The 60,948-nt window shown below is 39.0% G+C and overlaps 2 protein-coding genes and 1 non-coding gene across 7 annotated transcripts; 1 reads left to right on the top strand and 2 right to left on the bottom strand.

Annotated features, from left to right (window-relative positions):
• Positions 1 to 200: 200 nt before the first annotated feature.
• On the bottom strand, positions 201 to 8,058 carry CLDND1 (claudin domain containing 1). Of its 5 annotated transcripts, none has more exons than XM_040226230.1 (6): positions 7,945 to 8,051; positions 6,777 to 6,820; positions 6,252 to 6,561; positions 3,776 to 3,886; positions 2,261 to 2,398; positions 201 to 2,141 (listed from the first exon to the last, which is right to left on the bottom strand). In XM_040226230.1, the coding sequence occupies exons 1-6, from the start codon at positions 7,949 to 7,951 to the stop codon at positions 1,921 to 1,923; spliced, it is 831 nt and encodes a 276-aa protein (XP_040082164.1). In that variant the 5' UTR covers positions 7,952 to 8,051; the 3' UTR covers positions 201 to 1,920. The 5 variants fall into 5 exon arrangements, with proteins under 5 accessions (XP_040082164.1, XP_040082182.1, XP_040082190.1 ...); XM_040226248.1 differs by having other exon boundaries at positions 6,777 to 6,842; positions 7,945 to 8,044; XM_040226256.1 differs by lacking the exon at positions 6,777 to 6,820 and adding an exon at positions 6,904 to 7,026 and having other exon boundaries at positions 7,945 to 8,037.
• A 9,809-nt stretch (positions 8,059 to 17,867) lies between these two features.
• Positions 17,868 to 19,988, top strand: GPR15 (G protein-coupled receptor 15). Its single transcript, XM_040226221.1, has one exon. It carries the CDS (start codon positions 17,915 to 17,917, stop codon positions 19,001 to 19,003), a length of 1,089 nt encoding a protein of 362 aa, XP_040082155.1. The 5' UTR covers positions 17,868 to 17,914; the 3' UTR covers positions 19,004 to 19,988.
• An 11,298-nt stretch (positions 19,989 to 31,286) lies between these two features.
• LOC120860113 lies at positions 31,287 to 31,450 on the bottom strand. Its single transcript, XR_005720245.1, has one exon. It is a non-coding gene; the product is annotated as a U1 spliceosomal RNA (small nuclear RNA).
• Between the last annotated feature and the right edge of the window lie 29,498 nt (positions 31,451 to 60,948).

The raw sequence follows: 60,948 nt of genomic DNA, 5'->3' as shown, positions 1-60,948 counted from the left end.
TAAATAACTTCCAAATCCAAAAATGTCATGTTGGTCATTAATTTAAAAATCCCACTCCCCAAAGAGTGTTGTGCTTGTTCGCCTAGCTTTTGTACCTTCCACAAAACGTGCTGAAAGGCAGTAAAACTTCAAGAGTTAGGAAGAGGCAGAAAACCGAGTAACCAGCCATTCCACAGGCAATAATCAACTGAAGAGTAATATTGGCTTTAAGTCAGAAGCTGACTTAATTATTTAATATAGAACATAAACATCCACCAGCCATTAAATGACTTTACGAAAACTAGCCATGTTGGGACTTCCCTGGTGTCCAGTGGTAAAGACTTTGATCAGCCAATCCACGGGGAAGGGGTTTGATCCCTAGCAGGGGAACTAAGATCCCACCTGCCATGTGGCACTGCCAAAAGATAAACAGGAACAAAAAACTAGCCACATTAGCAATGATACATAATAGTATCATAATACATGATATGTATCATAATACATGATACATAATACATGATACTTTGAAAACAGGTCTTAAAACTGAAACATAAAAAAATAGTCTTATTTTCTAGTGGAGGCATCCCACATTTTCTAGAAGATAAAAAAAGAGACCCAAACAGTATACATAAACACAGGCCTTCAGAGCAACAATGCACTTCCCTCAGAAAATCACAGTAATCCTCATTCAGAATCCTGTAGTGCTTTTTATCCTAAGGTACTGAAATTTCATCAACTCAGACACTATACACAACTCTGAGTCTCTTCTCATTTTTTATTTTTTAAAAAAGACAGATTTAGGATTTTGTAAGAAATTACTGTTACATTTTTTTTAATCTGTCAAGTACTACAGTAATGGAATAAATAAATAAGATTTTTTTAAGTTCAATGTTTATAGACATATTTATAAAAAAATGACTGAATTAGAAGACATTAAATAATGCTGACACACACCAGGAGGGGATTAGGCAAGGAAAGGCACATCATTCCACCACAAGAGATAAAGACCATAGTTGGAAGTTAATGACCAGCCAAAGCTTTAGGTCTTGTGGTAGTTTTCCTAGCTCTAGAGGGTCATTACAGTGGAACCTGCTTTATGGTACTTAGCTGAAATAAACAGCAGTTGGAAAATTTTACTCAGTGACCTCAATGTATTATTTAAAAGAAAGCACTCTTGTAATAACTCTGGTGTGTGAGGAGAGAAGGAACAAAAATCCAGAAAGGTTTGCTGATACTGGAAATCCTATTGACATATTAAAGATTTAAAAAAAAAAAAGGTAAAATAAGGTTAATCGTCTTGACTGGCTGAACTGGAATTTTTGTAGTTAACAAAGTTAAAATTCCACGTAAATACTCCCTTTCTTTTAAACAGACAGTGTACAGATAAAAAACTGTAGTGTTTCACTTCAGATGAAACTATATGCCAATATTTAGGGAAAAGGATCTTAGATGATTTCCTTATTTTAGACAGTCAAAGTCCTTGAAGACAGCAATAATATCTCTGGCTGACTGGCTGTCTACAATAGCAAAGTAAATATAAGTTTTGTCAATAAGAGGTTTCCCAAAGAAACTGTAAGTTCCAGTTAAACAGATACAGTTACATTACCGAAAAGTCTAATAGACATCAGCAGAACTTGCTATGGGTCAACCTCCTACTACCAATTTTCCTCACAAATTTGTGCCAAGACTACCCATTTTTTTCTGTCTGGACTCTGAACCTAGATTAGTTTGACTAAAAGATGGAACCACCCAGGTTCCATTTAAATTTTAGTTGTGTTGAGAAACAACTGTCTGCATGAATAAATAAAATGGGTTTTCAGGATAAAATGGTATATCCACACAAAAAAAGTTAAATTAAAAACAATTCAGGGGGAGGTAAGGGACAATATTCATATAAAAAACACCATAAAAATGGCAACTGTAAAGCAGGCAGCTTCCCACTCATGCCACACGATATGCCTTCATCAAGGTGTACTCTTTCCGGTTGGTATGAGCAGCCCAGATGAAGAGAGCGGAAGCCATGAACTGTAAGGGAGCTGACACGCAAGCCAGGCAGAAGGACCATCCGAATTCACCAGACACATTCTCAGGCAGCTCCAGTTTCTGGTGGAGTAGTTCAATTCCAGCAACGTAACAACTCACTGAGCCCAGTGTACACAGACCTTGGAGGAAATTTTAGGGGAAAAAAACACAACATAGTTAGATAAGAGCATGATAAAAGGCAGCGACATGTGATCCCTAAGGCAACAAGGAGGTAAAACTAAATTTGAAGGAGACCCACCTGCAAGGAGATGGAGAATGCCTGTGGCGATGGTGGGATACAAGCTTCGGCATATACAAGCACAAAGTCCAATCAAAGCCCCAAAGCACATCAAACCTAGACTAACAAAAGGTAGAAGGAACTGGCAACGCCAAAGATCTGATTTCAAAAGAGAGAGAGAGACAGAAATGAAATGTTACCATTTCAATTTTCACACAATGGCAATTTCTTTCATATTCTATCAGAACTTTTCTCAAAAAGTGAAAATGGGGTAATTTAATATTGAGGCTTTTTTCCTAAAGCACATTGTTCAAAACAGTGCTAACTTTCTTCTGACAAAAGCAAAAAGACACTAATAATTAACTGTTACTAAGGGCTTCCTATGTATCAGGCACTGTTCTATACATGCTTTGTGTATTAAACCTCCCAACATCCCTATGAAGAAGGTACTATTACCTCCAGTTTATAAATGAGGAAACTGAAAGAAGATAACTTGTACAAGGTAACACAGTAAGTGGAAGAACCAGACTGGAAGCAAAACCTTCTGGTTCTACATACATATTTAAGTCCTTATAGGATCTCAAGGCAGGAATAACAAGTAAATGAATAGTGATTATAAAAGATCTGTTAAAAGAATATACATAAAGCACAAAGCAGAGGATCTAGTATATACCAGGAATTCAATAAATGGCAGTTTCAACTATCATAAAGTCCCTCAACAACATGGGAAAAAAGCTGATAACTTTCCAAAGCACCCCGTTACCTTTTCAAACTATGTTAATTATTATCAATGTAGGAACATCAACTCTGAACCAAATTTTACCTTTTAGGGCTAGTTTTACTTTCTGGAACTACATCAACGTCTTTTTTCTAACTTCCCTTCAAACTCTGTTAGTAACAAACTTCCTATGCATTGACAATGCAAAATTGAATACTTGCCATTTATTCAACATCCCCTCTCATGAAATGGTCATTCTTCCGGGCAGGTTCCAGTAACTCTAATAGCCTAGAGACTAGGTCCAAATCTGAAAATAGTATTTCCCAGGCAGCCTGACCATCAAGTAACAAAATGCTCTTAATAAGCACTTTCATTTTTGACATCTACACTTTTGATACCACCACCTAAGACTAGATCAATACTTTTGGGAGGACTGACACTTAAGTTGACTCATGTAAAGCTTGCAGTCAACTTTTTTCACATATCCCTAGCGGAACACAGAAAAATGAAGCGTTTAACTTAAATATAGACATATATTATTTATTCCTATTAAATTTCCTCTTTAAATAGGCCTATTAATAACATCTTTTGGTGAGTATAGATTCTGTCACCCAATGTATTAGCTGCTCAACTTCGTATCTCCAAGTGGATAAGTACGTATCTAAGTTCTAAAATATATTATCAACAGGACAGAGTTTGTTGGGAAAACATTAAAGATTTTATTTCAGGTTGACACAATGTACAATGTCATCTTGTTCCAAAAACAGAGTTCAACAATAATATAAAGTTATTTTACTTTTTCCCAACAAAGTACTCACAGGTCCGAAGCAGATCAATCCCACTATTGTGGTTTCCAGGCTCAACAAATTTCTCCATGAACTGCTCATTTAGTGTGAAACTCATGCATTTTGTGACCATATCAAATGACTCTGGAATAAGAAAAACAACGACTGTTTGTTGGTTTTTTGCTTAATTTTAAACATTTAACATAAATCTGTTTCAATAATTATTCTCTGAAATAAAAGGTGACGTGGAAAAATGTTCTCAGGAGAGCAGCCTCTTTGGCCCTGAGTGACACACAGGACAGACTAATGCCCAAGAGACCAATAGTTCTCAGCAGCAGGTGTGATACGGGTACAGGAAGGCCAAAAAAAAAAAAAGGAGTAAAACGAATAGAATAGACAGTAAGATGACTACGAAGGAGGAGAGGACAAAGACTAAAATAAATAGAAACTTTGATCTTCTCCCCCAAACCTATTCCATCATCTTGTTCCCCATCTCAGGTAAACGATAATTCCATCCTTCTCATTCCTCAGACCAGAAACTTTATAGAGTCATTCTTGCCCATAAGCACATCATCAGGAAATCCTACAGGCTCTACCTTCGACATTTATCTAGGATCAGGCACTGTTCAGTACTACCACCCTGATCTGAGGCGTAACCATCTTTCACCTGAACTGGTTCAACAGCCTCTTAAGTCTCCTGGCTACCATCTTGCCCAGCCACCTGTCTGTTTTCAACACATCTGCCTAGGTGACCAGATTATCTTTCCTCTGCACAAAGCCCCACAGTGGCTCCATCACACTCAGAGTAAAATCCTAAGTCCTCATCACATCTACAGAATCCTGCCTGATTTGCCCTACTCCCATTCCCAGAATACATCTCTGACAGCTTACCTAACTCTCCCCTAGTCCCCTCCCTTCCAGCCTGGGGAATTCCTTGCTGGTTCTTGAGTATTTCAGGCATGCTCCCACCACAGGGCCCTTAGAGTTGTTCCGTCCATCCTAAATGAGTCTCCCTGTTTCCACAATTACCCACAGGGTCAACTCCTTCACCTTTATCAAGTTTTTACACAAGTGATGTTTTCCTGCTGCAGCCTATCCTGCCTTTACTATTGAAGAACATAACTTACATGCCCACCAACATCCCCTTCCCTATGTACTTTCAAATCCCCTTTATTTTACTCTATTTTTCATAGCACATCACCTTCTACCATGTAATTATTTATTCTGTTTATACTGTTATACCTATTAATTGTTTATTGCCAGTCAGCCCTTATTAGAATGTTAGCTCCCCAGGACTAGGGATTTTTGTTTTTTTCCCTAGCTCCTAGGCCCTGAACATGAAGGTGTGCAATAAATAGTTGTTGACTGAATAATAAATGATTGCTAAGATTCAAGTATCAAGTGTTCCTATGCTCTCTTAAATAGAACTGAACATTTTAAATAAAATTCAACCAACTTTCACCTCTTTCCGATCACTTTCTTTTTCATATAAAATCACACTATCATCCATCCTTCTGATGTACAGTATTTTGAGCCTGTTGTGCTGTGATTTGAATACAGTGCTCCCCACCAAGAGACCAACAGAACTAGTCATAAACAGAAAAAAATTTATAAAGCTGTTCCCTGCAAAGAACTCTAAAGCTTCCATCTTAACAACTGAAAATTAAAAATTTTCAATGTTAAGAATGCTCACAAAATAAACCTGAGAGGTAGTTTCTTAATTTTTTTTTATTCTCGTAATGCATATTTTTAACCTAAAAACTCCATCAAGGGTTGTAAAAAGGTCTTAAACAAGCAGATTTAAACACTGAGTTGGCCAAATTATATCCTCAAGATTTAGAGGGCAAATGATAATATTTACTAAAACACAACTTCATATAAATGACTACTAATTCACATGTGTTGACTTGATTTTGGGACTTGATTTTGGATACTAGTACTTTTAACCAAGCATTTAAAATCTTCCAAAGTACTTTTCTAATTATTTTCTCATGACATGTGTGAGATTAATATAACTATTTCAATGTGTGGCTAAATAAGTACAAAGATTTAAAATGGTTTTCTCCAAGATAAGGACAGTTACTCATCCAACCAACATTAATGAGTACAATGGTAATTAATTAATGGAAACTGAGGAGAGAAGGTGATAAAGAAAAAGAAAAACATAAGATTTATTTCTTTGGGAAGAGAAAGAACCCACAGGCATTCTTGTACATAACTGGCCATCATTGTACCACTTTCTCTATTACTGAGTAGCCACTGCAGAAGACGCAAGAGATGTGAGCTCAATTCCTCGGTGGCGAAGATGCCCTAGAGTAGGAAATGGGAACCCACTCCAGTATTCTTGCCCAGGAAATACTATGGAGAGAGGAGCGTGACAGGCTACAGTCCACGGGGTCACAAAGAATCACCTATCATGGAGTGTGTGTGAGTGCACGCGAGCGCGCACACATACACACACGCAAACACATACACACAAAGGAGACAAAAGTTAAAATAAGAGAAATACCTGTCCTTTCTGGTGGGCTATACCAGTACGTGTTTTGGGGTATAGTGATACACCGTCTCCACAATCCCACTGTGCCATTATATCGGAAAAGTGCATCACTGTAAGTCTTTTCATCTGCCTCATCACTAGCAAAGTCATTCCAGATGCTTTTGTTCAAATCGCTGGAATTTTCTTGAACTGGACTCCGATACTCATACCAGAAGTCCGTGCCAATTGAGGCTGCCATGTAGATGGTAGAAATGAGGCTAAGTACACAAGCAATTACAAACGCTGTAGCAAAGCGGTTATCCATTCTGGCATTCAGACTGCTCTGTTTAGAAGTTGAAAAAGAAGACCAGTTAGACTTCAAAAACAAGTACATATTTTGAAAGGAAATACGTCAAAATCACCCTTTCCCCATCCCATGGCTCTTTAAAGTAATGTATAATCATTAATGAATTTTTTAAAAAAAGAAGCAAGCATGTTTTAAATTAAGTTCAAAACAAAACTCATTATCATGAAAGTACTTATTGAATGCTCACATACCCAGGATGCTACGGAGACAGAAGTCTTGTTCTCTAGTCTATCACCTGCACACTAAAACAGACAACACTGAAATGGACATACACATTACAGATACAAACAGCAGACATGCCCAGAGTCAGCAATGTACCTTGCATACATTTCTAATGACAGGCTGCAGAGCATTAAGTGTTCTGGGTCTGAGTGTGAAAAAGGCATAGGAAAAGGAAGCAGAGGAAATCGGCTCCTCCCAGTTTCCTCTGAACAGGGAAACCTTTTAAAACAAGGTAAAGAAAGAGTAAGGGGCTATTGAGAAGACAGCTGAAAATGTCTGTTTGCCCAGAGAGAAAGGTTGTTCCAGGCGCACGGAGGAGCAAAGAGAGTAATAATATGCAGTAATGCTAGATACCAATCTGCCCCTAATCCATTAGAGCTAAGTCAAGCTCCCTTCCGCTGTCAAAGTCTTCACTCCTTCCTACCTACTCGCCCCGTTCCTTATACTTTTGAACCTCCTCATCTGCAAACTAAAAGATCCTCAGCCGGAAGGAAAACTCTGAATTAGGCAAATATTAACACTCCAAAGGCGTGGACTGGGCTGAATGGCAATAGTAAATGGCCGCAGTACAATGACTCAAGGCGGATCAAGCTGAGTCAAATACTGCAAATATATACCATGAACCGCGCCAACCACCTTAAAAAGGAGCTCGAAAACAAGCTCGCAAACTGGGGTTGCTGAGTTTGGAAAATGGCAAGTGACTCAGGAGAGATCAGAGCAATCACAATCGTTAACGATAACTCCAGAAGTTGGGTTTGTATTTTTATTCTTTTTAATTCTTTTTCATTCTGATGCTCTCAAACGACCTTAAAAGGTCCTGAGCACCAGGAGCGGCGGTTCGCCCAGGCCGGACGCCTGGACCTGTCACCTCGCGGGTCGCACGCTAGGGCTGGGGGTGATCGAGACGAGCGGGCTCTGGGGCGGGGCAGCCGTGAGCTGTCCCCGGCCAGGGGCCCCAAATACCCGCGAAGGCCCCTCCCCGGAACAAGCAGCCAAGGGAAAAGCCCGGCGATAGCCCCCCGCTCAGGACCAACACGGTCCCGGCCGCGCCCAGGGAGGGGGGCCCCTCTTCAAACTGCTGGAAACCTCCAACGGCTACGCGACCCCCGCCCAGCGACGTCGGCCCCGCTCACTCACCGCCCATCCTCCTGCTCCGCCAGCTTCACCCTCAAGCTCAAACCACAGCACCCTACTCTCCCCGCGCCTCCTCTGACGCACTTCCCTGCAGAGCCCGCCCCCTCCATAACTCCCGCGCCTCCGCCTCCGCCTCCACCCCGGGCCGGGCCTGGCCCCGGAGCCGAGGGGACTTGTGGGAGTTGTAGGAGGGACAGGGGAAAAGCTGCAGGGGACGGCAGATGGCATTCCCGGCGCCGGGCGCGGCGCATTGTGGGAGATGTAGTTCAGCTTCCGAGGTGCGCAGAAGGGAGATCTGAGCTGATTGTTTCTTATATTTTACTACGACGGTCCACCGAGTAAGGTGAGTTGTTTTGGGTCACTACGAATCATTAATTGTGACTAATGTGACTCAGATTTTTCCAGTTGTGCTTTCCCTACCACCACCCTACTTGTGAAACAACAATGCGATAATCCTTTTAAAATATTAACCCAATAATTTTAAAACTCTCCTACAGCCTCATTCCCATTGCAGCAGGTAGTCTTTCTGGTTTTATTAAGGCTTAAGTTTGACTAAGAAGGATGTAACCTGACAGAGTCCCTTGGACTGCAAGGAGATCCAACCAGTCCATCCCAAAGGAAATCAACCCTGAATATTCATTGGAAGGACTGATGCTGGGGAACAGTGGAAACAATGTCAGACTTTATTTTGGGGGGCTCCAAAATCACTGCTGATGGTGACTGCAGCCATGAAATTAAAAGACGCTTACTCCTTGGAAGAAAAGTTATGACCAACCTAGATAGTATATTGAAAAGCAGAGACATTCCTTTGCTGACTAAGGTCCGTCTAGTCAAGGCTATGGTTTTTCCTGTAGTCATGTATGGATGTGAGAGTTGGACTGTGAAGAAGGCTGAGCACTGAAGAACTGATGCTTTTGAACTGTGGTGTTGGAGAAGACTCTTGAGAGTCCCTTGGACTGCAAGGAGATCCAACCAGTCCATTCTGAAGGAGATCAGCCCTGGGATTTCTTTGGAAGGAATGATGCTAAAGCTGAAGCTCCAGTACTTTGGCCACCTCATGCGAAGAGTTGACTCATTGGAAAAGACTCTGATGCTGGGAGGGATTGGGGGCAGGAGGAGAAGGGGACGACTGAGGATGAGATGGCTGGATGGCATCACAGACTCTATGGACGTGAGTCTGAGTGAACTCCGGGAGTTGGTGATGGACAGGGAGGCCTGGCGTGCTGCGATTCATGGGGTGGCAAAGAGTCGGACACAACTGAGCGACTGAACTGAACTGAACTGAACTGATGCTGAGCTGAATCTCCAATACTTTAGCCACCTGATGTGAAGAACTGACTCGTTTGCAAAGACCCTGATGCTGGGAAAGATTGAAGGCAGGAGGAGAAGAGGAAGACAGAGGATGAGATGGTTGGATGACATCACCAACTCAATGGACATGAGTTTGAGTAAACTCAGGGAGTTGGTGCAATGGCACCCCACTCCAGTACTCTTGCCTGGAAAATCCCATGGACGGAGGAGCCTGGTCGGCTGCCGTCTATGGAGTCACACAGAGTCGGACACTACTGAAGTGACTTAGCAGCAGCAGCAGCAGGGAGTTAGTGATGGACAGGGAGGTCTGGCATGCTGCAGTCCATGGGGTCACAAAGAGTCAGACATGACTGAGCGACTGAACTGAACTGAACCTGACAGAAGGCATCCAAATAAAATGTAATGACATTCTTCAGGTTTCATATAATTTTTGTCTGCTTTCTGTTAAAGGCAAATGGTATTTTCTCTTTATTGTAGTAAAGCTTCCTTTTTAAATAAATTGGTTAAAATATTAATACCAAGCATCTCAGATATGTCAAAAAAGTGAATACTTTTTTAATGTAGCATGAAAAAGACTGAATTTTGGAGAACATTGCATTAAGCAGATAAGGTCATGAATGACCTCAGAGATTGCAGGTGACTGTATGGCAAGGGGCAACAGAGGATGAGATGGTTGGATGGCATCATCTGCTCAATGGACATGAATTTGAGCAAACTGGGGGAGATAGTGAAAAACAGGGAAGGCTGGTGCTGAAGTCCATTGGGTCTCAAAGAGTTGGACACAAGCGACTGAACAACAAGAAGTAGGGCACAGAGGCAACGGAAGGATTTTAAGTCTTCAAATACTGCATAGAAATCCACAAACAAGAAACAGCGACGTCTCTTTAGTGACCCATGTGGATCCAAGAATGTGCTCTGAGAACAGCAAATGTTGAATTTCTCAACAGATACCTACAGACACTGGGCTTGCCAGGTGGCTCAATGGTAAAGAATCTGCATGAATGCAGGTAATGTAGGTTCAATCCCTGGATTGGGAACATCCTCTAGAGAAGGAAATGGCAACCCACTCCAGTATTCATACCTGGGAAACCCCATGGACAGAGGAGCCTGGCAAGCTACAGCCCATGGGGTCTCAAAAGAGTCAGACTCAACCTATCGACTAAACAACAACAACCTACAGAGACAGCCAACTCAAGGACCAGCGGGACTCTCAAACACTTTCTCATCCCCCAAATCCCTTTGAATTTGGCCACAGCACAGGAAAAAGGTGGGAACCCCAATCTGATACTAAATTTCTACCATCCTGATAGACTGAAGGTGTATCATTTGTTTTTCTATTTTTAGCCATATTTCTTTTGCCAGAATTGGTGAACTGGTATTCACATCCAGTACATAATTAAAATAAGGTAATAGCCAAATATGATATTCAAAATTACCGGATTTTCATGTAGGATATCTGATCAAAGGAGAAGTTTGTTAGAGGCATCAACTAGAGAAAATGGTGGAGGTGCCCAGGCAAATTGTTAATGCACAATAAAACTTCTTGATGCATTTTTTCACCAGGAAATGTTTTCATCCATTGGCTTCATTAGAAATTCCCTACCTTTTCTCTCCAGTGAAGTGGAACTCTTTCTCTAGAGAAGTTACATGGTAAAAAAAACCAGATCAAAGAGAAGTTTGAAAAAGGAAGAGGAAGACACCGCCTCAGTCCACAAACAAGGAAACTGAGCCCAGGGAATAACTGACTCCAAGCTTGAATACTGGGGTGAGCTGACTAGCTTTGTGACATTAGAGAATTTACTTAACCTCTGTAAGTCTCAGTGTATTTTTATCTAAATTATGATGTTGACAATAGCACCTATTCCATGTGATCATTGTGAGAATTAAATGAGAAAATACATATAAAATACCCAGTCTAGAGCCTGGGCCATACTAGACAATTGCTAAACTATTAGTATTTGCAAATATTTGTTCAACACCTATAATCTTTGAATAGGGGCAATATAAACACGTCTTTAAAGCTCTCACTTCCCCTGGAGGCTGGAAGTAAGCTGTTTATGCTGGTCCCTGCTCACTTCAGAAGGTTTAGGAACATCGTTTGTTGTTGTTGTTTAGCTGCTCAGTCATGTCTGACTCTTTGCGACCCCAGCCCACCAGCTCTTTTGTCCATGGGATTTCCCGGGCAAGACCATTTCCAACCTCTGGACCAACTTCCAAATGGCTAAGACGGATTGCCAGGACCAGATTTTAGGCATCCTCACTCAGCTTCACGCAGGCGATTCCCAGCCTGGGCTCATGGCATATGAAAGTCCTCATGATTCAGGAGATGGATGTATCTGGAGAGACTTTCAAAGGAGGATGACACTTTCAGCTATCAAATCTGCAGAATGCCTAGAAAACACAACACATTTCAGTCAGCAGTTTAGCATGGACCTGGGAGTGTCTGCACGCTTGAGGTTGTGACCTTCCTGCCCACTCAGCCCAGAAGACTTGAACCACTCCATCACACCCAGTACCACCAAGCACACAACCATGTTTCTGGTCTATCTTTACATCTTGGGGTTTCTGTCTTCTATCTGTGTTTGCTGCTCATGTGGATAAGCAAAATAAATACTTAATAAATTCATGCAGTTAAATTTGCTTTCATTTCATACTGCACTGTTTGGGAAACAGTAGCTTGCCCGATGTATTTCCACATAAAGATGATTTAGTGCAACCAAGTACAGATTATGAAATTTAGATTTAAAAGCACAGTTGAGCTAGTCCTGCGGCTTAATTTGTTAAGGATGGTTCTAGTTTCAGCAAGAAGATATTGTAATTACACTCTAAATAAACCAAAAATCTAGTTATGCAGATATTATAACTTGTTTTTATTATGTGCTTACAAAAACAACTCTTTATGTGAGAATTCCCTCCAATACAAAACTCCCTAATACACTTAAATATTACTTTTAATTGTACTTTTTTAAGGAATTAAAAACTATATTAAGCAAAATATATATTCCTTATATTTTTCTCATATAGTTTTGTCCTGATTGTTTTCATTATGAACTTTGGAGTGCAGAAAGAAGGAAAATAGAAAAATATCAAGTTCTGGGCTCTAATCAATAATGATCCTCAAAAAGATATATCAGTATTTGAATTTCTTTGTACCAATTCACTATAGAACAATGCAAAGTTAATCAAGGACAAGGCAAATAAAAAGTGTGTCCAAAATAGCTCTTTCCTTTTAGTAATTCCTGTCAGATGTTACACAGAGGAACAAAACAAACTATAGTTGTTCAGATGTCTGTGTTTCTGAAGGACAGAGAATGGACCACGTGTAAATGGGAAATTTCATTTGTCCTTTATTTTTAAAATCATCAATGTGAATCTTTGGTAGATAACCTCTTTCTGGGCCCCAGTGTCCTCATTAGTTAAATGGTTGTGCTAGATGATCACGAATGTCACTTAAAGCTGTACAATTTTATGAATCATAATTCTGCTAGAGGAAAATGGTTGCTATAGGTCCACAGCATTGCAGTTTCATTGGGAAATGCATGTATCCTATACCTCCGCTGAAGTAAAATACAAGACAGAGAGAGTGGCAAATGTAGATGGACAAAGAAAAAGGATGAAAGCTGCATGCATGCTGATTAGAAAAGATACAGCGGTTCAGACCTTTGCTGTTTCAACAAAATCAGTAATCATGGAAAATGGAAGCCATTGGAGAAGCTGGTGAAAAATACTTATTCATCACAGATGATTCAAAACTCAAGCTAATTCAGTCCAGTTGTACAAACACTTATTGACCACCAATTGTATGCCAGACAATATGCTGCGTACCAGAGACCCCAGTGTAAACAAATACAATTTTTGCTGTACACAGCCTAAACCCAAATTAAATCAACAGTTATGAAGAAGCCTGAAGTATAGGTGCCTAGAATACTAAGGTCACTACTGTTTAGGTAAATATGAGATACCAAGAGAGAAAAAAATCCAACAAATGAAGTTGGGGATAATAGCAAATAGATGCCACTTAATTTGGCATGATATAGTACGTTATATTGCACTAAACTCTCCTGTCAGAATAAAAATAAATAAATAACTCAGTATAAACAGATTTTAAACTGGACTATTTAAATGGTCACACATGTTATGATATTCAAATAAGAAATGGACAAGCAAGTGTTTCTAACAAATGAATATACAATCACTGTGTCTGATAAGATTTATGAAAAACAAATAGTTTGCTTCATGATCTTTGCCATTTACCCTGGGACAAATCAGCACAGCATATATGAAGAGCTTTCTTTCTGCTGGACCATCTGCTAGGTAATCTAATGAACCCTAACTAATATGGGGGTCAGAATGGTTGATAGAGAAGAAACAGAAGTAATATATCACAGTGCCAGTTGGGGTGGCTGTATTCACACAAAACCTCCAATCCACCCCTGAAGCAGAGGCTGTAAGTCACAGGTATGGCTGAATGATGATAGTAGATCCACTCGGGCAGATGCCTCAGTGACAAAAATTTACTCTCTCTCCATTTTTAACATTTAAGTCAGTTTTGAACATATCTCAGGAATTAGGACACAGAGTAAGGGAGGATTTAGAAGTCTAAATTAATTCCTAAAAATTTCTGAGATACAGGCCAGAAGACTTCTAAGAAGTTCAAACTTAGAGGTGATTTTTAAACTTTTTTTAAAAATTAGCCAAAATAATAACAAACATAATGTATAAAGACGGTTAAGATGTGTGAATTACAACAGTGGCCCTAAACTTCAGTGTGTTTAAGAATCACTGCTGCTGCTGCTGCTGCCAAGTCGCTTCAGTCGTGTCTGACTCTGCGCGACCCCATAGACGGCAGCCCACCAGGCTCCCCTGTCCCTGGGATTCTCCAGGCAAGAACACTGGAGTGGGTTGCCATTCCCTTCTCCAATGCAGGAAAGTGAAAAGGGAAAGTGAAGTCGCTCAGTCATGTACTACTCTTCACAACCCCATGGACTGTAGCCTACCAGGCACCTCCGTCCATGGGATTTTCCAGGCAAGAGTACTGGAGTGGGTTGCCTTTGCCTTCTCCGAGCCACTCCTAATGACTCTGATTCAATAGCTCTGGGACCAGGTTCAGAAAGTTACAGTTTAGTAGGTATCCCAGGGGACTCTGACGCGGGTAATGTGGTCTAGCACCCACAAATTCAAAACAATGACTTTAAGGGGCCAAAAAAAAGACTACAGTTGGGTAACTACTATAAGCTTGAGGCTAATGGAACGATATCAGATGGTCTTTGCCTTTAGGTTGCTCATGACCAGCTCAGGACGTCAGACACCAAAACAACTTACCATGTGAAAGGAGGTAATAAGTAGTTTACAAGTAGCATTGTGAAAGGTCTTAGAACATACAAAGGTGTAGGCAATAATCTCTGTTATCAGAAAGGATGAGGGAGGGAGTATTTCTTTTGTGGAAAAATAATTCTTAAGAGGAGACATGTGTGCTGTAATTCAGTTACTGATATTTACAGCTTACTCTGTTTTGTTTTATTTTTTTTTTTCTGGCCATCACGTGTTCATACTGCCTTTTCATATAGTTATGGTTTCCAGGGTTGTTTTTGAGTTTTGGTCTATTTGGTTTCTTCATGTTTATTTCAAAGGGCGTTCAAGGTTAAAAAGGATCGTCATTCAGAACTTATTTAGAACTATGACCTCCCCTACTCTATCTGGTCAGCTTTTATCGTGGGTTCTGTCTTATAACAGCTTTATACTCTTTGAGTTACTAAAAGACCAGTACTGTGCTGTTTGGGCTTCCCTGGTGGCTCAGCAGTAAAGAATTTGCCTGTACTGCCAGAGCTGCAGGAGATGCAGTTAGATCTCTCTGAGTCTGGAAGATCCCCTGGATGAGGGCATGGCAACCCAATCTAGTATTTTTGTCTGGAGAATCCCATGGGCAGAGGAATCTGACAGAGGAGTCCTTAGGGTCACAGTTGGACATGACTGAAGCAACTTAGCATGCACGCTCACGGTATGCAGTTTGTTCCCTTTTTTGGCTCAAAACAATTTTCTAACTCAGGTTCCAAGATACTGTTGATCTGTGATGGGTATTCTCATACTGCAGCATTCTACCACTGATTACCATAATCCAAAGTGACTATATGATAAAGCAAATCATTTTGCCTACAGGTGCTTCAAAGTTTACTGAGGAAGTCAGACTTATTTGAGATAATTGACATCAGCAGGACAACAAATCTGGAATGCTGAAAGAAAATTTAAGGCCTGAAGAATAAATGTACAGCCAGATGTGATCCTCTGGAGTATGAACCTAAACTCTTTTCCATTGTTATAATAATTGTATATGGAATTCCTGAGATATATCTAAAATTTGTTTAATATTTTAGGCCTACAATCAACATTATCTCTGTAAATAGCAGAACTTCTGGATGAAGAATGTGAAATTCTAATAGTACAATTACCATACATTTACAAGTAAACTTTAAAATATATATATATATATATAATTGCTTCTTTAATGCAAACACACACACACACAGTGTTTAAATACTTGAATATTTTACGTTTACCTCATCAATCCTTTTCAAGTAAACATTGCCCGACTTCAAACTGACAGACTAAGTTATTCTATTAAATATTTAAGGCTTGCCCAGTGGGAAAGATTTCTATCCCAGAAATGTCAAAAAGTTAATTAGCTGTATCTCCTCTGCAGCCTATACTTAGGGAAGGATATGGCCTCCTACACTCCCTCAGGGACAACACAGAGCAGCCTAGGACACAAAAGAAGACAGACGGAGGCCCATAAAGCAACTCCCTAGTGACTTTCTGGAGCTGCCCCAGATCAGGGGAGCCCTCCCCCTTCCCTGACCCAGACTACAGGCCTGAGACTGAATAGAACATGGCAATAGAACATGGCAGGAGGGCACCCAGCAGGCAGGAGCGTTCTTTACAATGTGCTAGTTAATTACGGAGGAAACAAAAATTCAGTGGAAAGGACTTCGAATGTTTAGCAATTATATTTTCTTCTATGCAATAGTAATATCAACCCAAAACTGTAATTTTGAGGGTGACATGGGATGAAGGGACAGTGAGAAGGACACAAGAGTGTAAGGGATCCTTGAGCTACTTCAGCCAGTAAAGAATTGAAATAGGAGTCAACTTCAGAATTTGTTGTGTTTTACTACGGTCTTCCTAAATAAAAGGGAACAGGTGAGAGAAAAATATGATAGAATCCTTCTGCTACTAGGCTGTCCCTCAGGTGTTTTGAATGAACCTCAAATCTTCCTTTTGTAGTGCTTTCCTTTTATACTGGCCACTGCATCATAGAGTCAACTAATATATGGTTGTCTGTTGCCAAGTCAGTCATTCCAAAAGGGAAGTTCACCCATGTGTGGAGGCACTTATTGAAAAGTCAGAGTTCAGAAGCTAAAAACTCAGTCCTATCAAAATGAAGTGTAAAAAAGAGTAGATCAGAGGGAATCTAGAGACTGGTGGAAGATAGTTATTTGAGGGTTCATAAGGAGAATTCCTTCAAGGATATTATTCAAGGATATTAATGCTAACAAAAGGAAACCACATTGGTTGAATTACAGTAACAGAAAATGGAAAAATAGCAGTTTGTGGCTTTTAAACCTGTGTTTGTAAGCTGCGTAATAACAACAATTAAACCCCAATGAATTCATCCTTGCTAAATTATACTGGATCAAAGTAACATTTCCAAAACACCTACTAGGTGCAAGGTACTATGCTAATTGCAGTGGAAAACATTTTAAATAATAATAAAAACACAAGACGTGGTCCCAGCATTTTGAGTATTTTTTAAAACTTACTGAACAAGACATGATCTGTTATGCATGAAAGAGGCAAATAAATGAGAAGAAACTAACTGGAATCATAATGTTTGCCATAGATGCAGACTGGTATGATTTCGGCAAATTTCAGTTTACTCTCCATGCAATGGAAGACTATTGAAAAGTCTTCATGTTCCACCAATGATATGATTGAAAAGAGTACCTTGAGCATCACCACCATAAAATTCTAAAAGTAAAACAGGATCTCGTATGTGAAACAGGAGGCTAGATCAAAAGAATTCTCAATGTTAGAAAAGTAGAAAAAAAAGCTAATTCATCTCCTAACTTATGAATTTAAAGAAACAAATTGAATACCTTGAAGGAAAAAGCCAAAGAGCCCCTCAGTTTTCTGTGTGTGTATGTGTGTGTGTTAGTCGCTCAGTCGTGCCTGGCTCTTTGCCGACCCCATGGGCTGTAGCCCGCCAGGCTCCTCTGCCCATGGAATTCTCCAGGCAAGAGAATTCCTGGAGTGGTTGCCATGCCCTCCTCCAGGAGATCTTCTTAACCCAGGTATTGAACCTGGGTCTTCTGCACTGCAGGCAGATTCTTCACCATCTGAGCCACCTCCTGGGCAAATGCAAATAAAGAAAACCATAACCACAACCACCCAGCACCTATTAGGGTGGTGTTCCTTGTGGGCCCTTTCTGAGGATTGGTAGAAACTGTGTTTTTTAATCTCTGTTTTTATGCTTGTCCCAAGATCTTTTAAGGAAGGGGGTGGGGCAGGGGGAAGAGGCAGACACTGTATAAAAGAAGCTGCCTTGAGAATTTTCTAAAATACATACAAAAACTTCCTAGGTTAGGAAACTTACCAGATTCGGCAGCTGATGGACCCAGTGATGGACCCAGAAGCAACCTCGGTTTATTTGGAATATTTCTTTGTTACAAGTCACAATCCTGATATTGAAGAGACCCGCTCCCATGTTCCTTATACATCAGTCTTCCTTCCGGTCTTCTACACAGCTGTGTTCCTGATTGGAGTGTCCGGGAACCTCATTCTCATGAGTGCACTGCATTTCAAACGGGGCAGCCGAAGACTGATCGACATCTTTATCATCAACCTGGCTGCCTCCGACTTCATCTTCGTCATCACTTTGCCTCTCTGGGTGGATAAAGAAGCATCTCTGGGACTGTGGAGGACCGGCTCCTTCCTGTGCAAAGGAAGCTCCTACGTGATCTCGGTCAACATGCACTGCAATGTCTTCTTGCTCGCCTGCATGAGTGTGGACCGCTACCTGGCCATCGTGTGTCCTGCCGTATCCAGGAAAGTCAGGAGGAGAGACTGTGCCTATGCGGTCTGCGCCAGTGTCTGGGTTGTGTCCTGCCTCCTCGGGTTGCCTACCCTTCTGTCCAGGGAGCTTACCCTGATTGACGGTAAGCCATACTGTGCAGAGGAGAGGGCCACTCCCATCAAACTGACTTGGGCCCTGGTGGCCTTAATTTTTACATTTTTTGCCCCTTTGGTGAGCATTGTGTCCTGCTACTGTTGCATCACAAGGAAGCTGTGTGTCCATTACCAGCAGTCGGGAAAGCACAACAAAAAGCTGAGGAAATCCATAAAGATCATCTTTATCGTTGTGGCAGCCTTTGTCCTCTCCTGGCTACCCTTCAATACTTTCAAGCTCCTGGCTATTGTCTCTGGATTGCAGCAAGGACTCTACCTGTCCTCAGCTTTTCTCCAGCGGGGGATGGAGGTGAGCGGGCCCCTGGCATTTGCCAACAGCTGCGTCAACCCTTTCATTTACTATATCTTTGATGGCTACATCCGCCGGGCCATCGTGCGCTGCTTGTGCCCTTGCCTGAAGAACTATGACTTTGGGAGCAGCACCGAGACATCAGACCTCACGAAGGCTCTCTCCAACTTTATTCACACAGAGGATTTTGCCAGAAAGAGGAAGAGGTCTGTGTCACTCTGAAAAGGACAGTGACACTTCAAGCTCTGTTGATGGGGTTGAAGGGTTCATTTGTGCCCAAGACAAAGAAAGAAGTACTGCTAATAGTATTCATATTGCTTATGAATACAAGGAAGTGTTAATTTTTAAAGAGACATCTAGAAAGTCTCGGTGTTCATGGATATAAATAGGTTATATGCTGTTTTTCGTTTGTTTGAGCTGAATAGCCTTATTTGACCCTTGCCAGTCAAGTTCACCGGGCAAAATACAACTCTTCTAAGTCTTGAACTCTGAGATAAGGCTCCTGCTTGGACCAGTTCCTCTCTTCATGGGTGTTAATGCACATTCCAACCTTTCCCTCTCTCAGAAAACTTGATCCACACCACCCTTCATACTGGGCTCCAGAGTGGACTGCATGTAAAGGATTCCATCCAGTTGTAACTGGTGAGAAATTTGGTGATAATGCAGATAGTAAAAAACTGTAATATACCAGTGCCCAGTAATTACTTGTTCCTGAGTAATGAAGTCAGGTTCTGGCCTTAATCTTTGATCACACTTAATTGGGTAATTCCACACCACCTTCCAACATTGTCTTTCACCCTATGCCATTCACAGTGACTTTGGGCTGGTGAAACCTCATGGGAAAAAAATCATTTTGTATTGTGTTTATGATTTAGGACTCACTTTACCACTTGGTCTTCAAGAATATTTTGACATAGAATAAGCTTTGACTTTTGTTTTCCTTATAAGATATATTGGTTAAAATGTATCTCATTATAATGGTGTAATAACTACTTTTCAATGAGGTTTTCCTGTGCTCTTATTTTCCTTTTAGCTTTATAAATTAGGATATGACTTTGTTTTAATTATATGTTTTTAATTACCTAGTTGTCTAGTTATCAAATAAAAATATTACTTCTACTATAATTGGAGGTCATCTAATGCTTAGCTACACCCTCATGCAGATTATCATTTTTAATTAAAATGTTAATGCTGCTCATTGCCTAGAGCATCATTTGCTTGGTGTATGTAATTTCACAGTTTGATCCAATAATACAGAAAGACGGGATGCTCAGCATCCAGGTAAAGGGAAAAATCTGTAACAAAAATGTTACTGATATTTTATATGCAGTTTTTTGAAACTCAGAAACCTTCGAGAACTCCTTCAACTGACAAATATTTACTGAGCCAATTCATACCTATATTCCTTTTAAAAATTTGAAGTGAAAATGTGATTAGCAGCAACCACAAAAGACGCAGCACCAAGCCTACTATTGTAAACACCTTTTGATTCAAGATAAAGTAGTTTTTTTACCTCCACTGTTGACACAAATGAATTACTATTTTAGTCTTAAACGTTAGGTTTGAAAATCAGAGAAAGCTTCAAATCTTTTCAGAGACTACATAATTCAGGATCATCCTATGTACCTTAATATTAAGAGAAATCTCAAATATTGGGCATCTTCTTATAGTCTGTTTAGAAGTTTTGGGTTTTATAAATTGGTTAATTTATTAATTTCTCTTAGGCTTTTTGGGGCTTCCCTGGTGGCTCAGAGGTTAAAGCATCTGCCTGGAATGCTGGAGACCCAGGTTTGATCCCGGGGTCGGGAAGATCCCCTGGAGAAGGAAATGGCAACCCACTCCAGTACTCTTGCCTGGAGAATCCCATGGAGGGAGGAGCCTGGTAGGCTACAGTCCATGGGGTCGCAAAGAGTCGGACACGACTGAGCGACTTCACTTCACTTAAACTTTTATTAAATAAAAATATAATTTCATTATAAAAGTGCTCATCTATGTTGTATTAATTGCTGTTAACATATCAATTAACACTGATACCCAAACAGTGTTTTAGCAAATTATCATAGATATAGAAATAAAAAGACTGTAAATCATAAGAAATAAATTTTCTTGGAAAACTTCAAAAGTGAATTCAACATAATTAAATAGATTACCAAGCGTTAAGTAAAAACAAAATACAAGATATTTACTTTTCAGAAACAAATCAACAAAAGTACTGTAATCAATGCCTTTGAGAAATGCTACCTTTAGAAAACAGCTCAATCAGCTGCAGTATTTGTTAGGAAATGAAAAAACCTGGGTTACTTGGTTTAACTTCACCTTTAATGTTGGGACATTGAACAAATCATTTTAATCTTTCATATCTAAATGTCATTGGTAATATCCATGTCCATAGCATCCTTAAGTTTAAGACTAATAAATACAAGTAAAAAGTTTCCTTAAATATTAAAAGTTATGTAAAATGATTGCTTCTATCATTAATTATTGAATGTTACATAAAAATTTCCAAACTAGATTATCAAATGACTCTTTTCATTTAACAAATATTAGAGGCTATCTTACTTCTGTATCACCCTTTTATTTTTCCATTTTAACACTGAAGAAAATATACTGTTGTACTTTTAAATATTTTAAGTGGATATGCTGTGTGCCTTATAAAAATCTTAGCATATTTTATATTCATAAGGTACCAGTGATGGAAGGAACATAGGCATAATTCTACAGATAGTATAACTCTGATAGAGAAAATTATAAATGTAATTAGTTGGTATGTCACTATGAAAACACCACAGAAAAGCTCTCCATTAAAGCCTGGATAAGAAGTTGTCTGATCGCTTATAATTAATTTAAAAATTAAGGCACACACAGTCACAAACACACATTTAGTCCATTTGGGCCATATAGAAAGATGAAAACTAACCTGACATTCCTGGGAGTCCCACAGTTCGTCCTCTATAACAAGTCAAAATTACCCCAGAGTGAGAACAGCTCTAAGTAAGAACAGTCTTAAAGGAAGCTATGTGCGTGACTGAAAGGGGACATATGTTACTAGGGGTCACAAGTTAATTTTTAAATAGACGCAGAAATACACAGTATGATGGGAAGCTGAGTAAAAGAAATCTTCCTCTGATTCATCTTGACTCCTCAAATCATTCTCTATCCCCCTCAAGAGATATCAGAAGTGAGAAATGACTTATCAAATGTGCATGCCACAGAGAAAAGTGAGCCTCAGTTTTCCTGCACAGCTCATTCACAAAAGTCAAGCAATAGTAAAAGAATTACAAATTTGTTTCTCAAAGAGCCCCTGATGGAGCCTGCTATTAAGATGATGCCTCCACCGTGAGAGAGAGCAGTGCCATCCAGAGGAAAAGCAGAAGGATAATTCTAACGACTGGAATATTTGTAAATAAATGGTACTGGATTCAGTTGCTTTCCACAGAGCTTGTAGGTTGGATTATCCCGTGCAAATGCCTGTTCTTATTTTCCATTCTTTTCTTTGAGTCAACATTCTTTGCTTTTATCGATTCTGTGAGTAAGCAGTTACGACTAGACTTTACATGTGAGTAGACAGAGAAAAACTACTCCAGCTTTGACTTTTAATTGCAGATGAGTGCCTCTTGTCTCTTTGTCAGTTTCTTAACAGAGCTACATTACCAAAATGTATCTGATAAGTGGAAATTTCATCCTCAGATTGATTAAACTTCAACATTAAACCAAACCTACTTTAAATATCCAATGTGTCAAACTATTAGCAAAGTGAAAGTTCTTATGACAAGTTGAAATACCATAGTATATAAACTCACCTGAAATGTTCATTTATTAATCTAAAAGTGGAAGGAGATATTCTGTTACTTGACAAGCATTATTAACCTAAAAAATTCTTGGTTTATGTATATGAGTACCAAATTTCTAAGATCCAATGGCATTTTAAAATTACAGTGGAACCTTTTCTGAGTTAGGCGCATATAATTAAGTTAAATTGTTGTTTTAGGCAAGTGGCCCATTTGAAGGATTTATATGATACAAGGTTCATATTATTTTTGTAATGCTCTGCAGACCGAGTAAAGATGTCGCAGGCGGATTCTTTACCAGCTGAGCCACAAGAGAAGCCCAAGAATACTGGAGTGGGTAGCCTATCCTTTCTCCAGTGGATCTTCCTGACCCAGGGTCTCCTTCATTGCAGGAGGATTCCTTACCAACTGAGCTATCAGCAAAGCCCTAAGATATCATCAATCTGACATTATTCAGTGATTTTTTTCTTTTCTAATTAAGAGGATTTAATAATTAGCTAGTTTACTATCACTCCCATATTAACAAGAGTTAGGCTTCCTCTATGAGTACTTCATATTTGTCAATATTGACGGAAAATTTAGCATTTTTATCTGCTAGCCTCTATCAACAGAGTCGGACATGACTGATGCCACTTAGCATGCATGCATGCAATGGAGAAGGAAATGGCAACCCACTCCAGTATTCTTGCCTGGAGAATCCCAGGGACAGGAGAACCTGGTGGGCTGCCGTCTATGGGGTCGCACAGAGTCAGACACGACTGAGGTGACTTAGCAACGGCAGCCTCTATCAATTATGATTAGAAATTTTATTTCCTTATTACTATTAGTTTAAATGAAATATAAAAGGTACTTTCTGCTAGAATACTTTAAGTCTATATTTGCCGAAGCTATAGACATTCTTGTGATGTTCTTAGATCAAATAAAATTTTTTCATCAATTTTATGAGTAAAGACTATTTAAAAAATTTTAAGTTTCTGTAGCAGAGTGTTTAGCAGACAATTCTGCTTTTTTTCCCATATAGACAGTGTGTAAGAACTGTCGTAAAATGCTCACAAATTCTTAAATCTGAAAATTCCAGTATAGCATATAAAATGCTCCATACAAATACAAATTTTGTAAAGTTTAACCTCTTCAGAGATACTGTACGATGTGTAGAAAATAAAGCAAAATTGATATCTCAATTCTAAGTGTTTAGCCTAACCTGCTAATTAAGTCCTTACTTATCCCATCATAGGTCAGTGGTTTAATTTTATACTTTTATGCCTAGACCAGTGGAGTTTCTTGGAAAATAGTCAATATCTCAAACATCAAACTATGAGTGCAAAATGTCTATTGTACACAAAGCATTATGACAGCCAGAAATTTGTTAATCTAACTGATGGATTCCTTACTATAATTTATGGATTTTGAAGCAGGCGTACTACAGTCATCCACTCACAAAACCTCTCTCTCTCTCTCCCCTCCCCTTAACCCCACATCTCTGTCTCTATCTCTCTCTTTCTCTGTCTCACACACACACACGCAAACACACAAACACATGATGTACAAATACAGCTGATACATACCCACTGATTTCTGTTGCTAATATTCAGTCTAAAGTACTTGATAGAATGCAAGAAAGGGAAAAATAAGGCAAAGAAAAAATATAAGAAATATAAAATACAAAAGAAAATGTCGTATATAAAAATAAACATATCAACTAATACAATACAATAACATAATATTATATTGTAATAACACAATTGGTATTGTAATAATACAATAAAAACACAAATGGATTAAAATTTCCTATTAAAATTGAACCAGTAGCTCATTCTCACAGTCATCTAATATATATGTGGCACTACTAGACTCTGTAGAATGTAAAGAGATAAAGGTACAATTTATTTCCTCATGGAGTTTACAAGCCTCTAGTTATCTTTTAAATCAAAGAATGGAGTATTGCCATCCAACAAGAACTTGATATATGCAGAGAAAATGACAAGTCAAATCACTTTATTTAATCTTTTCCAGTGTTTGGAGAAAAACCTGTATTTGTCCATACACAAGTTTCTTCATGTAACTGCCATTTTGATATGGTTATTTCCTAAATATCATCTATATTTCCTTAAAGAAATGTGCATCTCCATCACTGGCATCCCCCAATGAAGATACTTTTATTGATCTTAAAGATTTTTAGGTGTAAAAGATTATTTTAAACATAAGAACACCTCTGGTTTAAATTTATTTTCAAACAAATTTAAAAAGTTATGTAAAGTAGATAAATCTACTCTAACCTTGCCCAAAGACCGTGATTTAATGAGATGCCCTCTCTCTTACCCTCTGTTTAGACCAAAAACAAAACTGACAACTCAGGTGGAGAAGTGGTAAATGAGAAACGAAACTTCCCCCATGGTTTCATGTTTAAAGCAAAAAAAAAAAAAAACAGATTCAGAGGAGCTGAAGGTAGATGGAAATGGCAACTCTATTTCTAGTGAAAAAGATGTTCATGCAATGCAGATCTGACTTGTATGCATTAATAAAAAAATAGTTTAAAATTAGTAAAGAATTGAAAAATGAAGTCAATGCAGAACTGCATAACTTACACAGACTTTAGGATTTTAAATTACAGTAGTTTCACTTATATAATTCAAAGTACTGCCAGTAAACTTATGAAAATATTTAGCATGATAATCAAAGATGACCAAATAAAAAATATAATTTTACCTATTAAGTTAGCAAATATTTAAACATTAAATACTGAGGCTTACCAGAATTAAAGGTGTGAAGTGTGGGCAAGACTTCTTGGGCTATTGATGAGTATAACTTGATTAAGCTTTCTATAGTATATTTAGAAAATCTATGAAAAGAAATTCCACTTCTAGGATTTTACCACGCAATGTAATTATGGCAATATGCAAAGATATACATTCATGCATTTTTATTGCAGCACTGTTTGCAAAAGAGACTGGTACATATTAAGAGCTTGATAAATAATAGTTGAGAAATAATTCCATCTTAGATAACAGGTAAAGAAAACAGAATTCAAAGAAATCAAGTTTCACATAATTCTTAATGAACTGAATAAAAAATGAAACCTGATTTTAGTCAAACTGAAGCCTATGCAATTTCAAAGCTCATGCTTTTTCCACGATGCCATATTTTTTTCTTCTGATTCCCTTACTCTTTAATAGACTCTGTTAACAACCTTCACTTGTTTATTATTTTTTTCCAATGCAAATCTCTCAAATCACCAAACCCTTTGTCTGTTCTTGACTAACATTGCCTGAGGGAGAAGAAAGTTCATTTTACTGAAAGTATTTTTTTTTTTCAAAAGTAAAACATTTTCTTGTAACATGTTTCCCTTGATCTCTTAACTATGACCTTTCAGAAACAGCATCTTCCATCCAACAGTCACTAAAAATTCTTATCTAGAAAAACAGATGCATGCTGCATGTATGAAATGGACAATTATCTATTTAACTCCCCCTCCCACCCAACCCCACACTAAAGGATAGTAGCATTATGACAGAGGCTTTCACAGGAAAACACTTTTTTTAAGCATGAATATGTACTAAGAATCATAGTTTCATTTTTTTAATCCCTCAAATGTTTCTAGTCCCAGATTTCTGAGAATATATGCATAGCAAGAAGAAAAAGTAAATCTAATGCCAAAGCTCACGCTGTAGACAGTGTGGGCAATGCAGCCTAAACTGGTCCAGAAATTGAAGTTTCACCATCTTTCTTATTAAGTGCTATTCATTATGCCAAGAAGATGCCCTGATCCATGTGCAGAAGACATTCAGTAGCCAGTGCTCCTGTCTTTCAGGAACTTTGTTTACACTTTTCAGAAGGCACACTTGTATAAATGGCTTCCTGATTTCAGTAGGGACTCTCCCATGTAGTTTTGAGAAACATAGAGAAACAAGTTTTGAGAAACAAGTTTCTCAGATTAGGAACATTATTGTTGTTGTTCAGTCACTAAGTCATGTCTGTGCAACTCCATGAACTGTAGCACGCCACTCTTCTTGGTCCTTCACTATCTCCCAGAGTTTGTTCAAAAGTTTGTTCAGACTCATGTCCATTGAATAGGTGATATCATCCAACCATCTCATCTTCTGTCACCCTCTTCTCCTTCTGTCCTCAATCTTTCCCAGCATCAGGGTCTTTTCCAATGAGTCAGCTCTTCACATCAGGAGGCCAAAGTATTAGAGCTTTAGCTTCAGCATCAATCCTTTCAATGAATATTCAGGGCTGGTTTCCTTTAGGATTGACTGGTTTGATCTCCTTGCTGTCCAAGGGACTCTCAAGAGTTTTCTCCAGCACCACAATTCGAAAGCATCAATTCTTCAGTGCTCAGCCTTCTTATAAACATTGTAAACTTATAAACGTTATAAACTACCCCAAACATAAGATAAAAACTTGATTTAAATTTACATTAAATAAGAAATATTTACCATGCAGCATTTTTAGGAAGGGGAATTAAGAATGTTACAAAGTAAAATGATAATAGGGTTAATAATTACTGGCCTACATTTAAGGAAAAAGAAAATATAATTTTTAAGCATAAGAGAGCATGGTACTCAAGTATTAAACCTGCTATTTATTTTTAACAACAAAGAATAATTACTTTAGCTTGTTTTATTTAGGGAATATATTAAAATATTAATAATGGTTTTTTTATATAGTAGAACCAAGGACAGATTCACTTTTAATTTTAATTTATTTTTCTTTACATTTTATGAATATTCTACATTTCCTATAATGAATATGTATTTTCTTTTTTAAAGTTTAAAATAAAAGATGCTGAAATAAAATGTTACATGTGGCATAAAATACACATTAATATTTCAGTACAACTTTGCATCTTCCTCTAGAGTCAAAAATAGGGATATTTTAAATGTCATGTTCAATTTTAAATTCCATATCCATAACTTTGGAATGATTTAACTTTGGACAAAATCTTACCAAATTAAAGCTCAGCCAAGTCATATTTGTTCTCATATCAAATGCAGCAAGTAATTATTTGGGTCAAAGATTCCAATTTCCTTTTCTAAATTGACTTGCCCATTAAGTTAACTGTCAGCCTAGTTTGAGTACGTAGGTGCAGTTTTTACATTATTTTTTAAATATTTTAACTTTTCGATTAAGTGTAAATTAGAACTGGTTCAACAGAATGATAGTTGACTATAGGTCTTGCCAATTAATTTCAAATGCTCTCTTTCAGAACATTTGCAAATAATATGATATTTCTGGAAAAAGTGAAAATATTTCCAAGTGAAAACTTTCTGAAATACAAGTAATGAACTTTTTATTTGAGTAGTCATATGAGAATGAATAGTGACTTTTAGCATTTTTCTACTTCACTCAGATTTACTTACAAAGTACTGTAGCAGCATTGACGTCTGAATATTGTTTACTAAGCTTTCAAGGAAGGAGAACTACTGGCCTAACATCAATTTTCCATTGTAATAGTACAGCTCTATTACCAAGAAAAATGCACAGGGAAGATGACTCGTGATAAATATCTACGACTCCCAACGATCTATAAAGTGCTTCACATGTATTAACACACTTAATTTAATCCAGTCCACCTTCCTCCCTTCCCCTCTTTTCTCATAGCAGTCAGACCGTCCATCTCAGTCCAAAGGTCTCTCCCCACCTTCTCTAGCTCCATCTCCAATAAATCTCTTGCCTATTCTTGTCTTGAGGTCTGCTTCTCTGCAAACTAGAGCTAACACAGGAAGAAAATTTTTTTTTTCTGAGAGAATAAAATTTTCTGAAGGTTCAAGTATTCTTTGGGGAAGTGCTTTCCTTTCCAACATGTCAAAATAGAGCATGCTATACGATGGAATAATAAGCATTTTATGCATTTTCATACTTCATATATAAAATCGTATATAAATAATAGAGAATTATAAAAGTGTGCCTCTGAGAAGTATCTTGATTATCTGGCTTAAGGGAAGTTCTCAGTGACACCTTAAGTAATAGGTAATGATTCTTAGTGCTATAGTGATAAGTAATATTGTAGCTATTATTGGAGTTTTCTTGCACCTTTCTCCCACTTCCCTGGAAAATTCAAAAGAAGAGTGCCTTATCATAATGGCATAACTACAAAAGTGTAGTGTAATATAGTTGGAAACATAAGGGCTTTAATATCAGAAAATTTGCATTAGAAACCATAAAATCAGAAAATTTGAGTTAGAAACCATAACAACAGACCACTAGTAACATCAGTATGAACTTGGACAAGCTATTGACATTCTCTGCCTCAAGTTTTTACCTGTTAAATGAGGATAACACTATTTTCCATGGAGTTGTTGAGATAGGTCACACAAATAATGTCTATTTTGTTTTTATATTATTTATTGATCCTATATGCATGAACATAAAAATATATATTTTAACAAATTTTAATTTTTAGTAATTTAATTGTGAGGACTTAAAATGTATCAAGTTGTTGGAGTGCATATAAACATCATGTAACATTGTATATTAGTTATAATATATACATACCTAAACAGGCAGACCCAAAAAACCAGCATCCTCATTCACAGCTAATAAATTTATTTTAGCTCTTAGGCAACAAATTTTATCAACTATGTTTGAGAACTATTTTTATTCAAAGCATTATTATACATTTATTATTTAGTTCTTGCTAGTGCTATAACCAGAGCAGGCAATGGCACCCCACTCCAGTACTCTTGCCTGGAAAATCCCACGGACGGAGGAGCCTGATGGGCTGCAGTCCATGGGGTCGCTGAGGGTCGGACACGACTGAGCTGCTTCACTTTCATTTTTCACTTTCATGCATTGGAGAAGGAAATGGCAATCCACTCCAGTGTTTTTGCCTGGAGAATCCCAGGGACTGGGGAGCCTGGTGGGCTGCCATCTCTGGGGTAGCACAGAGTCGGACACGACTGAAGCGACTTAGCAGCAGCTGCAGCAGTGCTATAACAAAAAATATCTTTAAAGCAAGAAGAGGATTAGACATAGATGTCTTTCCTTAGAAGTCTCTGTAAGTAAGGTTTTTCAGCTGGGTTAATTAACACAGTTGTGCATGTATATCTATAACTCTATCAGAAATTATATATAAAGAGGGAAGGAGGAACTTAAGGATTTACAAAGCCATGGTTTTGCTCCGAAGATAGAAGAAAGTGCTAGCTACAGGCAAGAAGTTCTGTCTTTGAAAGTCAAAGACTTTCTTGGTTTTGACATTTTTGATGAGTTAAAGTGCAGAAAAACCTACAAATATAGATCTGCAAATGTTTAAAATGCTTCATCAGACAAAGTTCAAAATATCACAAACATTTTATTTATGTCTCTATGTAGAGAAAATAAGAAATATAGTATTCTTCCTGCTTGCCTATAATTGTGGTGCTTACAACATTGCCCTCTGGAAAAAACAACTCTGTTTTGGGGCAGGGGGTGTGGTTGGCAGAGGGACAAGTAAGGAAGTGGGAAATAGGAGACACCATCATCATTATTGCTGATTTTCCATTTATTTTAGGAAAAAGTTCCTACTCTGTGGTTTTTTGTATCTAAGATGACTAGCCAGCTGAGAATGTAAGGTGTTGGGAAGGCTTCTCAGGGAGAGTTAGAACAGACGGGTGAAGCCTAGGAGAAAAATTCACCTTCTCCAATTGCACTTCAGCTCCACCCTGTAAGGACACTGACCCAGTGGGAGAGGGGAATGACCTCAGAGTCATTACCCCCTCCATATCCTCCACCGTTGGATAAGCCTGCCATGATTGGCTTACTTCAGCCACTGAACCATCTTCACATGAACGCATGACTTCCATCTTCAATTTTTCTTTAATCATTTCTGTTTTTGTGCCTCTCCACTTCCCATTAAAGTAAAAACAGCACTAACTTTTTAACTGAATCAAAGATGCTTTAAATTCTATGATGGCTTTACAGTTTGCAAAAGTTTCACACACATGATTTCATATAATCCCATAATAATGTTGTTTGGTTTTTTTCCTCCTACTCTATGTTGCCACTCCCCTTTCCCTCTCCCCGCTGGTAACCACTGGTTTGTTCTTTCTCTGGGTGAGTCTGCTTCTTTTGTCCTATTCACTAGTTTGTTATATTTTTTAGATCCACATATGTGATACATTGTATTTTTCTTTCTCTGTCTGACATATTTCACTTAGTGTAATGCCCTCCACTTTCATCCACTTTGCTGCAAATGGCAAAATTTCATTCTTTTCTATGGCTGAATAATATTCTATCACATGTACGTGTGTATTCAATTGTATGTATGTGTATATATACATACAATTGAATCTTCTTTAATCCATTTATCTGTTGATGAACATTGCTTCCATACCTTGGCAATTGTAAACAATCCTGTTAAGAACATTGGGTTGCATGATCTTTTCGAATTAGTGCTTCTGTGTTTTTCAGATATGTACCCAGGAGTGGAATTGCTGGGTCATATGGTAGTTCTATTTTTCATTTTTTGAGAAACCTCCATTATGGTTTCCATAGTGGCTACACCAATTTACATTCCCCCCAACAGTGTACAAGTGTTTCCTTTTCTCCACATCCTTGACAACATTTGTCATCTGTCTTCTTTTTGTTAATAGCCACTCTGACAGATGTGCAGTGACAGCTCACAGTGATTTTGACTTGCACTTCCCTGATGATCAGCAATCTTTTCAAGTGCCTGTTGGCCATCTGCATTTCCTCTTTGGAAAAATATACATCCACTTCTTCTGCCCAATTTTCCCCCTTCGGGGAAAGTGTGAATGCAGTCCCCCTCTACCAGAAGTTATGCAGACGAGTTTCCCATGTTTGGAGAAATCAGAGGGGTCAGCACACCCAGAGTGCAATGGGTAAGTCTCACCTGGGGCAAACCACCTTCGTGATCATGGTAACTCCCCTGCCAGGTAAGTATCCCATTTTTCAATTTTTTTTTAAATTTCTTTTTGTATGAACTATTTATATGCATTTAATATTAACCCCTTATTGGTCATATCATTTGCAAGAATTTTCTCCCATATCCCCTCCTATTAAGTAGATCGTCTTTCTGTTTTGTTAATGGTCTCCTTTGCTGTGCAAAAACTTTGAATCTTAATTAGGTCCTATTTGTTTATTTTTGCTTTTATTTCCTTTTCTTTAGGAGAAGGGTCCAAAAAACATATTGTTGTGATTTATGTCAAAGACACAAATCTGCCTGTTTTCCTAAAGGAGTCTTAACATGTTAAAAAAAATGAGTTTTTAATATGATAAATGATTGTTTTTCCCCCTTGCTTTACTATAAAACACAGTGAGACACATAAGAAAATCCTCATGGCCTTTAGAAATAATGCATTTGAAATTTTCAATGTAAAAATCTAGTTAAATTCAGATCCAAATTGTTAGATTTATTGTGCCAAATTTCAAATGGAAATGTGGTTCTCTGCATTTTAAAATGTATAACAACTGTTTATAATATTCTGTTAATATATACATATCACTATGTGCATGACAGAGTTAAAGGCTTATTTATGCAATTTTTATAGAATACAACACAAACATTTCTGTCAAAGGACTTGTAAAATCATCTGCGTCAACCCACTCATTTTTCAAGTGAAGAAACTAAGTGTAGAGTCTTATTCAGAAGCAAAAGTCCTTTGTGTTTTTTAAAAAGAATCATTAAGCTGATACACATGGGTACTATTATAAACATTAAGATAGTGATAGATTTCTGTTGCTGGTGATAAGTAGCCACCCCTGAGTACTCTAAGTGCTCACCTCCCATGGCCTTTGGTCATCTTTCCTAGGAGCTCCTGAGCCCTTCAACATCAACCAACTAAAGGGTTAACCCTTTGTAAGCAGGAGGCCCTTGGGAGACAGGTTCCTCCTGAAGTGGTGCCCATGAAGATGCAGGCTGTTAAACAGTTGTGAACATCACCCCTGCCTGCAGTCAATGACAGAAACTTAAAATTCCCAGCTATATTGGACACCTGTCAATTGAGCCAGCATCCATTCCGATGCTTTACCCCTACTCTCAGGCAGTCATCTGCTCCTTCCCACCCAGCTCATGTGTTTTGGTAAAAGCTGAACCCACTCTCAGGCCCACAGAAAAGCCTTAATAGACTTCAGTGCCTCAGTTCCTTCCATGCCTCGGCCACAGTCACCACAGGGTGAGCATGTGACCAGTCAACTAGGCAGTTTAGAGTGCCGGGTCAGCATTGCTCTCTCCCCAGCTGGGCTGCATGGAAACTTGCAACCACCTTATTAACAGCAAGGGGGCCAGTCAGAATAAAATTAACGTGGTTAACAGTTAACAAAGACTTAAAAACAAAGCAACACCAGAATTTTAAAACTGAGTTTTTACTGTCATGGCTGAGCTGCGATCAATGAACCTAGGTCCTCCCTACATCTGGACTTGCCAGTCACCTGAACTTCACCCCATTTGTTGTTTTCTCTTGTTGTTTAAGCCCGTTTGAGTTGAGTTTTATTTCAAACCTCAAAAGACCTCAAAGGTCCTCCAGCAGTTTTGAGAGAATTCTTCAGTACAGCACTTTAGTTAAATATATCACAAAGTTATAAAACAAAACAGAATTTCCCAAAATGTGTTCCAAAGAACATGAACTGTAAGAGAAGTTAATAGTTATTATGGTCCTGGAGAGGAACGGCTCAATAAAATCAACTAAAATAGACCTGGATCATCTCACAAAGAAGATTTGTGGTGTACTCAAAATATAACTTTTATTTTTTTATTCTTACCTAATCTTTTTCGAATGTATTCATCACAGTAATTGCCCCTTACCTGTAGACCTTGGGAGATTTATTGACTTTTCTACTTATTTTGGGGGGAAGACTTTTAAATCTCAAATCACAACATTAATTCAGAAAACAAAATAACTTTGTTCTTTTCTTCACCTAATAACCAGCTCTTTGGAGAAAGTTGGGGTGGGGTAAGTTGCCAGAATTAATAGATTAAAATATGAGATGCCTAGTAATATTTGAAATTCAGACAAATGGCATACATTTTTTAAATATAAACATGTCCCAAATATTGCATGGGATATACTTATATTTATAATAAATATGTTCACTGTATACCTGAAATTCAAATTTAACTGAAGATCTTGATTTTTTTCTAGGAATGGTAAGTAAAAGCAAGGAAAAATGGTAAAGGGAGATATAGTTCTTACTTTGCTGAATGACTATGTTCTTTGGGTGTGGGGGATGGTGAAGGTGACCCATATGGGCCAATATTCAGGTTCTTTAAATGTTTCTTCATAGGGGAACCTCTCCAGCATCAATACTCAAGACTTGAGTGATACTCCTCATTCCCTCAGGATGTCTATGTCCCCTAGTCCATCAGCTGAGAGATATAGATTTGTCCACACCAAATGTAGATTTGTCCCTATACATCTTTGGCCCTACACAGACTGGCCTCCAAAGTGGCAAAGCACTTGGAACAGTGCCTGACACAGAATATGTGCTCAGTAAACATCAGCTGTTATTAATAGTAGGAGTATCAGCATTAGTAGCAGTATAAGCAGTAGTACTGGGGTTGCCTAGGTGACAATTAAAAAATGGCAAACTGAGTTTTGATTACACTGAGACGTGTCATTTTGCAAATTCATGTGTTTCTGATTTTACTGGTCTAAAAAAAGCAAATGTTTCCATACATTTGAATATGGCAAGAATACACAGAAGAACTGTACAAAAAAGATCTTCATGACCAAGATAATCACGATGGTGTGATCACTCATCTAGAGCCAGACATCCTGGAATGTGAAGTCAATTGGGCCTTAGAAAGCATCACTATGAACAAAGCTAGTGGAGGTGATGGAATTCCAATGGAGTTATTTCAAATCCTGAAAGATGATGCTGTGAAAGTGCTGCACTCAATATGCCAACATATTGGAAAACTCAGTAGTGGTCACAGGACTGGAAAAGGTCAGTTTTCATTCCAATCCCAAAGAAAGGCAATGTCAAAGAATGCTCAAACTACTGCACAATTGCACTCATCTCACATGCTAGTAAAGTAATGCTCAAAATTCTCCAAGCCAGGCTTCAGCAATACGTGAACTGTGAACTTCCAGATGTTCAAGCTGGTTTTAGAAAAGGCAGAGGAATCAGAGATCAAATTGCCAACATCTGCTGGATCATGGACAAAGCAAGAGAGTTCCAGAAAAACATCTATTTCTGCTTTATTGACTATGCCAAAGGCTTTGACTGTGTGGATCACAATAAACTGTGGAAAATTCTGAAAGAGATGGGAATACCAGACCACCTGACCTGCCTCTTGAGAAACCTATATGCAGGTCAGGAAGCAACAGTTAGAACTGGACATGCAACAACAGACTGGTTCCAAATAGGAAAAGGAGTACGTCAAGGCTGTATATTGTCACCCTGCTTATTTAACTTACATGCAGAGTACATCATGAGAAATGCTGGCCTGGAAGAAACACAAGCTGGAATCAAGATTGCCAGGAGAAATATCAATAACCTCAGATATGCAGATGACACCACCCTTATGGCAGAAAGTAAAGAGGAACTAAAAAGCCTCTTGATGAAAGTGAAAGTGGAGAGTGAAAAAATTGGCTTAAAGCTCAACATTCAGAAAACGAAGATCATGGCATCTGGTCCCATCACTTCATGGCAAATAGATGGGAAACGGTGGAAACAGTGTCAGACTTTATTTTTTTGGGCTCCCAAATCACTGCAGATGGTGACTGCAGCCATGCAATTAAAAGATGCTTACTCCTTGGAAGAAAAGTGATGACCAACCTAGATAGCATATTCAAAAGCAGAGACATTACTTTGCCGACTAAGGTCCATCTAGTCAAGGCTATGGTTTTTCCTGTGGTCATGTATGGATGTGAGAGTTGGACTGTGAAGAAAGCTGAATGCTGAAGAATTGATGCTTTTGAACTGTGGTGTTGGAGAAGACTCTTGAGAGTCCCTTGGACTGCAAGGAGATCCAACCAGTCCATTCTGAAGGAGATCAACCCTGGGATTTCTTTGGAAGGAATGATGCTAAAGCTGAAACTCTAGTACTTTGGCCACCTCATGCGAAAAGTTGACTCATTGGAAAAGACTCTGATGCTGGGAGGGATTGGGGGCAGGCGGAGAAGGGGACGACAGAGGATGAGATGGCTGGATGACATCACAGACTTGATGGACGTGAGTCTGAGTGAACTCCGGGAGTTGGTGATGGACAGGGAGGCCTGGTGTGCTGCGATTCATGGGGTCACAAAGAGTCGGACATGACTGAGTGACTGAACTGAACTGAAGTGAATCAAAATGCCTGTAGAGTCCTTGAATAACACTAAAATTTCGTATCCTCTTGTACTGAGTTGACCAAAAAGCTCATCTTGGTCTTTCCATAACATCTTACAAGAAACTGAAATCAAACTTTTGGCCAACCCAATATTTTAGCCATGTAAAACCTTTTCTGAAATATAGACATTTTCACATAGTTAGAAAATACATAATTAGGAATTATTTTGTATCTTTTATTTTTAAAGAAAGTGAGGTAAAGTTTTAGTCACTCAGTCATGTCCAACTCTTTGTAACCGCAAGGACTGTTGTCCAGGGGTTAACTGTTGCCCAGGGTGTAACCAGGCTCTTCTGACCATGGGTTTCTCCAGGCAAGAATACAGGAGTGGGTAACCATTCCTTTCTCCAGGAGAATCTTTCCCTACCCAGGGATCAAACCCAGGTCTCCTGCATCGCAGGCAGATACTTTACCATCTGAGTCACCAGGAAAGCCCCATTCTCCTTTAAAGAAAGGAGAGTGCTTAATCCAAAAGAAACAAATATTATTAGCAACTTTGGATAAGAATATAATCATTACAAAACACAACACTGTCTATCTTCTAACCAAATTTCCCAAAAAGTACATTTTTGTTTTGTGATTTTTCAACTTTTGCAGCTCTGCCTGAAGCCACAATCTTATGACTTGGAGTAAAGACAAGCATCCCGCTGTCATTAATTTTTAAGCAATGTCTCACTTTCACATGCAACTCAGAAAGGGCAGAAAGAAAAACAGCAAGCCCCACCAGCATATGCCTCAAGATCACTAATTTTAAACACACAGTTGTATCCTAACTTGCCATAAGCAGCACACCAAGGAAAGGTGGGCTCTAGGTGAGCTGGTGAAAAGTCCCATCAGAACGATTGGGTCTGAGTAGTTCAGCAATCTTGAGAAGTAATTCCATTCAATTTCAACAGACTATATTGTCATGGTATGATTTGTGTCCCTCTCAAAAAAGATGTGTTGAAGTCTTAACCCCCAGTACCTTAGAATGTGACTTTATTTGAAGACAAGGTCTTTATAATCAGATTAAAATAGGGTAACTAGTGTGGGCTTTATTCCAGTATGACTGATGTTGGTATAAAAGGGGGAAATTTGGACACAGACCCGGAGGGCTTCCCCAGTGGCACCGCAGGAAAGAACCTACCTGCAATGCAGAAGATTCAGGAGATGCAAGTTTGAGCTCTGGTTCAGGAAGATCCCCTGGAAGAGGGCATGGCAACCCACTCCAGTATTCTTGCCTAAAGAATCCCATGGACAGAGGAACCTGGTGGGCTACAGTCCATGAGGACACAAAGAGTCGGACACAACTGAAGTGACTGAGCATGCAGATGGAAGACGATGTGAAGTGACACAGAGAGAAAATGATCATCTACAAGCCAAGGAATGCCAGAAGCTAGGAGAGAGACCCCCAAACAGACACTTTCCTAGACTCCTCAGAAGGACCATGGCCTTGCTGAAACCTTGCTTTCAAACTTCAGGTCTCCCGATCTATGAAACCATAAATTTCTGTTTCTCTAAGCCACCCAGTACTTTGTCATGCTAGACCTAGGAAACCAATACAGTGTATGAAAGTATGTTCTTCCAGACATCCAAATTACTAATCTATACTTTTTTCTGCCAACTTTTGATAGCTCGTCAAATCTCAGGTTCTGCCCTTTGAAGTTAGTGGAATGTATACACAAAAGAATGTTACCAAATGATGATAAAATGGAGATAAAATGAAAGAATGCCATTTCAGTATTTCCAATTTCTATTCAAATGGTTAAGAAAGCATCTCTTTTACTGAAGGGGGTCACAAGCATATTCTGCCTCTGAGATTCCTAGATTAAAAAAAAAAAATACTCTTCACTCTTTATTTATTTAAGTGCTGCACTCAATATGCCAGCAAATTTGGAAAACTCAGCAGTGGCCACAGGACTGGAAAAGGTCAGTTTTCATTCCAATCCCAAAGAAAGGCAATGTCAAAGAATGCTCAAACTACCACACAATTGCACTCATCTCACACGCTAGTAAAGTAATGCTCAAAATTCTCCAAGCCAGGCTTCAGCAATACATGAACCGTGAACTTTCTGATGTTCAAGCTGGTTTTAGAAAAGGCAGAGGAATCAGAGATCAAATTGCCAACATCTGCTGGATCATGGACAAAGCAAGAGAGTTCCAGAAAAACATCTATTTCTGCTTTATTGACTATGCCAAAGGCTTTGACTGTGTGGATCACAATAAACTGTGGAAAATTCTGAGAGAGGTGGAAATACCAGACCACCTGACCTGCCTCTTGAGAAATCTGTATGTGCAGTTACAACTGGACATGGAACAACAGACTGGTTCCAAATAGGAAAAGGAGTACATCAAGGCTGTATATTGTCACCCTGCTTATTTAACTTCTATGCAGAGTACATCATGAGAAACGCTGGACTGGAAGAAACACAAGCTGGAATCAAGATTGCCGGGAGAAATATCAATCACCTCAGATATGCAGATGACACCACCCTTATGGCAGAAAGAGGAACTAAAAAGCCTCTTGATGAAAGTGAAAGTGGAGAGTGAAAAAGTTGGCTTAAAACTCAACATTCAGAAAACAAAGATCATGGCATCTGGTCCCATCACTTCATGGCAAATAGATGGGGAAACAGTGCAAACAGTGTCAGACTTTATTTTGGGGGGCTCTAAAATCACTGCCGATGGCGATTGCAGCCATGAAATTAAAAGACGCTTACTCCTTGGAAGAAAAGTTATGACCAATCTAGATAGCATATTCAAAAGCAGAGACATTACTTTGCCGACTAAGGTCCATCTAGTCAAGGCTATGGTTTTTCCAGTGGTCATGTATGGATGTGAGAGTTGGACTGTGAAGAAGGCTGAGGGCCGAAGAATTGATGCTTTTGAAGTGTGGTGTTGGAGAAGACTCTTGAGAGTCCCTTGGACTGCAAGGAGATCCAACCAGTCCGTTCTGAAGGAGATCAGCCCTGGGATTTCTTTGGAAGGAATGATGCTAAAGCTGAAACTCCAGTACTTTGGCCACCTCATGCGAAGAGTTGACTCATTGGAAAAGACTCTGATGCTGGGAGGGATGGGGGGCAGGAGGAGAAGGGGACAACAGAGGATGAGATGGCTGGATGGCATCACTGACTCGATGGATGTGAGTCTGAGTGAATTCCGGGAGTTGGTGATGGACAGAGAGGCCTGGCATGCTGTGATTCATGGGGTCGCAAAGAGTTGGACATGACTGAGCGACTGAACTGAACTGAACTGAACTGAGGGTATTACTTTCCCAAGCAGGGATCGAACCTGTGCCCCATGCAGTGGAAGCATAGAGTCGTAACCACTGGACCACCAGGGAAGTCCCCAGACTGCCACATTTAAAAGTAAAATATTAGTGTTAGAGACAAGGTATATTACATTAAGAATAAATTTTAATTATAATGAATAACCCTGGGATCCAAGGATTGATAGCAATTCTTGAGCATTCATTGGCTCCACTCAGAGGATTATTTCCAGTAACTAACAGGTCAGAGCTTAAGTCCAGCTCAGCCTTGCACACACGGCCTCTGAGTTCCCCTGGAGCCCTCATTTACTGGGCGTGACTAAAGCAAAGCAGGGGAGGAAGTGAACAGCTTTCTTAAGCTCCCTGCCTCATGCATAACCCTGACTATTTGCTGAAAACATCCACACTATTGGAAAAAATGGCAAGAAGTTTTGTTGGCTGGATTGTGGCACGATTCCTGGAAAAGCACAGTCCTCAAAGCATACCTCAGAAAATTCTCACAGGAGTTAAAAACAGTTTCCCTGTTTTGTATTTTTCTCTTCTCCCTATTTGTTCTGCAAAACTCCCCATGGAGGCCTTTGTCCCTCAGACCTCTAATCTGAATAGCATCACCTGTTAAGCCCAAAGTCTCTGGACAGAGAAATTAGACCAGGGAAAGCAGGACTTCAGGTTTCTAAGACTGGGATAACCACAAGCTGTGGTGGGGCTTTGCACGAGCCCCTTCCGCATTGGCTACAGAAACCTCAGATTCTTACGTGTGAAATGAGGAAGCTGTACTACATGGCTTCAAACAACTCTTACAACTTAAAAACCCTTTGACTTTGATTCTTTTGTTTTGTTTGTTTTAATCTTTATAGACATATAGTTGATTTGGCTTCCCTGGTGGCTCAGACTGTGGAGTCAGTCTGCAATGCAGGAGACCTGAGTTCAATCTTTGGGTTGGGAAGATCCTCTGGAGAAAGGAATGGCTACCCAGTCCAGGATTTTTCCTGGAGAATCCTATGGACAGAGGAGCCTGGTGGGCTATAGCCCATGAGGTTGGGAAGAGTTGGACATGGCTGAGCAACTAAGCGCACACACACACACATAGTTGACTTACAATGTTGTGTTAGTTCCTGCTGTACTGCTAAGTGAATCAGTTATACATATACATATATGAATCTTTTTAAGATTCTTTTCCTATATAGGTCATTACAGAGTACTGAGTAGAGTTCCCTGTACTGTACAACAGATAACATATGATGTCACTTATATACATATCTAAAAATGGAATCCAAAAAATGGAATCTAAAAAAATGATGCAAATGAACTTATTTACAAAACAGAAATAGAGTCACAGATGTAAAAAACAAACTTATGGTTACCAGAGGGCAAAAGGGGGAAGGAATAAATTGGGAAATTGGGATTGACATATACACACTACTATATATAAAATAGATAACTAGTAAGGTCAGACAAATATCCTATGACTTTGATTCTAAACTCACAAGGGAGCAGGGCATGGGTGCTACCATGATGCAATGACCTCACACCTTAGGCTAATTTTAAGAAGAAAAAGAAGAACCCTGACCGAAAAGACGGTGATGTTAGCAAAGGAAAGATAGAGGGGTTTGTGGTAGATTCCCAAGGAAAGTGCTATAGTATTAAATGATGCTACCTGGAAATAGAGAAGTAAGACTTCCAGGTGCAGCAGACCACCCATTCCCAGGGACTGGGTCCCACTAGGCCAGCAGGGATCCTCACGCGTTGGTTGATCCACTAGTGAACTCTCTCTGTGTCTCCGTCTCGCCCTGTCTTTCCCAGATTGCTCTTACTTACAAAACTCTCACCTCACACTGAGAATGACTCATATTCTTTCATGATCTTAGGTAATATATCAGGATTCCAGGAGGAAAAAGATGGTAACCTCAAATTAAGATAATTTAAGAGGGGCTTAATAAAGAAAGATCACAAGGTGTAGGGCAGTAGCCTGGGATTGGTAACAACAGAGCTTATCCGTTCAGTTCAGTTCAATCGCTCAGTCATGTCCAACTCTTTGCAATCCCATGGGCGACAGCACACCAGGCTTCCCTGTCCATCACCAACTCCTGGAACTTGCTCAAATTCATGTTCATCAAGTTGGTGATGCAATGTAAATTTTTTGGTGTGGGATAGATATTAGTATGAGAAGGGGACGACAGAGGATGAGATGGCTGGATGGCACCACTGACTCGATGGACATGAGTTTGGGTAGACTCTAGGAGTTGGTGATGGACAGGGAGGCCTGATGTGCTATGATTCATGGGGTCACAAAGAGTCGGACATGACTGAGCGACTGAACTGAACTGAACTGAGGTATAAGTATCTAACACGATTCCTTAACCCCAGAAATTGTTCCTCCACCAGAGATGAAAGAGTTGGTAAAAAATAAAAATAAAAAGTTCTAAAAGTTTGCTACTTGTTATTCTTTGTAATTAAATACATGAAAGACTGGTTTTTCTTTGGATACACTCTGTGATTATATTAATACTTAACCCGTGACCAAACGTTTAGTCTTAAAACTGGGGAGTGAGGACTTCACTTGTCGGCCGGTGGTTAAGAATTTGCCTGCCAATGCAGGAGAAACAGGTTCAATCCCTGCTCTGGGAAGATCCCACAAGCCGTAGGGCAACTAAGCCCGTATGACACCACTACTGAGCCTCTGCACCCTGGAAGCCACGCTCCACAACGAGAAGCCACCACAATGGAAAGTCCATGCTCTGCCACTACAGAGTAACCCCCGCTCACTGCAACTAGAGAAAGCCCACGTGTGGCGGTGAAGATCCAGTACAGCCAAAAATTAACAAAAGCAAAAACACAAAACTGGGGGAATTCACTCTAGAGCTCTCTCACAAATGCCCAGCATTGCTTCAGGAGGCCACCAGGGTCAAACTTCTGCAGTCTTACCACAGGGCTACTTTAATCTGAGAATCTTTCACTGTGTCCTGCTTTATCTGCTATGCTTATTTTAAAACCCAGTTGGATCAATTCTCTTAGTTGTATTTCTACCCAAAAGAATAGCAAGATTATTCGATATCTAACCTGGGATAGCAAAGCGCTTCCGCTCGTCACTCCCATATACACTCGATGTGACTAATCGACCGTTTCTCATTCCTGGAAACTGTAAAACACGGTACTGAGTGTCTCTGTCAACAAATTCTACTTCTGCTTCCTCCCTTAGGAAACAGAATTTTCAAAGTGATATGAATACGTACTATAAAAGCCTTGTTAGGACCTATTGCAATAAACCATTACCATATAATAATAGCTCACTCTCTGTAATCACCCTTCTGCCAGCTTACTTATATATCATGCTTCTCTTTCTCATCTGCTTCTCTTAATCTTGTAACATCCCTGGTGTTAAGGACTAGTCGCAACTAATTAACATTTATCCTTCAGGTAGTCCATGCTGTAAACACTGTGGTAATCAATGTGTTTTCTTACGGGAACGTTGTTTATAAACAAAGGCAGAATTCTTCCACTTCTCACTGAAAAGGGCCAACTGAGGCAGGGAGAGCATCGACTAGGGGGATATAGCACTCCTCTGTGTCTTACGCTTTGTTGTTGCTCAGTCCTACTCTTTGCAACCCCATGGACTGCAGCACGCTAGGCTCCTCTGTTCAAGACCAATCAAATCAAATCCTGGAATACCAAAGCTGCGGGTGGGGGTGGGGTGGCCGGGAACCTTTCTTGATGGTTAAAAGAGGTAATTTTTAAGATAATAGACAATTAAAACAAAGAACTTGTCATGTACACTTGGTAACATAAACTAAGATTAGCTCCAAAGGAACATAGATAACTACATGCTGGTTGACTTCATGGCTCATTCATTTGTTCAGCAAATATTAAGTGCTTCCAAGCCAAATATTTCCCAGGCACTGTTATCGGCATTGTTTACAGGCTCTTCCTAAACTTCAGAAGTTGTCTGGAGGGCAATCACCAGGTCATTGCACACATTAACCCTGAATCAGTCTGAATCAGATGGGTGGATCATAGATTTGCCATAACTTAATAACATTTTTAGCTTCCCTGCTGGCTCAGATGGTAAAAACGTCTGCCTGCAATGAGGGAAACCCGGGTTCGATCCCTGGGCGCGTAAGATCCCCTGGAGAAGGAAATGGCAACCCACTCCAGTACTCTTGCCTGGAAAATTCCATGGACAGAGGAGCCTGAGCGGGCTGCAGTCCACGGGGTCGTAAAGAGTCGGACACAACTAAGCGGCTTCACTTCAGTAACATTTTTATTGTGGATGTTGATTTCTTCAACTACATAACCATAATGCACCTAATACAAACCCTTTGATCTGAGTTATTACAAAGAATGTATAAACAGACAAAAATAAACACTCAAACTGAAGTCCCACTTGTTTACATGAAGAAAATTCCATTTTTTTTTTTAAGACAAATGCTTTGGAAAAATATATAGTTGGCTTTGTCTATGCTCTGTGCTGGGCTAAACCATTTTCTCTAATATCAAAGCTTCCTTTTCCACCAACTTGATCCACTATCCTATTGCCCAAAGTTCTTGTCCCCACAACTTCACTTTACTCAGTCTGATGACAAGACACTGAACTCCTGCAAACAAGAAGGAATGCTTGTGGGATACTATGATAAGTAACTAATTTCAAAAGGCTATTGGTTTGTTTTCTTTCTAGAGTATACATAAACAGTAATGAAATTTCAAAGGAACTAAAATCCTTCTCCCTTTCACCACATAAATTAATACCTCCTCTTCATACAAGTGATCATGTACAAAGCTGTTCAAAAAAGTAGTTTAGATAGGAGTTTCATTTAGAATTTCTCAGCTGCATATTTTGTCTTTCACCTATTATTTGACAATTATTTTAATGTATACACCATTCCCAGTACTTAAAACAAAAAAAAATATGATTTTTTTAAAAAACATAGTTAGAAAAACAACAGAGGAGAAACCGGTGGGTGAAGAAAAAGTAATTGAAACAAAATTTATCTCAAGTAGAAAAGGAAACTAACAATGCAGCATAAGCAAAAAGGTCTTTCTAGAATTACACGTGTTGATGAGGAAATGACTGAAAACCAGGAGAATAAACATGCCTGCCCTCTTCCACTATTCCAAATACCTTCTCTTTATACATAATTATGCAGAATCTTACCTTAAAGGGGAAGATCACAGGCTACTGTATCACTGCTTTTTTGTTCAAACTAAAAATCGTATCTTTGTGTTTTTTTTTTTTTTAAGTTAAGTGAAATCCAGAAAGACAGATACAAGGCAAAGAGAGAGCAAAGAAGCCAGATGCCTGCCTGTATGTCTGAAAGAAGGGTTTCTGAAAGGTTTTATTTTATTTTATTTTCTTGAAACCTTTTCAGCTCTAGCTAAAGCTGAAGCTAGCCTGAGCATCGCGTGCCATTCTTGAAGGGTCCTTGCAGCTGACTCATTTGTTTTATCATTTCTTGTGAAAACGAGAGGTGGCAACTATCACTGGAGAGCAAAGGGTGACTTGGTGACTGATCTCTTTACCAAACTGAGGGAAGCAATCACACGCGAGGTTCAGAAGCTCCCCACTCCCTGAGAAACCCAGCAGCTTGGTAGAAAGGGAGTAAATTCTATACAAGCAGACAGGTGGTAACTGAGAATACAAACATGAAGAAAAGAAGAATAAATATCTTTTTCAGAAATATATAGCACAGTAACAATCAGAATTATTCTACTTCTCATTCGTACCCTATGCTCTTAACTGTAAATAGTGCAATTTAAAATAGAATTGATCGTTGCCCTGTGTTTTAAAAATTCTCTCCCTTTCTAAATGCATCACTTCACTTTTAACTGTCCAAAGAACCCTTCATAGTTTACTTCCTCTAAAATAGGTGCACTTTTAATAGAACGGTGGGGGCAAAAGCCACAAACCCACCCATAGGCCCAAGGAGTGTGCAATCGGAACAATGAGCAGGGGAAGATAAAAAGTAGTAAATGCCTTAAAAGAAGTCATGGGAAAGTCAAGGGTTCTTCTTTCCAGAGTCAATGGGGCTTGACTTCTGATTGAGTTGAACTTCGGAAATAGACAGTAATGTCTTCTGTCATGGATTTGGGAAGGAAATTCTTGCTGTTGTTTAGATGCTAAGTCATATCTGATTCTTTCCAGCCCTATAGACTGTAGCCCACCAAGCTCCTCTTTTCATGGGATTTCCCAGGCAAGAACGCTGGAGGGAGTTGCCATTTCCTTCTCCAGGCAATCTTCCTGACCCAGGGATTGAACCCACATCTCCTGCCTTGGCAGGTAGGTTCTTTACCACCGAGCCACCAGGGAAGGGGAAGCCCTGGAAAAGAAGTAAAAATGACCAAAACATTTGTGGAATACTTCTTGGGATAGCAGTGGGGACAGAGAGACACTTTACAGACATATATTTTTAATCTTTAAAATATCCTGGGGAAGTAAATATTATCTCAAGTTTAAAGATCATAAACTTCAGATGCATAGTTAATGGAAAAGGAGAGAAAAACAGACAGACTGACTCCCATTGTCAATCTGGAGACTAAATGTTTCAAAAGCACATCTGCCTTCTTTGTGACTAATAACCAACATATTTTTATTAATTCAATTACTGAAGCATGTCCTCCTATAGTAACTGAATTCATCTTCATTAAAGCACCGATAGGATGTTCTTATTATTAGGCTTGTTACTCAGGTGAGAAAAACGAGTCTCAGGGTGTTCTCAAGATCACTCATCCTGGAAATTATAGAGCCAAGATCAGAGCATAAATCCTGTGCCCTCAATTCTTCTGCTTTTTCAATCTTTCCCTTTGCTTTTCATCTCTGCTCCCCTCCTCTCTTTATGATTCATGAGAGGGCTGTGATGTTCTTCAACTCTCACATCTACTTGCAGCCAGAACTGAAGCTTCAGCCCATCAACTTTACAGCTTGTTTCCCTGTTGAAAGACAAAGGTCCTAACGAGAGACAGCACTGTAATCTTTCATCCATCATTTGCACTTTAGTATGACAAAGGGACTGAGACCAGTTTGTCTTTAATAGACTTATTTCTTAGGGTATTTTCAGGTTCACAGCAAAATTGAATGGAAGGTCCAGAGCTTTCCCCTGTAACCCTTACCCTACCCATGCACAGCTTTCCCCCGGCCCCCACCCATGTTATGTTTTCAACATCCCCTACCAGAGTAGAATGTTCGTTACAATTGATGAGTGTACATTAACACATTGTTATCACCCCAAACCACAGTTCAGAGTTCACTCTTGGTGTTGTATATTTTGTAGGTCTGGACAAATGTATGACATCTATCCATTATAGTGGCATGCAGTATAGTTTCACTGCCCTAAAAACCCTCTGTTCTCCGCCTGTTCCCCTCCCTTCACCCTAGCCTTTGGCAACCACTGATCTTTATACTGTGAAATTAGTTTTTGATGGGAGGGGAGAATGAAAATTAAAACAAATGAACAATCAAACACAGAAGACAAGAGCATTTAGACTCAAAGTACACGGGTTGATGTGAGTGGGGAAACAGAAGACCTAGACAGAAACTCAAGCAACTTTATAAGTAAGTTAGACACACCTTTCTCCGCCACACCCATCCTCACATCTTGCTGAAAACTCAGCTCAGTGGATCTGAAACAGTTTTAACAGTGAAAACCTATGTTGAAATAAAAGTGTATATTTTTATGCGTAACATAATAAGAATGTAATTGATATAAATATGTTAGCATGAACATTCAGCTATTTTAATGAAAGCTATAGTCTTATGTGCACCCCAGCATTGACCTCAGCTGACAGCCTCCAGTCCATTTTAAAAATTTCGATTTAGTTTAATGGTATTGAGATTAAAATCCAATTCATAGTAACGAATATTTGCAAATGGTTCTTTAAAGGAATTCACACTGCAGTCTAGGACTACTTCCATTAAACTGAATCAGAAGTTTGGAACAGCGCTAACAACTTGTTTGCATTCTTCAGTATGAACATGAAAGTCCAAGACACACCTAAAAATGTAGTCAGTATTAACAGCATCTATGTCAAAATATTACCAAAATATGACCAAGTTTTGTGTTCAATTGCTTTTATCCAATTGTATTGTATTGTACTAGTCCTTAAGGAAAGAATTACCAAAAAGCATTCCTGAGTTTTGCCAGGAACATGATCACTTAAGTATTATTATGGTGTAGTCTTAGCTGTGCATAGTCAGAGGCTTAAATTTTTAAATGACTAGTGCAAAGCTATAAAAACCTTTCTAAGCCAAGGGTACATCTGTAAGAACTATATATGAACAGAGCCAGGGAAAACTCTGGGAAAGAAGACTATTTAAAAGAACTAGCCATGCCAAGTATTAAAGAATATGATAAACCTCTAGTAATTAAACTGTGTGGTGGAGCAGGTAATCAATGAAAGAGGCCACAGGGTATACAAATAGACCCCCCCCGCCCAAAAAAGAAATAGACCCAAATACACATAGAAGACATGAATATGATCAAGTTGAACCCTTCAGTATAGAAAAAAATGAATTTGACACATGGGGGGAAAGTCACATGGGAGCAGGGTGGAAAGCTGGATTTCCCTCATTCCTTATGTCAAAATTCATTTCTGGTGCAGGGATGCACTAGAACCGGCATACAGCCAGCTGACAAGAGGCAACTGTGCACATCTTTTTCTAACTCTGTGTTTAAAGTAAACTTACATAGATAGCTTGTAATTGATCATGGTGGGGTGTTTACACTTCAGAAATTGGCAAATATTACAAATCAGCGCTTTTCTTTTTGTTTCTTGAGATTCAATTTTCCAGTCACCAGTTCTAGAAGATTAAAAAAAAAAGTAAGATGTGAACCAGAAGTATTTTTCTCTTAATAATTTTAGAAATGGTAGAGAAAACTTTACAAAAATCCAAAATACAGTGTACTACAAAAAGTAAAAACCTTCTACTCTGAAAAACTTCTGTAAGTAATACCAAAGTTAAAATGTCAAAATGGGTGAAAATATGTACACAGATAAAACAGGGCTAATTTTCTTAATATACAAAGAGTGCTAACAGGGAAAAGAGTTATTCAATGTAAAGATGATTGAAAGACATCAACTGACAGTTAACATAAATATAAAGCTGTCCAATAAATACATGAAAAAGCTGCTCAACCTCACACCTAACTAAAAAATCCAAACCGAAAAGAAATTTTAAACCTATACAATGGCCAAAATTTAGTGTGGGTTGTGATGATGAAGGTAGATATGGGGAAGCTTATTCATTTGCTGTGAGACATGATTAAATTAAATTTGATATTATTAAGTGAAATTTAAAATTCATATTTGTTTTAATTTAGTAATTCTACTTCTAGGAATTGGTTTTAAAGACTTTCGTAGACTCACAAAAGTAAGACAGGGATGATTGTTATGACTGTTTGGATGAAAGTTATGTATCACAGCCTAAGAAATTACCCCAAAACTTAAAAGCTTAACGTCATACCAAACATTATTATTTCATGCAGTGTCTGTGTGTCAGGAGCTGGAGAGCGGCTTAGCTGGGTGGGTATCTCATGAGGTTGTAGTCACGGTGTGGGTGGAGGCTGCAGTCATCTGCAGATCTGACTGGGTCTGGAAGATCCAGTTCCAAAGTGACTCACACTCATGGCTGACAAGTTGTAGGAGACCTCAGTCTGTCACCCCAAAGACCTCTCTGTAGGACTGTTGCAGTGCCCCCAGCACAGGACAGCTGGCTTCCATCAGAGTGAGCGATCTGGGAAAGAGCAAGCAGAAGCCACAGTGCTTCATAGGATTTAGTCCTGGAAGTCACACCTGGCCACTTCCACAATATCCTAGTTACACAGGTCAACCCAATTCAGTTAGGGAACTGTATAGAAGAGGGCACAAAGACCAGGAAGAACGGCTCATTGGAGGCCATCTTGTGAGGCTAGTTTACACCATTTGGACTAACAAGAAAAAACAAAAGAATCTCAATATTCATTAATAAAATACTGGTTAAAATTTTTTTAACTTCTTAATAAAATGTTATAGAACCATTGAAAAGAAAGAAACACCCTATCTCTGCTGTGATGGAAAAATGCCCAAAATATGTATGTAAAGCACATGTCTATACTTTTATAATAAGATTCCCTTGATATTCTTATAAAAATAGGCATATATGTACAATTACATGCATAGGAGCATGAAATATCTGCAACAGTTTACAAGGAGAGCTATCAGTGGACAGTGAAACTGGGGGTGATAGTGGTTAGGCATATATAGCTTTTTATTGTATGCTCTGAACTTATAATAGAAATGTTTGAAAAAAATGTTACTTGCACATATATCACATTTATAATTTTTAAAGCTAATTAACAATATGCTCCACAGATATTACAGGACAGACAGCCAAAGGGGGACATTATTTTACCCAAGCTTAGGCAGACTTCCTTCAGATTCTGGCTCCTGCCTGGAAGAGCTGAGTAGATGAGCAGGGAAAACACAAGATGGTTTACTGAGCTGAGGACTGAGTACTGCCAGTCTTCCAAGTCTTCCAGTCTCCAGCCTCTGCAGGAATTGTCCCCAAAGTAGAAATGTGTTCTGTAGTGGACGGCTTCCTATCTGAGGCCACAGGGGCCTTTGGAGCGTCTGGCAGCTGAGATGTGCAAGAATGGTAGGGTTTGCAGTAGGCAGCAAGGACCCAGGGTCACACCACCCCAGAATGCCTCTTAACACCTAGATGTTAGCAAACCTTGGCTCCAGTGGATTTCCAAAGTATCTGCTTACCCCCTGGGACATGTGAACACCTGTTCTGGAAGATTTTCAGCTGCTGGAAGTTGAGTGATCACTCCTGCCGGATTATCTTGCATGGCTTGCAGCCCAGGAAAGCCCATGCTCAGTTTATTATAAGGCCAAGTTTGGGGTTTGAAGCCTGGAAGATGTCTTCCACTGGGTTGAGGAAGAAGATAGCTGAGAATTGTCTACAGCAACAAAATGGAGTCACAGTGTTTTAAGGGAGCCTCCTAAAAGCTTATATCAAATGCCAATAATACAATGATAATAATTATTAAAGGTGCATCTGACATTTGTGTGTGTGGGAGGGGGGTGGTGTTAGTTGCTCGGTTATGTCTGACTCTTTGCAACCCCATGGACTGTAGCCTGCCAGTCCCCTCTGTCCATGAAATTCTCCAGACGAGAATACTGGCATGGATTGCTATTCCCTTCTCCAGATCAGACATTCATTAAGTGCTTATTGTTCACTTACTAGTCATATCCATTTTCCAAGTTAAAAAGCTGAGAATTGGAGAGGCTAAGCAAACCTCCCAAAGATATTATGCACCTTTTTTAAAAATTTTGGTGTGACAAATAAGGTGTATAACATATTTGGGAAAGTTAGCCTCTCCAGTTCTCAACTTTTTAACTTGGAAAATGGATATGATTAGTAAGTGAATAATACTGATTAGTAAGTCAGCCAACAGCTGAATCATTGGAAAAGTCCCTGTTGCTGGGAAAGATTGAGGGCAGAAGGAGAAGAGGGCATCAGAGGATGAGATGGCTGGATGGCATCACCGATGCAATGGACATGAACTTGGGAAAACTTCAGGAGCTGGTAAGGGATAGGGAGGCCTGACGTGCTACAGTCCGTGGGGGTCACAAGAGTTGGATACAACTGTGTGACTGACAAAACAAAGCAAACTTCCCAAGGATATTATGCACCTTTTTTTTTTTTTTTTGAATTTTGGTTTGGCAAATAATTCAAAAATGTACTTAAAAAAAAAAAAAACATGGAATCAAACATTTTAAGAATTCATGAAGCACTTCTGCCCAAGGAAATAGAAGAATGCTGCTTAGTTGACCCATGACTGGAAACCATCAGTGGAATTCACAGAAGGGGAGATTTCTGTTCGGTATAAAGCATAAGCTTATTCAGAATTAAGCTATTCAATCTATTTTCCTGAGAGGTAGTAAGCTCTACATCACTGGGAATGTTTAAGCAGAATCACAGTTACTACCTGTTAGGTATAATACAGAGAAATGTGAGCAGCTTACCATTGGGTTCTATTTCAAATCTAAGTTCCTATGTTTCTATGAGAATAAAGGCTTCATTTTGTTATGCTTTGGGTTGAATTGAATTGAAGCTTCTAATTGCACAAGGCTGGATAGAGGATATTTCTTGAGAGTGGAGGGTTTTAAAAATGATAACAAACACTTAAGTACTTATTATATGCATGGCATTGTTTAAAGTGCTTTACATAGATTAACATAGGTAATCCTTCATAACACCCTAGTGAGGTACATATTATGTACACAGGATTTACCTGAAGATTCTAACCTCAAATTCTGGGTACCAAGTCCATGCTCTTCAGCACTCTACGTTTATGCTCCGCATAGTGAGATAGTTGCAATTACAAGACCCTTCAGGTAGAGAAGGTTTAGCTAAGACACTGCAGATAAATGAACAAACAGACACAGGAAGTGGTTTGTTGCATAATAGGGAGTTTCTATCCATGTTTCTATAGTTACACCACCAAACCACAGACTGATACCAAGAAAAAAAATCAGTGCAAGAAAACCCTCGATATCATTAACATTCCTTGATTCTGAACTCAGAACAAATCAGCTTAATCTAAAATTTTTAGTTTAGAATGGGAAAAGGAAGATAAGGAGAAAACAATGAAAACAGCATTAGTAGAACATAAGTTTCCTACCTTTTGTTTCTTTATTTTTTCCATAACAATAGGACTTCTTTTCATAGAGCAAAAACCATAAGATATTTACTGTCCCTTATTGAATGCAAATCACAGTGAGGTGCTGGTGGTACCAGCAATGAGAGGAAAGGTCTTGACTGACATCTCTGAGCTTGCAATAACTCAGTAGTTCATTTCAGCCTCAAAACCAGACCTCTGGAGGCCTGAGGTTGGAAGAACCAGAACACTTGGCTCTGGGGTGTTGAGCAAATACTCCATTTGCCCTTCAGTTTTTCTCACATATGCAATAGAAATAATAGTACCTCTCTCAGAGGATCCTTTCAAATATTGAATAAGTTAACTTGTGTAATTTTAGAACTCTGCCTGGCACATAGGCACATAGAAAATCGTCAATTAGTATTAGCTATTAATATTAGCTGGTGTGAGGGGAAACGGAACATTTAAGTGTAAATGTAAATGTGCAAAGAGATGTTATGTTACTGAGTGGCATGTGAGAATCAGATGAGAGTTATAGATACTAAATACACCTGGGTTCAAAGTGGGCTGAGATGGTTACCAGTGGGAGTGGTAAGGCCACTGGGGCAGACTCTCAGGCGAGGAGAGGAGAGCCAAGAAACGGATTCTTTTGCCCACCTTTGATGTGGCATACTTTCAAATTCTGTCACGAGTAAAATTTTCTCAGCTAATCTAAGGTGGTCTATGATATAACACTTGACCACAAACTAAAAAAAAAAAAAAGTAGAAGAGAATCAAAAAGTTAAATAGGTGGGAAACAATGATACACAAAAGAATCAAAATGCACTAAGAAATAACATGTTATTTCCTTCCCAAATAAAACATATGTACGTATACAAATATGTGCTTCATATTGATATTTTTTTCACTCTTCCAGCTAAATTCTTCCATCAGATTACTCAAATTTCTTAGCTTTAAAAATAATTATTATTTTTGATGTTGACCTGACAAAGTGAAAAGCAATTGACTGAGGCATCTGTCTGTATAATCTAAACACATGCACATCTGCATTTTTTACTGGGAAGGGAGTAAGGGTAACTTGCAAATGACTAAACTCTTCTTCCTGACTCATCTCATTTACTCTTATTCTGACTTTTAAAATGATAACTAATCATTTACTTTGTTTTCTTTTTATGAAATATCTGACTTGTTTTAATGTCTGGAGTACACCTTACCAGATGTACTAAATACGTACTGTCTGGATGCACTCGACAGTTTACAGAACTCTTTCCCATGTACTCTATCAGTTACCTCTCACAGTAATTTTGAGAGGAACACATTACTCATTCTGTTTTACAGATGTGGTAACAAGAGTAGAGTCTGTGTGACTTTCCCTGGATCCCACAGCTTCGACTGGTCTGAGATCTGGGTTCAGGTGGTATGGGAATATTAGCAAAAGTATCAGAAATGATTGGTATGCCTTGAAGAGTCCTCATCAGTTGACTGGTTAAAAAAAGAAAAGGGGAGAACAGTACAGACTTATAGTTGAGTCTCTGTCTATAAATTTTTTGTGTTGTTATTTATTTGTCTTACTTTATTTCTTTTTTTTTTTTTTTTTGCTTTCCCTATTGAAAGTTATTTTTCCTCACAAGCTTCTGAAGCCTGCCAGAATTAGCAACTAATTCCTGCAATTCCTGACTATGGTCTGGTCTCTATTCTTCAGGTGAGTAAGAAGGGGAATCAAGCAGAGACACACTGGACTGCTGGGCCCTTGGAAATCTTCCCAGTAATTGTCCTATTGTTTATCCTCATAGCTTCATCCTCATATCCTTTATAACTTCCCTTATGGCTTACCTGGTAAAGAATCCTCCTGCAATGTAGGAGACCTGGGTTTGATCCCTGAGTTGGGAAGATCCCTTGGAGAAGGGAAAGGCTACCCACTCCAGTATTCTGGCCTGGAGAATTCCATGAACTGTATATCCATGGGATTGCAAAGAGTCAGACACAACTGAGCGACTTTCACTTCATTTTTTATCCTCATTAGGGATGAAAGTAAATTGTTAAAGCTACTGTGTATTGGCGTCATTGGCCCCAGAAAATGTGGCCAATGCAAAGGCTGGCAAAGCTGCTTCCTGCTGTAAAACTCTTTAGCATAAGTGGTGGCTCATGACAATAGACTTGCAACAATGCAAGGAGTTTTTACAAAGGACTGGGCACCAGGGTTGTTGGAGGAGAGATTAGCATGAAGCCCAAGATAACTTAGGAGCCTATTCATAAGCAATTGTTGGCCAACAGAAAGAATGTTCACCCAGTCCTGGAAATAGAAACTCATGGCCTGATGAACTATGGACTTCTGAGTCTCATGAGTGGAAGGAGTAAGAAAAGCGGATGAAGAGAAACTTCATGGTTTAGGAGAAAATGGGAGGGGAAAAGTAACCCCTTAAAAAGGCAAGTGGATGGTAAAGGCAAGGAAGGAGAAGATTTCAGTGGTGTGATAGTTAATTTTATGTATCAACTTGGCAGGGCCATGGTGCCCAGTCATGTAGTCAAATATTATTCTAGATGTTTCCATAAGCATGTTTTTCAAATGAGACTAACACTTAAATGAGTGGAGCTTGAGGAAAGCAGATTGCTCTCCATAATGTGGGTAGGCCACTTCCAATCAGCTGAAAGCCTAAAGAGAACAAAAGCCTGACCTTCCTGAGCAAGAGGAAATTCTGCCAGCAGATGGCCTTTATTGTTCTTTATTTTATTTATTTACTTGCACCAGGTCTCAGTTAAGGCATGTGAGATCTAGTTCCCCGATGAGGGATAGAACCTGGGCCTCCTGCACTGGGAGTATGGAGTCTTAGCCACAGGACCACCTGGGAAGTCTTGGCTTTCATTTGACTTGAACTACAGCACTGTCTCTTCCCTGGGTCTGCAGGCTGATGGCATTAAAACTTAAACTGCTTAGATTTGTCGGCCTCCATAATGGCATTATGGAGCCAATTCATTAAGTTTCTTGAGTTAAGAGATAGAGAGATATGTATCTCCTATAGGTTCAGTTTCTCTGGAGAGCCCTCATATAGGTGGGTTATAGTCCTCAGCCTACAAGGAGGGGATTTAAAGCTGCTGAACAAAAACCAGGGATTGTGCACCAAGCCAGGTGTGACTCTAATTGGCAATTATTTGTATACTGATCTCACCTTTGGCTTCTTAATTTTCCAACAATAGTTTTTCCTTGCCAACTTTTCTTACTTTTAATTGAATACATCCTATTATACTTCATGGGTTATTATAAGTCCCCTTAATTCCTTTTTAGGATGTTAGAAGTATAAATAAGTAAATAGATCCTCATCATTTGAAGCCATGATTTAAGGCTAGATTTAGATTGCTACCTATAAAGAAGAAAGGAGTACATCAAGACTGTATATTGTCACCCTGATTATTTAACTTATATACAGAGTACATCATGAGAAACGCTGGGCTTGATAAAGCACAAGTCGGAATCAAGATTGCCAGGAGAAATATCAACAACCTCAGATATGCAGAGGACACCACCCTTATGGCAGAAAGTGAAGAAGAACTAAAGAGCCTCTTGATGAAAGTGAAAGAGGACAGTGAAAAAGTTGGCTTAAAACTCAACATTCAGAAAACTAAGATCATGGCATCTGATCCCATTTCTTCATGGCAAATAGACTGCAAAACAATGGAAACAGTGACAGACTTTATTTTGGGGGGCTCCCAAATCACTGCAGATGGTGATTGCAGCCATAAATTAAAAGACACGTACTTCTTGGAAGGAGCGTTATGACCAACATAGACAGCATATTAAAAAGCAGAGACAAAAAATAAATAAATAAATAAAAATTTAAAAAAAAAAGCAGAGACATTACTTTGCCAACAAAGGTCCATCTAGTCAAGGCTATGGTTTTTCCTGTGGTCATGTATGGATGTGAGAGTTGGACTATAAAGAAAGCTGAGCACCGAAGAATTGATGCCTTTGAACTGTTGTGTTGGAGAAGACTCTTGAGAGTCCCTTGGTTGATGATCCAACCAGTCCGTCCAAGAAAATCAGTCCTGAATATTCACTGGAAGGACTGATGTTGAAGCTGAAACTCCAATACTTTGGCCACCTGATACGAAGAGCTGACTCATTGGAAAAGACTCTGATGCTGGGAAAGATTGAAGGTGGGAGGAGAAGGGGACAACAGAGGATGAGATGATTGGATGGCATCACCGACTCAATGGACATAAGTTTGAGTAAACCCCAGGAGTTGGTAATAGACAGGGAGGCCTGGTGTGCTGCAGTTCATGGGGTCTCAAAGAGTCAGACATGACTGAGCAACTGAACTGAACTGAACTAACTGAAGAACAAAATGATGAGGAGATACAGAATTCCAAGTGCATGTACAAAGGAAAGTGTTTTGGTAAAAGAACAGAAAGTACTGAAATTAATTCAGAGGATAAACGTCAAACCACAGATATGTAAGCAAGAACCAAAAACTCTATATTTTAAAAAGAAAAAAGATGAGTAACAAAAGGGAAATGAGTTGTTAGTAGGCCTACCTAAATTTTTATAAAAATTATATAATTAAAAATATTTTCCTGTGTGAGAAAAGTAAAGGGTTCAAGGATATGATACAAGTAATGAAAACATTGCTATGTTGTCTTCATACATATGCTTTTCAAAATGTGTATGCTTCTTATTCTAAAATATTTTTCTAAATTTAAAAAATGCAGATAAAATTTCATGCTGTGTCAATAAGAGGACTTTAGGGCCTTTCTGACTATCTGTGATTACAGAAAGACACTAGAAATCATGAGGAACAAACAACAGTGAACTCAGAATGTCATACCACAAAAGAAGAGTAGGAATGAGAAGACTCCGCCCACCTGCCCACTCGAGAATCTGGCCTGGGTGAAACATTGAGAGTAAGCCCACAGACCTCAGGAAGAAGCATTCCTCATCTAACAACTCATCTTTCCTAAATAGAAAACATCTTTCATCTGATTTCCTTGCTCTCCTGTGGTGTATCTCACACCAATCCAACCATGAATTAACAACACTATAGCAGCAGCACATAGACTGTTTGATCGACAGTCCAAGGAGGAGGCCAGATTACTTGTTCCAAGTCCCAGGCTGGCTCATTACTTCCACTGAATTTCCTCTAATCTGAAGGGGATCAAGGAGGAGCAGTCAGGAGTCAAGACCTTTTCATTAGGTAACTTTCCTTTCATTTCCATTTCATATTCTACTGATTGCCAAGGAAACCATGTTGAGGTTTTCAGCCACCGGTAGCAAGTCCTTCAAGTTGTGACTAAAACATAATTTGAAGAAAACAAAGTAGATCTATAAAAACGGAAATGTTTATTTATTTATTTTTTTTTTTAGGTTTCTTTCTTTACAAATACAACTCTGCTCAAGTTCCTCTATAACTCATGAGATGCTTCTGTGGTTAAGCCAGAGGGCTGCTATGTTTAAAAAATACAACCCCAGAAACAGTGGTCAAGTTGTTAGATGGCCGCTGACTTCAATATAACTTCTAATCTCCCAAGCAGAACCTTTAAAGAGGGCATACATCTGGGACATTGTCTAGCACCCACCCTTTGAAATGCCTTCCCTATATATATTGATATGTATGAAATCTGTCATTGTTTATTTTATGACAAATAGTTTTACTTCTTAGCATAGACAGAAAAGACACTTTAGTATCACACTGAAAGTTCTATGGATCTTGAGTATTAAAACCTGTTAAATAATTCTTTCCTAGCACGTCTAACTCTTAAACTAGTTAGAAGATTCTGTGCATTTAATGAATCTTAACATGAAGTTAAAAACAGGAAGAGGTCTTTAAAACACTGATAAGGTAATGGCAACTCATGATAAAAAAAAAAAAATCTACACCGAGGAAACCAGAATTGAAAGAGACACATGTACCCCAATGATCATTGCAGCACTGTTTACAATAGCCAGGACATGGAAGCAACCTAGATGTCCATCGGCAAACAAATGGATCAGAAAGCTGTGGTACATATACACAATGGAATATTCAGTTCAGTTCAGTTCAGTCGCTCAGTCGTGTCCAGCTCTCTGCGACCCCATGAATTGCAGCACGCCAGGCCTCCCTGTCCATCACCATCTCCCGGAGTTCACTCAAACTCACGTCCATCATGTCGGTGATGCCACCCAGCCATCTCATCCTCTGTCATCCCCTTTTCTGCCTGCCCCCAATCCCTCCCAGCATCAGAGTCTTTTCCAATGAGTCAACTTTTCGCATGAGGTGGCCAAAGTACTAGAGTTTCAGCTTTAGCATCATTCCTTCCAAAGAAATCCCAGGGTTGATCTCCTTCAGAATGGACTGTTTGGATCTCCTTGCAGTCCAAGGGACTCTCAAGAGTCTTCTCCAACACCACAGTTCAAAAGCATCAATTCTTTGGCACCCAGCTTTCTTCACAGTCCACAGAAAAACCATAGCCTTGACTAGATGGACCTTTGTTGGTAAAGTAATGTCTCTGCTTTTGAATATGGAATATTACTCAGCTATTAAAAAGAATGCATTTGAATCAGTTCCAATGAGGTGGATGAAACTAGAGCCTATTATACAGAGTGAAGTACGTTAGAAAGAAAAACACCAATACAGTATATTAACACATACATATGGAATTTAGAAAGATGATAACAATGACCCTATATGCGAGACAGCAAAAGAGACACAGATGTAAAGAACAGTCTTTTGGACTCTGTGGGAGAAGGCAAGGGTGGGATGACTTGAGAGAATAGCACTGAAACATGTATATTATCATATGTGAAATGGATCACCAGTCCAGGTTCGAAGCATGAGACAGGGGGCTTGGGGCTGGTGCACTGGGATGACCCAGAGGGATGGGATGGGGAGGGAGGTGGGAGGGAGGGTCAGGATGGGGAACACATGTAAACCCATGGCTGATTCATGTGAATGTATGGCAAAAACCATCACAATATTGTAAAGTAATTAGCCTCCAATTAAAATAAATTTTAAAAAAATAAAAAAAAATTTAATAAAATAAATCTTCTCAAACTTCAAAAAAAAGAAAAGAAACAACTAAATTAAAAGACGCTTACTCCTTGGAAGAAAAGTTATGACCAATCTAGATAGCATATTCAAAAGCAGAGACGTTACTTTGCCAACAAATGTCCGTCTAGTCAAGGCTATGGTTTTTCCAGTGGTCATGTATGGATGTGAGAGTTGGACTGTGAAGAAGGCTGAGCACTGAAGAATTGATGCGTTTGAACTGTGGTGTTGGAGAAGACTCTTGAGAGTCCCTTGGATTGCAAGGAGATACAACCAGTCCATTCTAAAGGAGATCAGCCCTGGGATTTCTTTGGAAGGAATGATGCTAAAGCTGAAACTCCAGTACTTTGGCCACCTCATGTGAAGAGTTGACTCATTGGAAAAGACTTTGATGCTGGGAGGGATTGGGGGCAGGAAGAGAAGGGGACAACAGAGGATGAGATGGCTGGATGGCATCACTGACTCAATGGACGTGAGTCTGAGTGAACTCTGGGAGCTGGTGATGGACAGGGAGGCCTGGCGTGCTGCAGTTCATGGGGTCACAAAGAGTCAGACATGACTGAGCGACTGAACTGAACTGAACTGATATGATATGATAGAAAAGTATACATAATGATAAGTTTTTTGAGATCTTAAAGAAAACATGAGATCTTAAAAAAATCATTGCCTTTACTTTTAAATTAATCTGACAAATGTTAGCAGTTAAAAAATCAAATAGGAATAAAGGTTTATAATGAAATGTAGCAATTCTCTGTCCCCTAGGCATCTCTCCGTAGTCCTGATCTACAAAAGCAACTTGTTTTAAACCTTTTAGATCTATCTTCTGTTAACTTCTATATTATTAAATAATCAGCTTAATCTCTTTTCTGAGAATATTAATTAGAAGTGTCTGTTTTCTCTGCTTCTCTCTCTTATATTTGGAGGTTTTCCTCAAATATCTGATGATCTATGATCTTAAAAAGGCAACAGAAATTGGACTGAAAACTTGAGATGTCAGGGATTATGAGGGTGCAGGATAAGAAAAGAGTTGTGCGTGGTGAAAATGCCGAAGATCCCTCCTAGGGGTAAAGCTTTTTGTGTGTGTGTGTCTAGAACTATTCTATGAAATTGTTGTCTAGAAAAGAGCTCTTGAATTTCCTGCCCAGCTGCAGGTGAAATTCCCTTGAGAGAAAAGTCCTGTCAAGAGGTCACTTTTCAAGAAAACCCCTATTTCAGTGCCAGCCTGTCCTCTATTTTTTAAGATTTTAAATAACAGAGGGAAGTGTTTAAGATATAAAGTTAAGGGGGGAAATTAGTATACAAAATTGTATATACAGTATGACTTGACTAAATTCAAATTTACATGAGGTAGCTAGAAAGAACTACACCAAAATATTAAGTGGTTATGGTTACAGTTATTTCTGAACAGTGGTACAAAATGTGATGATTATTTCCTTTTGATACAGCTGTTTTCTAAAATTTCCATAAAGTATAGACACTGATTTAAATATTAGGGGAAAATACTTGATTTTTAAAGAAACACATATCAGGATGCCAAAAGGAAAACTCACAGAAGTAGATACATGCTGGTATCAAAGTAAAAGAATCTTTCTGCCTTAGCTTAAAGGGTGTAATTAAATATTTACTGTTTTTTAATTTTAGAAAATATGAGGATATTGAGGAAAATCCCCTTGGTATACATTACTTGTATGCAATGGCTGCTTGCATACAAGAATCCAGCTAAGAAATAGAACACTGCTAACTTTGAAGCTCTTGGAAGCTTTGCCTCAGTCCTTTTCCCCACTCACCAAAACTGTATTTGTCCTTGGCTTTTCATTAGTTTTATTACCTAAATACAGTTTATGGCCTAGCTTTGCATCTTCTGAATTTTATACAAATGGAATCAAAATGTATGTTTTATTCTACAAGTTGCTTTTTTCACCTCATATTATGTTTGTGAGTTTTATGGATAATCCTAGTTTATATTTTTATTCCAATGAACATCTCTACTATAACATCTTTATTTAACATGTATGGTCTCCATTTCTTTTAGACAGTATCCATTAGTCCCTCTAAAACTGATGAGATATTAGCATATTTTCATTTCCTCCCCAGTGACTCCAGCCTGGGGTAAGAAAACAAACTTTATTCTTATCTTTTTCTTCCTTTGATTTATCAAGATATTCTGCTTTCTGAATTCTCCAACTTCATTTTTAGTCCTTTAAAAGTACAAAAATG

The sequence above is a fragment of the Oryx dammah genome, unplaced genomic scaffold (assembly GCF_014754425.2).
Source record: "Oryx dammah isolate SB20612 unplaced genomic scaffold, SCBI_Odam_1.1 HiC_scaffold_2, whole genome shotgun sequence".
Classification (NCBI taxonomy): domain Eukaryota; kingdom Metazoa; phylum Chordata; class Mammalia; order Artiodactyla; family Bovidae; genus Oryx; species Oryx dammah.
Note: the sequence above shows the minus strand (reverse complement) of the source record. Positions and strands in the feature narration are given on the sequence as shown.

What these genes read in the sequence shown, in the direction of transcription:
- GPR15 (XM_040226221.1), top strand. Translation starts at nt 17,915, where the DNA reads ATGGACCCAGTGATGGACCCAGAAGCAACCTCGGTTTATTTGGAATAT.
- CLDND1 (XM_040226230.1), bottom strand. An exon ending in CTGTCTCCGTAGCATCCTGG is followed by an intron (nt 6,562 to 6,776) that starts GTATGTGAGCAT and finishes ACTTCTAAACAG; the next exon opens with AGCAGTCTGAATGCCAGAAT. An exon ending in GATTGATCTGCTTCGGACCT is followed by an intron (nt 2,399 to 3,775) that starts GTGAGTACTTTG and finishes TTTTGAAATCAG; the next exon opens with ATCTTTGGCGTTGCCAGTTC.